Source organism: Liolophura sinensis, chromosome 7 (assembly GCF_032854445.1).
Source record: "Liolophura sinensis isolate JHLJ2023 chromosome 7, CUHK_Ljap_v2, whole genome shotgun sequence".
Taxonomy (NCBI): Eukaryota; Metazoa; Mollusca; class Polyplacophora; order Chitonida; family Chitonidae; genus Liolophura; species Liolophura sinensis.
Genome location: NC_088301.1, coordinates 10,569,838 through 10,641,926, shown reverse-complemented (window position 1 = coordinate 10,641,926; position 72,089 = coordinate 10,569,838). Strand labels below are relative to the sequence as shown.

The 72,089-nt window shown below is 39.4% G+C and overlaps 2 protein-coding genes across 4 annotated transcripts in view; one reads left to right on the top strand and one right to left on the bottom strand.

Moving 5' to 3' along the window:
• Positions 1–4,944, bottom strand: part of LOC135471367 (uncharacterized) — a 5,897-nt gene extending 953 nt beyond the window's left edge. Inside the window, exons 1-3 of one of the 2 annotated variants that reach the window (XM_064750576.1) lie at positions 4,551–4,944; positions 3,498–3,671; positions 1–1,802 (exon numbers count right to left, since the gene is read on the bottom strand). The exon at positions 1–1,802 is cut by the window's left edge and continues 953 nt beyond it. In XM_064750576.1, the coding sequence (XP_064606646.1) occupies positions 1,156–1,802; positions 3,498–3,671; positions 4,551–4,866 (1,137 nt within the window). In that variant the 5' untranslated portion in view covers positions 4,867–4,944 and the 3' untranslated portion in view covers positions 1–1,155. Of the gene's footprint in view, positions 1,803–3,497; positions 3,675–4,550 lie in introns of both variants that reach the window. The other variant, XM_064750575.1, reaches the window with a different exon arrangement.
• Positions 4,945–20,846: 15,902 nt separating this feature from the next.
• Positions 20,847–70,422, top strand: LOC135470004 (palmitoyltransferase ZDHHC21-like). 2 transcript variants are annotated; one of them, XM_064748685.1, is made up of 9 exons: positions 20,847–20,937; positions 22,875–23,193; positions 25,209–25,307; positions 25,575–25,680; positions 26,575–26,713; positions 28,530–28,646; positions 30,186–30,235; positions 65,815–65,886; positions 70,374–70,422. In XM_064748685.1, the coding sequence occupies exons 2-8, from the start codon at positions 22,956–22,958 to the stop codon at positions 65,867–65,869; spliced, it is 804 nt and encodes a 267-aa protein (XP_064604755.1). In that variant the 5' UTR covers positions 20,847–20,937; positions 22,875–22,955; the 3' UTR covers positions 65,870–65,886; positions 70,374–70,422. The 2 variants fall into 2 exon arrangements, with proteins under 2 accessions (XP_064604755.1, XP_064604754.1); XM_064748684.1 differs by lacking the exons at positions 65,815–65,886; positions 70,374–70,422 and adding an exon at positions 44,480–48,704.
• Positions 70,423–72,089: the final 1,667 nt, after the last annotated feature.

The window sequence follows — 72,089 nt, the reverse complement described above, 5'->3', positions numbered from 1 at the left end:
AATATCCTATTTATTAGTCTTGTACAATCGTTATGTTGAATTAATAGAATACCATCCTTATGTAACGCCGCAGATAACTCTCTACAAGAGAACCATGCCATAGAGCGCATTGGTGTGTTGTTCAAACATGTATTCAAATTTAAGACAGACCATTTTTGTCCTAATACAACAGTAATAGGAGTTTAGTCAAGAATAATGTCAACTGCTAATACAGTTTTGAACTCGTTCCCTTGACGGGCAAACTTGACGGAAATTGGCCCTGACAGCAAACATCTCGTTTTATAGTTGCTTGATTAGTATTTTAAGTGACAGTGGCTGGTGGTCATTTTCTTGTAATTTACAATGGCGATCGCTCAGTTCTTCTTACCCCTTGTCCTGCAAAGAACCGTTTAACGTAACAGCTAATTACATTAGTATGGGGGTGGCCGAGGTGGTACAGGGTGTCAGCATGGCGCAATGACCCAGGAGCCTCTCACCAATGCGGTCGATGTGAGTTCTAGCCCAGCCCATGCTGTCTTTCTGTCCTGCCTTACGTGAGTACGTCCGACAGCAACCTGTGGATAGTCCTGGGTTTCCCCGCGTTCTGTTCCGTTTCCTCCCACCATAACGCTGGCTGCGGTCGCATATGTGAAATATTAACGAATACGACGTAAAACACATAAAATAGGGTAAATAAATAAATACATACATTAGCATGATTTCTATATTATTAGAAGCAATTGTTCCGGTGTGAGATACTCTCTACAAAAGTATACATCAACGTATAAGTATCAGTTTTGGTATATTGCATATTGGCTTAGACACTGCGGTCATTATTTTTATGTCCGACAGACATGTTCATATTGTGGATGTCATGAGTCCAATCACTTAAATGCACATCGTTTTTCCTCTCCTGTATCTGTATTGAGATCGTCTGCCCTAGGGTTTCTAACACCAGGCACGTTGAAAATCTATAGCCCTATATATGGTATTAGCCTTAAACGTTGTGTTCATTCAATTTTCAATAAGCCCAGTCTCGCCTGAAGGTGGGACGCAGAAGCCTGAAGGTGGGACTATCACTATAGAATAATACTTAAGTCGGGTAAAGCAATACCAATTTTGATTTCAAGTTTAGCACGTCTAATGAAGTACCAGTTATTGTATACTGACGATGACTTAGGCACACTGGCACGACTTCACAATAGCGTTCTCCAAATTTATAACGTCCATGGACTTCGTGTGCATATTTCTGTACAGAATCGCCATTCGGTAGTAGTCGTTGGGGAGGCATTTAGCGAGCGGCAGGTGAGTAGTGTTGTAGTCAGTATACAAGTGGTACTTCCCCTTCAGGAAGGCATAGAGTGTGACCCTGAACGGACCGTTATCCTTCCGAACCAGGAGGGCCGGACAGTCCCCTGCGCAGTAATTCAGCGTGTAGTTGGACGGACGAAGAAGATAAGAGACGTCATAGCCAATCTTTTTGAAGGGAAACTTGAATTCGCGTACACCGCAAAGCTTGGTGTTCTGTTTCAGCGAACGCGGTTTACGTATTATCTTTTTGGGCCGTTGTAAAATGGATTGTTTGGTGTTGTAATAAAAGACGAGTAAAGCTCCATCTTGCTCTCTATCCAGTCTGAAGAGTTTGTTTGGGGCTTTGTGTCGCATTCGCGAGTGCCCCTGGGCCTGAATAACGCCAAGAGTCAGTCTGAGCAGAACACACCCAGAGCCGGACATCAAGGGTTTCGTTACATTCTCTAAAGGGTCACTGATGTCCAAAACTATCTTCTTCTGGTCTCTCGGCTCTAACTTTACCTTGTGACTCACTGCAAAAGAAAACAACAGCAGAGGCTACTCATCTAGATACAGTTCAGTCATTCAGATACAGTTAGCATTCCCAGCCGTTTACTAATTTTGGGGATGTTTTTGCCCGATTTTTTTTTTCAAAACTATTACTGTAAACACTGTTGTATCAAGGTTATTCCATTAAGCGTTATTCTATGAAGAAATATGAATAGTTGCAATCAAAGCGCAACTGAGATACATAGTTTATTATAGAACACTTCTATATTTGCACGGTACTGATTTCACTCATTCGCCTAGAAGATTTCCAGCATCAATTAGAAAAACATTACATTCTTACTCTTAGGTGGTTTGTGTTAAATGTCGTTTTAGGAATTGACTTTGCAATTATTGATCTAGAACCTCTGCTTTGGTTGACGGCTGTTTCAGCGCCTAGATTCATTTCGTAGTACATTTAATGCGTAATTAACTGGTTAAGAGGGTATCGGGATTTCAGAACTAAAATGACAGCTGAATTAATACAAGTACGTGGAAATTTGTTGCAATGTGAGATCAACTGTAGGCCGAGCTAGGTCTATACTGCATTATGTTTATACAAAACCAAGCATCCAATGTCAAATTTACGAAGACATCCACTGAATTTTCTCTCTTACCAAACGACACCAGCTATGACGTAACGTGAAGCTAGTTTTTGGTACGTGAAACCACGAGAAGTGCGGTTATACATGTATATCGGTCACAACGTTAGAAACTATTTTATACCTAAGTGGATGCATCAAAACCATGAGATTAGTCACTGACAGTCGCTGAAATTTCGAGACATCTTTGTTATTTATCAGCTCTGGTGGAATGTACACTCAAAAAATTAATGTGTTAATTTTAACAGAAATTCTGTTGTCTGAGTGATGCTAGAATGTATTCTGTTATTATTACACAATAGTATGTCATATTCAACATAATATCCTGTTAGTATAATATAATCTTTATGTTGAATTAATAGAGTTCGTTTGTTATATTTAACAGAACAATCTGCCGCGATAAAAAATACATTCTAGCTTCACCCAGAAAACACGGAACCATGATTGTGCCGCACTTCCATTTATGTTTGTTATATGGCAAAGCCCATGCATTTCTGCCATGTTTTGTTCTGCAGTCTCAAACACAGATATAGTATTGGGCAAGAAAGTGGGCAATCTATTGATTTATTGATTTATTTGATTGGTGTTTTACGCCGTACTCAAGAATATTTCACTCATACGACGACGGCCAGCATTATTGTTTGTGGGGGTGGGGTCGGGTTTGGGACCGGGAAAAGCCCTGGGGAAACCCACGACCATCTGCTGATCGCTGAAAGGCCTTTCCGTATGGGAGCCGCCGTCATGGCTTCGTTTTGCCTATCATACATGGGATGATGACACTGCTAGCTTGAAACACAGAACACGTTAGAAATAAAATTGGACTATTTTTGAAGTAAGTTCAACTTTTAAAGGAATAAAACTGCTGTTCAAAAGAATTTACCAGTTATGAAAACGTCCATACCTTATGTCAGAATTGGTTAATTTTCATTTCAAAAGTAGTCGGCAGGATTATTTCAAGACCGGTCAATCTTTATTTCAAACTTGGAAGTTTTTTAAAAACTGGTAAACTTTTATTTTCAAAGAGCTTTTTTTTTTTTCAAAGTTCACGTCTGTGTCAGAAATGGCATACAGTGAGCTTACCATTGACCAAGTTGTGTCCAGTGTCCAGCCCTAGCTGCAGCTCCATACTGCCTGACGCCCGGCTCCACGGGCGTTGGGTGAGAACCAAGCTCACCGAATTCCACCCAAATCTTAACAACCTCAGGCCCGTCAGATTAAACAGCATATGCACCACATTCATACGTGGTGAATTATCTTCTGTGTGAAAACGAAAAGACAATTCTTAACATAATTTATGCTAGAGATACAAAACCTAAAATATTATATAAATACTCACACACACTTTATTCACACAGTTCTAATTTTCACTTCGATTTTGAATTCTTGGTATTTAGTGTTCAGGATCTCTGAACGGCAATCCGTGGGACAATTGTATCCAATTCCCCTTAACCCGGCGATAGGGGTCGTATTAGCATCCATATTTACTACATGTGACAGCATGGTGTTTCACACTCAAAGTGCGACCAAGGTGCACATGTTTGTATATCCTCTGACATTTCCACAGTCTTTTAGCAGCTACAAATTGGCAGGAATGTAGAGAATGTGGACAAGTACCAGATATAGATTTGGACAGCTATCCAGTAATATTCAACCCTCATAACTATAAAGAACATATGGCCAATTGCCAGATTTGAAGAGCCTCCTCGACATTATCATTTGCATGTTTTAAAATCGCACTGCTCTTTTTCACTGGTAAGCTTGCAATCCAATTCTTAATCGCCATGGTTTGAACTCAAAGAATCTACAGTTCCATATTTAGACGGCATCATTCTATGCAAAACCAGATGAAAAAAAAATCCCTCTTTCACTCAATACAGTCTTGATCCCCGATGATTATGGACGTGTTTAATGCGAACTAGACTAGGTTCGGTTTGATGAGAACTGTTAGAAAGGCACAAAAAATGTGAGAAAACACATTGTGAAACTCCATGCTAGTCTACACTCAGGCGCTACGATATTCTACGCATCAGTCCCGAAGGCAAAAACACCTATTAGAACCATTTAATTTTTTCAATTGTCTTTTTTCGGGGCGGAGGGTGTGTAGCAATACTGAGATAAAAAATTGGAACTTACGTGTAACAGGAATGAAGCCTTTGACTTTGGGTTCCTCTGGGAAGGCCGTGTTCTCCGCAATGGGCTCATCGCTTTCGTCTGCAGCTCTCATCCTCAGGTAGATATCCATCATGAAGGTATGAACAGGAATTGTTGTAGGGACCGCCTGCTTCACTGCCCGATCGTATAAACTGAAGATCAAACTCTTGGGGTCCAGTTCACAGTGGTCAGACTGCTCCCATGCGGTCTCGTTGCTGTCGATCCGAGGCGAGAACGACAGAAACACTGCCTCGCTGATCAGCAGGAAGCATACGACTACACTTAGTCCACGCATCATCGTGATGTATAGCTAAACGTGAGACAAAGCTGTCATACAAACCAGTACCTGCTTAGTCCGAGGGCCAAATCCAAATGGAGACTGTCGTATTGTAAGTGACAGAGCTACGATGCTGGCGATAACGTCATTTTGTATCTACACATGTCTGCCAGTCAGGTTGTCAACACATACGGATGTATTGCCCCAAACACTCCGGTTATTTAGTGTAACGCCGCTAAAAACACCACCACTTTATCTGCTATGTGAAACTAGATACAGGTCCCCTAGCTATACTGTTTTCGATACGGGATTATCATTAGATACCGGTATAATTATATATGTGTGTTTCTTCAGCATATTGTTTCAGTGAGGCAGCACTAACTTTTACTTTGTCGGGATTGTCCTGAGCGTAACAAAGAATCCCGAAACAGTGTTGAAATCTCCTTTAAACCCCAAGATATAGCTAACAAATATCATATCGAAGATGTTTTACATTACCGGATTTAGCAGTATACAACACATCGCTAAAGATGTAGAATGTTCAACACCATCCAGGACCCCGGCAATAATGATCAAACAAAAATGAGACAGCCTGCGCCTTACTCAAGTGTTTACTTGCTCATCTTCCATGAGCACTTCGCAACGATATGGTGGGGACATTGTTGACGTGGTGTGAAAGCCATAATGATTCCTTCATTTCTTACACAAATAGGCCTATGGGTTTGTCATCGCGATGCATGTATTATTAATAAAACTGCATGACCTCGAAGATTTGGACTTTGGTTATGTCATTTCCATGTTCGTAAGGTCATTTTCAACCGCTGTCTCTTAACTGCAGACTGTGTTATCTAACATTTGATTTGATCCGCACCTGTTCTTCTGATCTACTTCATGCTTGCCAGGTGAATATTTAAGGACTGACTGTAATATATTTTAGGTTTATTGGGATAGAAACGAAGGAAAAAAACGCTGTGCAAACTTTTGCATGAACTGCGTGCAAAAGTTTAGGCTGGACTCCAGAGTACACATTTTATGAATGAGATTCTTTGTGCCAATGAAATGTATGATCAAAGTTCTACTGTTACTAAGCAACGCCACGTGCCCAGCAAACAAAATGACGAAGGAAAGTTTACATCTGCCGGTCGTTTAAAAAAAAACCGTGAACAACTTTACATTTAGACGGTGAATTTTGAGAGAACTTCGGGCGCAGAAGATTCAGAATAAGTTGAATTTATTTCGTGAGACGCATTTTCTAGGCGACAAGGTGTTAAAAACGGATTGCGCTGTAGCAGTGAATGAACGGACTGCCGCAGCTGTTGTTGAACCCAATTGATAAGGCAAGAGTGTGTACTCATTAGACTTCGTCATGCCAGTGGCAAAACACTTGTAGACTAGTTTTAGCATATAGGTGATATCTCAGTATATCAAATATACTGGTCATCCAAGAACAACAGTGTGTATTTAAAACATCAGTTGGGAAAGTGATTTTGATCAAACTGGCTGTTTTGGCGAAGACTCGCGGTCGAGTATGCATATACACTCGCTGACTTAGCAGGTCCGCAGGTGTCACCGTGTGATCAACCTCATACTGAGGTAGACACTACGTTTTTTAACATTCTTAATTCATTGTAGACTATCCACAGAATTTGTACTGTTGCTCCTGTTTGTAAATGCGAATATAATACTGTAGACATATTTACAGTGTCCTGTTTGTCATTTCTCATGGCGTGCCTTCAGTCCCTTTCAGTTCTATTTTTAGAAAAAGTAGTCCTGCATGGGCGTGGCTTCATTTTTTTCTTTCGCTTCATTGGAGTATAAACGCAAAAATTTGACCATTCGGATTGCACCCTATAAGAGTAAATTCAAGAAAATTAAATTATTTACGCGGATTCAAAGAGTTTGCAAAGCGTTTTTTTTGCGTTTACACCCCAATAAACCTAAACATATTACAGTCAATCCTTATAATTATTACTCTCATTCGAAACTGTGAGAAATGTTAGTAGATAGTTTTGAAGAAAGGAATGCCACAGGCTCCTGAATACACATTTTATGGAGATTCTTTGGGCCAATGAAACTGGTGATCAAAGTTCTAGCGTTACTAAGCAACGTCACGCGCACAGCGAGCGAAATGACGAGGCAAAGTTTACATCTGGGGTCGTTTGGCAAAGAATTGTGAAAACATTTTTGCAAAAACATTCAGAGGTTGAATTCTAAGCTAAAGAACTTTGGGCGCAGATGATTCAGAAGGAGTTGAATTTATTTCATGAAACGTATTTTCTAGGTGAAAAGGTATTTGTGCTGTTCATAACAAACTACTGCTGTTGTTGTTACACGCCTCTGCAAGGATATGCCGGAGGTGACTTTGTCATGTCGGTTGCAAAACACGTGTAGTTGTAACATATGGATGATATCTCAATATTTAAAATATACTGGTCATCCAAGAACAACAGCGTGTTTTAAACATCAGTTGGAAAGTGATTTTGACAAATAAATAAAATAAATAAATAAATACAGGATGACTTGAATACCGTGCGATGTGGCGTTTGTATGACAGATATGAATTTGTTTGAACAAGCACTGCAATAGTAGCCAGAAATCTGGTTAAATAGCTGGAAGAATCCAATTCCCACGGTACTGTGTAACACAGAAACCCTCACTAGTCACACGTGTGTTAACAGCTGCATGTACCCGACCCACGAACAACATCATGGGGTCATCATAACAAGGCATACTCCGCTCAGGTAAACATCGGCAAAAAGGTGGAATTAAATATGTCTACATATTTGGGCATATACGCTACTTGTATATCCGTGAATCACTGCATCGTTCCTGCACTAAACGCGCATTTGACTACGAAAAGCTCTGTTTCATGGTCGGTTTCTCATCGATGCAATATTTGGCATCCCATATAAGCCTATATCTAATAACGAAGGTCAATCACTTCATGGTTATTATTTTTGGTTAGCCTGTGACCCGAGTGCATGACGATATTGGCTTTTTACGGTATCCTAACTGCTGCGATTAGCTTTTTCGCTGTTGCTTGTATAACAGAATTCTCCCTTGGTGTCAAGTTGAGTGAAAGCCTTTCATGCTAAATTTTGATGGCCCTGTTTATAGAGACATATTCTTAACGGTTGCTTCAAACTTTTTCAAAATGTGTCAGTTCTAAATTCTTTAACGATACACGATTTTGCTCAGTGTAAAGCATCAATCAATCGATTTCGTTTCTTAAGAATAGGAAATAAAATTCAAGTTCGACGAGGATGGGATTCGAACCTGCAAAAGTCCAACGATCGCCTAACCGCTCGACAACTGTTTCGTACGCTTCTCGAAAACTGTCTCCTGGCAAACCATATAAAGTCAGCTCAATACTCACTGAGTTAATTCAGTATACTTCGAAACACTTCTTTTGGAAGAATGAAAATCGGCAAAATTAATGAATAGCTTAAAAATGGGGAAAACTTAATGGAAGTAAGCCCTTGAAAAGACAGGTATATGATATCACTCACCTATATGCAAAACGATAGACAATTGTCTGATGTTGACCAATTATATCGTTGAAGTTTGAGTGGTGGTGTGTATAACTAGGAGTGAAACACGTCTACAGAAATGCTCAGAACTTTAAGGCATGCTAAATATACACTCGAACCAAATGGTGTAAAAACTCTATAAATATTTATACGTTTAAAGCAATCAGCTGGCAATAGGAAGCTTTCCAGGACAATAATCGCAAGAACAATTCCTAAACTGACGTCTAACACAAACCACTAAGAAAGAAACTAAGAAAATATATAAGATATTTATACTCAAGAATATTTCACTTATACGACGGTGGCCGGCATTATGGTGGGAGGAAACCGGGCAGAGCCGGGGAAACCCATGACCATCCGCAGGTTGCTGACAGACCTTCCCACGTACGTCCGGAGAGGAAGCCAGCATGAGCTGGGCTTTAAACTCCCTATGACCGCATTGTTGAGAGGTTCCTGGGTCAGTGCGCCCCTCGGCCACGGATCCCTCTATCATGAATTATAATGGATAATTGTTAAGCTACAGTGTATGGTATTGCGTAAGGTGTGCCAGTTGAGGCGAAATCATACGTGAATCCTATATATTAACATGATATGCGTAGCGGAAGTATAAGGCTGAAAGTTTCATTTGTTACATATTTATTGGTGTGTAACAGTAAGTTACATTTGTGCTGGAGTCATTTTCTCCGCTGTACAGTGTTTAATGCAAAAAAAAAAGAAAAAAAAAAAGAAAAGAAAATAAAGCATGCCACGATTTTTGATTTTATGACCTCTTATTCAGTGCTTGTCATATAATATGGAACGTGTTAGGGTCTACCAGCAACCCGCGGTTAAAAAAAATATTTAGGCTTTACTGACAAATTCATTTTAAATGAAACGTGATAATTATTGTGATTCCATTCGCTAAAAGTTAGGATTTACCTAACAAGGAGTGACATTATATTAGTAACAGTATAGTGCAGTGGCCCAGAAGCCTCAGTTTAGTTCAGTTTTAGCTAGCTTCCTTTGCATCAATCTTCGATGTTATGGCCCAGGAGCCTCTCAACAATGGGACCGCTGTGAGTTCAGTTCTAGCTAGCTTCCTCTGCATTAATATGTGAGAAAATGTGTCAGTAACCTGCGGATGGTCGTGAGTTTCCCCCGAGGTCTGCCCGGTTTACTCCCACTGTAGTGCTAACCACCAAATATTCTTGAGTACGGCGTAAAACACCAATCAAATAAGTAAATGAATATATTAGTGACAAAGTAGATCTCAAAGGAAGTAACTCCTGCGTACTCAGGCAACATTATATCTCTTTCTTTGCATACCTTGGAGGGTGTGACATGACTGTAAACTGTTCATAGCTGTTGAACGAAATGAAGTTAAAGCCTCAGTCATTTAACTAACTTGTTTGTGAAATCCATACGAGACATACTTTGTCTACCGCCTGATTAAATTCCTTATGAAGCTTTGATATCAGAAATTAAATTAAGAAAAGATGTGTTCCGTGAATGTACATTGTATATAGTTATATTTTCCTGAGGTGAATGATTAAAGGAGAATTTATTTGGAGCAATTTTTCATTTTTCATTTTAATGAATCCAAAGTAGATTTCACAAAGGAAGTCTGAACTTTAAATTTTTAAACGTGTTTTAAGCACTTTCTTTTCCGCCAATTGGTAAGTTTTACAAAGCTTGTTCTAATTTAGTTTGAATTCCTGGGCCATGAAAAGTTAACATGTGAAATTGTGATTTGTGTTACAGTGTAACATCTATTCATATTTATAATTTTAACTGGTGTTCAAAAAGCAGTAGGAGGGCCACAGTGGTTGTAGATGGTTAGTGCTGTGAGTTCAAGTCCAGCTCATGCTGGCTGCCTCTCTGGCCGTACGGGGGAAAATCTGGCAGCCACTGCGGATGGGTTTCCTCCGGGCTCTGTCATGTTTATAAGTGAAATGTTGTTGAGCACGGCGTAAAACAGCAATCAAATAAATAAATCAATCAATCAAAAGGCAGCATTACCTTGCATTCTGGTCATATTGTATATTCACTTACAAATTATATTCGCTGTCAATGTCCCCGGATACCTGCAATTTTACACCAAAATTTAAAAAAAAATATTTGCATATCTGTTCCATTTCTGTGTTGGGTTTGCTTTTTTTCTCTTTTTTTCCGGGTTCTGGCATATGCAGCTTTAAACATTGATAAGTTTCTTAGCAATGACTACTGTTCACTATCCAGATGTATATCAGGTGTGGGTTTAACTTAACATCTTTTTACTGCTCACTGATGGATCGGCTTGAAATTTCACCTTTTAACTTCAAACACACTAAGGTGTCCTTAGCTCAACTTAGATGTCAATGCCCTTGACGATGACGGATCACTCAGATTGGGCCTATTTCATGAATTCTCTCCCCTTAACTGTGCAGTGGAACTATTTTGCTCCACCTATGCTATAGTGCTCTCTTGATGCGACGTGTGCTTCTCCCTCCCCCAATAAGTAAATAGTAAAATCTCTTTGACAAACCGAGGATACGAGTTCAAATCCAGCTCTTGCTGTTTCGACAGAGGCCTTAAGTCAGGGGGTTCGCCAAGTACCTGATTCAAGGTGACCTAACACTCCTCTCATAGACTTCAAAAAGGACTTGCAAGTGAAAATTTCATGATGTTAAACACTGATAAAATAAATGTATTGTTACGGTATTGAAAACAGCAACAGAAAACAGACTCAGTGACTCAACATTACAATGTAAACAATGCTTTATGTATAAAATGAGACGTAGGGGCCTAAAGTTTTACAGACAGTTCAACAACAACAACATAAAAAAACACACATCAGTATTACCGGTCTTTAAAAGTTTCCAGTTCACCTTTGCATCCCAAGGAACGTATTCCAGGAGATCCAACGTAAAGACCATGGGATAAACACACAATTCACACAAGTCACAAATTGTCCCAGTCAGGTACTTCGCTAGGTTAGCGAACGCAGTACACAGGTTACACAGAACTGGAACAGTCAAGCCTTTGAATGACGTCACACCCGCAGAGCACAACACAGGGTAAATCCAGGCATGGGGGTATAATCCACTTTAGAACAGTCACAGCTCCCGCAGAAACTCACAAACGAGCCGTTCAGAGACGTAGAGTAATGTCACCTTGTGGCAGAACGAACGTCCTTTGCCAAACTGAAAACTTCAGTTTAGAGTCCGTGACGACCTTGTCGGTCAGGTGAGGTCAGCGTGTTAAACAAATTACACAGTCAACACTGTATAATCATAATAAAGATCCGAACACCAATAAACGTGACTTCCGCAGAAATTCTTTTAATCCAGACATCAGTACAACTGTGGTACACAAACGGTGCCGGCATAGAAATCTGTCCTCCCAAACGAAACTGGCATCACCAGCTCATATCAATATAATGGACTTGATACGAGATCGTCGCACACTCTCCTGGCTCTCAGTGGATGCAGCAAAAAATACCTCCTCTCTGCACAGAAAACACGGTTTATATACGTTCCAGGTGGATTCAACTATTCTTAAACACAGAATTAACAGCCAATGAAATAAACGAAGCATTGAACAAGGTGCTTTCGATCCGGTCCGCGCTGTACACATATAACAGGGCCTGTTATGCTTTCACAAAGGTATAAGCTGTAACAAAGAGGTTAATCCCACTAATTGACTCATGTACATATGTAAATAGTATACAAACGCACTGCTGTTATGTAATCAAAATATTCATGTGTTAAAAAAAAAAAATAAATAAAACACTGATTTGATGGGCCACGATATCCGCCAGGAAAGTGGCCCTAAAACCAGTAAATAAACGAAAAATTTCACAAAGGTCCACAGACTAATAGTACATGAAAACGTTAAATAGTCATACATAACAGTATGAGTATATAAAGTTAAATTGTACATAAAATAATATATATGTAATAATATATAAAAGCTGAAATGTACATGTAATTCAGTGAATTTCTGAATATGAAGCTTTGTTGTTTAGGTATCATAGATACGTTACTATAAATGTTTACCAGAGAGTGTGAGCACAGAATTTGACTCGATAGTCCTGTATCAGAGCAACACGATTTTTTCTAAGACTAGTTGTTCTGTTTCACAGACCTAAATTGAAACAGTACATATCATTCACTGAAGACTGTGGATTTGAAATTTGAAAGCTAAGCGCATTGTTTCGACTCGTAATTATTAAGATAATCAGGCAGTGAGTTATTCTTCTTGAAATTATTATACCAGACTTCATTTTGTTTTTTTATTATTTTGTTTTTTTAAATTTTATTCCTTCATCTCAGCTCGAATAGGTATCGCAGTGTGTGTCCTTAAAATAGTGAGTAATGCATTGTATGTCTTTTATACATTAGATCTGTACCGAGTTGCAAATGGTTGCTTTTAGTTTTAGTATTAGACTTAGTGTGTACATTTGTGTCAGTTTTGATTTTCTTCATGGGTGTCATTCTGACACTAATTCTAGAGCAAAAACAACACCTATTATGAATAGACGTACTTTTAATTTCTCATTTTCCCTGTGCTATTTTGTTGGAAGGAGTTTTCCAGAATTTGACAATCACACTGCTAAACTCCACAAGAATGACCCTAATTTAATGATATATTGTGGCATTGACTCCTGTCAGTATTCTACAAGATCATGGAATGCATACAAGTTACATATGTGCCGAAAACACAAAGCAGCTAGTACCACGCACACCGGTAATGTGCTTAATGTCCAGGAAAACCTGGATGGGGAAGGTCAATGATGAAAAATAAAAAAATGAAACTTTTCGACCTTTTGGCTGGAAAAAATTTATTTCAAATACTGAATGAGCCGACAAGATATACGGAAGATAGCGCTTATTTATTAGATCTAATAATCACTGACAATATGAGATATGTAATAGATTACGGAGTGGCTTGTCCCATGGCTAATCTTGACCACTGCACGATCTATTGTAAACTGGATGTTCTGTGCAATGATAAACCTAAATCTTTTAAAAGACATGTATGGGACCTTAAATGTGCTGATATAGACCGTCTACGTAACTTACTGTCTTTCTCACCCTGGGATATATGTGACGTTTTCACTGATATAAATGACAAAGTGTATGCATGGTCAAATCTTTTTCTGTCATGCTGTAAGGAAGCTATCCCAAATAAAGAAATTACCGTGAGACCTCGCGAAAAGCCCTGGGTGACCAATGATGTGCGATATAAGTTACGAATTCGAAATAGATGCTTTATAAAGTATAAAAGATCTAAAAATGAAAAAGATAAATTTTGCTTCTATATAGCCAGAAGGGAGGCCAACACAGCCAAAAAAGAGGCAATTCGTCGCTATGCTACACGTCTAAAGACCAAACTATCTGACCCAAATCTAGATACCAAGACTTACTGGTCTTCAATGAAATCACTGTTGGGTTCTAAAGCAAAACCTCCAATACCACCACTACTTGTAAATGGTAAAAATGTGTCTAGAGATATTGATAAGGCCAATGCTTTCTGTGCATTCTTTGCATCACATTCTGACCTTCCATCTCCTGTCCCCGACTTGCCGGACTTCTCCTTCGTTACTACAACCCGTCTAAACAGTATACAAATAACTGAAAAGGAAGTTGGTCAGTGTCTCAGTTCGTTAAATACAAGGAAGGCATCAGGTCCGGATGGGATCAGTAATTTTATGTTGCAGAGTGCAGCAGGAAGTATAGTACCCTCGCTTACTAAACTATTTAACTCTTCATTACAAAACAGCGTCTTTCCGTCCGCGTGGAAAAGGTGCCGCGTTTGCCCAGTATTTAAAAAAGGTGATCGACATTGTATTTCTAACTACAGACCAGTATGTCTTCAACCATCGATATCCAAAGTATTTGAAAAAGTCGTCCATAAACATTTATATCAATATCTTACGATAAACAATATTCTTATTCCTCACAATGCAGGATTCAAAAGTGGCGATTCAACTATCTGTCAACTAACTAAAATCGTCCATAATATTTATAAAGGTTTAGACAACGGTAATGATATGTGTTTGGTATTCTTGGATGTGAGCAAAGCCTTTGACAAGGTTTGGCACACAGGTTTACTATTTAAGTTGAGGCAGATGGGTATTGGAGGAATGTTACTGGCGTGGATAAATGATTACTTATCTGATCGATCAATCTCTGTTTGCCTCAACGGTAAAGAATCTAGCTCGAATCCTACGTACTCAGGAGTTCCCCAGGGCTCTGTACTTGGTCCTTTGTTGTTTCTTATCTTCATAAATGATATAAATACTAGTATTGAATGTGACATAAATATATTTGCTGACGACACATCCTTGTTAGAAGAAATTAAAGAACTACCAGTCTCAGAAACTAGACCGAATCGTGACCTTAACAAGTTAGCATCATGGGCAAATCAATGGTGTGTCACATTCAATGCTCTTAAGACAGTTTATTTACTTGTATCATTAAAGGGAAATCCTTCCTATCCCAAACTGTATCTTAATGGCACGGAGGTGAAGAGTGTTCAGTCCTACAAACACCTTGGGATCTTTTTACAACACAATGGGAAATGGGACGAACACATTAGAAACTTAGTTAATAAATGTAACAAAAAACTGAGTATTCTCAACCGATGTAAGAAATGCCTTACCCGAAAATGTTTGAAAACTGTATACTTCAGTCAAATAAGATCTACCATCGAATATGGTGACATCCTGTTTGACAATTGCGGTATAGTGTTGTCTCAAAAACTTGAAACAATTCAGCGAAGAGCTGCTCTTCTCTGTTCTGGGGGCCTATGTCGGACATCGTATAGTAAATTATTAAATGAACTAAGATGGGAACCGCTTTATGTGAGACGTAGATCCCACAGAATTCTTCTCTTCCATAAAATTATAAATGGGCTATCGCCTCCTTATTTGAAAAAATTACTACCATGCGGAAATGAAGCTGTCGCCAGTACATACAATCTACGAAATAAGCACAACATCCGTCTTCCCAAAGGTCGTATCCAGTTGTACATGTCGTCATTTATTCCCCAAACAATTAAAGATTGGAATTCAATACCTCTCCACTTTCGTCACGACTCTCTAGAAAAGCTTAAATCCTATCTCAAACCTAGTTTTGTTGACAGCATTACTATTTTCCGATACTGCATTGTAGGATGCGGATGGGACTGAGCGCTCTTCACGCAGACTTATTTACCAATGGCCTTTCAGATGACCAGTCTTGTCATAAATGTAATTACAAATGTGAAAATTCTCATCATTTTCTTATTGAATGTCCCGCATATGCCGCTCAAAGGAAGCACATGTTCGACCGGTTTACTAAAACGATTTCTCCAAATGCTCACTTATCTATTTTCCTTCCGCGTTGCTCAAAACATATCTCAAATATTTTACTTTTTGGATCAAATGACCTATCTCTTGAAGACAATAAAACCATATTCTGTTCTATGCACAAATTCATTCAAGATACTCGAAGATTTATCCATCGTACTCACCGAGTAGTTCAAACAAGCTCCTTTTAAGGTACAAAGTGCTAAGACTGAAACCCATTCTTAAATCTGTTATATAATTGGTACTTAATGAAGTATATGAGTGTGTGCAGTATTGGACGCCTATGTGTATTGTAAATATGTTATTCTTCACTGTCAAGTTTTGATTATATAAATGTATGATGTATATAAGTTTGAGGAGACCCCCTAGTGACCCATGGGTTGTGGCATATCCTCAGTAAACAAATAAAGAATTAAATTAAATTAAATTAAAAGTTTTATGAGCAGCACTTTGTTGTACTTTATTCCTTCCCTTGTCACTGTCAAAAAACTTTTAGGAATCCCTGAAGTAAGTTGCCGTCTTGAATTGAAGCATGCCAGCAGTTCTGAATTTCTGTTTGACATAAGTGAGGGAAATTACCTGAAAAACCACCAACTCTTCATCAGAAATCATCAGCCTTCAAGTGATTTGGCACACTGACCATATTGAAATTGTAAATCCAATTGGGTCCCACTCAAAGAAACACAAACAATATGTTTTATTTCACATTGGCTATTATACGCCAAATGTACAGGTCTAAATTATCTGCAATACAACTTCTTGCAGTTGCAAAATCTGTAGATATCAACCAGTTTGGGATCAGCAGACTTCTGGACGACTTTGTCACTTGTATCAAGCAACTCTCTTCTGCGATTTTTGCGATAGTGGTTCAAGGTAAAGAGAAAACACTTGTTTTTGAGATTTGGTGATGGTCCCCATGTGCTACTATAGCCGCAGTGGGTTAGGTGGTTTTAAAGACAGTATCAGACGGTCCTATAAACCGTGCAGAACATGTAACATCAAATATACAGACATACAAACCACATTATTATTTATTTATTTATTTTATTTTATTTTATTGGTGTTTTACGCGGTACTCAAGAATATTTCACTTATACGACGACGGCCAGCATTAGGGTGGGTGGAAACCGGGCAGAGCCCGGGGGAAACCCACGACCATCCGCAGGTTGCTGTCAGACCTTCCCACGTACGTCCGGAGAGGAAGCCAGCATGAGCTGGACTTGAACTAACAGCGACCGCATTGGTGAGAGACTCCTGGGTTCCAAGTGAGGCATGCTGCTGGTATGTTTGTGCTAAAATGCACATTGCCATTTGTGTTGGGAAGTGGAATTCCTCGGGGAGATTCTAAGTGGACAAATTTTTGAGATTGGTTCAGATCATAATACTAAGTATCAGTTCGTATGTTACAAAGGATGCAGCAAATAATCTTGGTATGGTGATTTACTCTAATTTGGATACATTTCAGCTTGAATACCCGAGAGCTACTTTTGCCCCAAAAATGCATTATTTGTTGCATTTACCAGCTCAGTTATTACGCTTTGAGTAACTCAGAAATCAGTGGTGCATGCGATTTGGAGATAAGCACGGCTATATCAAAAATATTAAATGGAGATGTCCCTTTAAGTTTAGCTAAAAAGCACCAGAAGTGGATGTGCCACAAACAAATGACCTTCTGTGGTACAAGATCTGAGAATTGCCTTTATTCTGGGGATCTTATCAAAGAAGGAGAGGAGCAGATTTTGTCTGATGTACATCCAGAAATAGTTTATGATTTTGTAGCCAAAGAGAGACAAACTGGCAATGAGATTATTACGGCTGAACCTTCTAAATTTATATACTTTTCATCAAAAGTTGAAATACATGGTCACATCTATTCTCCTGGACGAGTTCTGACCGGTCTACTCTGAATTTCCAATATTGCCATTTCTTTGGAAGATCAATGACATAATCAGCGTTGAACAGCGGAAGTATTTCGTGGTTACAAGACTAGGTGTAAGTGAATTTAGTGAACATATTCTGGCATATGCCGTCAGTTCAACAAGTCACAAATCAGCCATCAGCTATCAAAGCCTGAATTATTCTTGGCCCCGAGATATGGTTAACGTTTATGGTGCAAGTTATATAACGTTGCGTTGCATACATTTTTCTGAAGTTAGTTAATGCACAGCAAGAAAAACCTTTGTTTATTTACATCACAATATACACCATATTTGTATCCGCGTTTAGCTTCCCAAGCACTAGTCGGTATAATTTGATATATGGGTACAACTTGATTTCTTTCGTGCAGTTTTAATTTTCGATGGTTATAGAGGTGATGCTTTCTTAACTTCTAGGGTTGCCATGGTGACGAGAGTGCCATTTTCCATGTATCCTTTACTGTAGATAAGCATGGCTTCGTGTTTGGACCCATAAAGCACAGCTTGCACCCCCATACAGGGTTACCCGTTAAAATTCTCCCTGATGTGCATTTACATGTTTCAGATGAATACATTCCGGTGTACTATGTTGAGTCTTCCTGAACTTTTGTTACTAGTACACTATTATATAGAGGATTTTGCATGAATGAATGTATATGACACTCCTGCTAATTGATTTTTTTTGCTTACAAGAAAGAGTCAAAATGTTTGCTTACGTGTATATATAGAAATTTAGTGAAGTTAAAAAAGCCAGTTTTTCATGACATGTATGAAGTTTTCTTTGGACGTTTATTAAGATTACACAAGCATTTCTTGTACAGACGTACATAGACCATTCTTACGGTCGAAACTCAGCCGTGTGACTTAAAGCAGAATTCTGCCTTGTACAAATATGTCTAGACAGTTACTTGCAGTCTTCAGATTAGTTGCACTACGTCTGTGTTTAAAATGGCCAGTGCTGGTAGACATTTGCACAAAGTTGTGATGAGTGCAACATGGGATGAATTCATTTCTTTTGGTATGTATGGTTACATTATTCCAGCCTACTTATTCATGACCTGAATGCTTTAGAGATTCATTTGCTAATTATTTACTAACTATAATGCTTTGGCTACATGTACGTGATAATATGTGACAGGATAATACCATTCTTGGTAATCCTGGCATATCAGCGATGCGGTAGCATGTTTGAATCTGGCTCAGCTGGCTTAATAACGTCAGGAGGTTTGTCAAGTACCTGATGAAGGTGTTTGTGTTTCATTTGCATAACTGCATTTTCCCCCAACCCATAAAGCCTACCTTAATCATAATAAATTGAATATATTCTTCAGTATGTCATACTTAAAAACAATATATTAATCAAAGAAATCCTAGCATTATAGCTAAGCAGTGAAGCAAACTATTGACTTGTTAAAATCTGTCTAAACTGTTAAAATCTGTTACAATCTATGTTACAATTTACATTTTATGTTCATATATATTAAAGTGTTTCACTAACTTGTCTGGAGAGATAAGTTTCCAGTGTTGGTGTAAATTCCATCATGTGACAGCCGCTGAGTGCATGTACTTACATGTACATTAAGAAGTATAAATACAAAAATGGTTACAAATTGATGCACTTGCATATGAATGCATTTTTGTCGTTTTGGCAAAACTGTCAGGTGATCTGACTAGAGAGGTTCTTTTACTGCGCAAATAACATCCGCTCAAAGACGTTTACCACCGTCTTTGAGCGGATTTTTTTTAATCCCGCCAGGCGGAGCTGGTGTGAGCATCAAAGGATTTTATTTATTTATTTATTTATTTATTTGATTGGTGTTTTATGCCGCACTCAAGAATATTTCACTTATACGACGCGAGCCCGGGGGGAAACCCACGACCATCCGCAGGGTGTAGCCTGATCTTCGCACGTATGGCCGGAGACCAGCATGAGCTGTACTTGATCTCACGGTGATCGCAATCGTGACAGGCTCCTGGGTCATTACGCTGCGCTAGCGCGCTAACCAAACTGGGCCACGGAGGCCCCAGCATCAAAGGATGTGGAGTTGCTAGTATATCATTTTCTATATAGGCCTACTGTGACATTGTTCGGTCTTTGATGCGAATGTCATGTATGTTTTTATTTATTTATTTGTTTATGTATTAATTGCTGCTTTACGCTGTACTCAATAATATTTCCCTTGTACGACTGCGGCCTTATGGTAGGAGGAAACCAAATAGAGCTAGGGGTCAATGGGGACCATCGACCATCCGCAGGCTGCTGGCAAAACTTATCGGAGAGACAGGCAGCATGATCAATGAGCTGGGCTTCAACTCACAGCGACCTGAACGTTATTTGCAGGCTGTTAGCCTAATCGTACGACAGGAATCCCCTACAGGCCGTTTTATCGAAGCACACTTTCGCATGCAGACACTGACATTATATCATAACTTTCTTTGACAGAGTATTTTTCGTTCGACCTTGTTTATAAACTGCCTAGGCGACTGTTGTGGTCAGCTGCTTTGGTGTGTTATGTCCCCAGGAATAGTAAAGTGCCGGGTGGTGTTTGTGTCTGTAATATCCAATATTTTACTAGATAGCTGTTTTGTGATGCAAGCCTTCCAATAGTTTAATTGACAACTGGCTGACTGAAATTGACATATCCGGCCGTCTGTGGTACACTGTGGCCTGACAAAATCCAGTACTATATATCATCCCGAATCCTTTGACACACAGACGGACAGACAAAGCAACTTACAAAACTGCTTGACACCAAGCATTGGCGTTAAACGACAAAAAAAAAACAAAAAACAAATCGGCATAGGCCTCATTAAATCAAATAAATCTATGGTTGGCCATAACTTCTGTACCCAAAAACGAGCAGTTAAAGTCGCATAGAAATGAAGTGGTCATCTGGAGAAAGCCAATGAAAAGTTAAGTAGGCCCATGTTTACATATTTATCTACATTTGTATGCAATCGAATGTACGAATTGTAAGCTTTATGAACCATACGGCTAGTGCAAAGGTAAGCTTACTCTGACGTCACACACCTTTTTTTATCTTTATTTTCGCCAACAGGTGAATTTTTCAAGAACAGTTTTTAATTAATCCTTTACTCGTGGGTAATAATAGGTATTCCAACGTAAACATTTATCCCAAAACACCGCGACTCCGAATGCATTGCCAGATCAAGGCAGAGAATCGCGTAGAAACCCAAGCTGTCGCAAAATTTTACCCGGGGATAATATTTGGCGGGTCATTCGTTGACAGCGCCTGTAGAAGCTGCGCTTCCGGGGACCGATGTTAGTCAGAAATGACCGAGAAAAATAACATTTGACTCTTTGTGACAGCTTGTAAGTTAAACTTTGTCATTGTCCATGTTTTTGGCGTTGTTTATTTCGGTGACAAGTCTGTGTGTTCTAAATACGATGTAGGACCAGAGTGTCAATCTTTGCATGTTGTTGTTGTTGTTAGGATGCAAACATTGAAACAGGCACACGGAAACACTAGCGCTGGGTACTTGTATTTATTTATTTATCAGATTGGTGTTTGACGCCTTACTCAAGAATATCATTAAGCCATCATTATGGTGGGAGGAAGCCGAGCAGATCGGGGGGAAACCCACGTCCATCCGCAGGTTGTGATCCTTCCCACTGGACTTCAACTCACAGCGACCGCATTGGTGAGAGGCTCTGAGTTATTAGGTTGCGCTAGCGCGGTAACCAACTGAGCCACGGAGGCCCTGGGTATTTGCAGGCCTAAGCGTGTATGGTAGCACTCAGCGAATATAAGCATCTTGTTACCTTGTGCCTATGTGGAACAAGCATATTGCCAGTTCACAGCTTGTTATGAACTCATGTCGTATTTTTCCAGTAGGCCTAATGCATTGATTCATGCTTAGGAAAATAATATGGTGTGATGATTTTCATAAATTTTGACCTTTTAGCCCAGTTTTAAATAATTCTAAAATTCTCACACTTATACACAGTGTGATGCAGGATAGCACAGTTCTAGGGCAGCCCTTAGCCACAACTGCTCCGAGGGTTACTGATTTAGAGTAGATACCATTGTCGCAAATTCTACCCGGTTCAAAGCCACCCGCACCTTTCAATTTAGGCTTGATGTTTCTACAACTTTGCTCTGTGAGACGCAGAAACACCGGTGAAGCTTGCTCCTTAATCATATTTTCCCCACATCACCGCTGTAACTCACTAGAAACGAAATATCTCCCACTTGTTCACCCAAACAGATCACCAGTCACCATGTTGTCATCATTACAATTCATGAATCGCCATGTTCAGTGTGATAGTGGATGCGTACTTAGATAAATATCCTGTACCGTGAATGGAAGTTGATTTCATTAAGTGACAACATATGGTGCCCAGTTTTACTAAGAATACATGCAGGGACACCCAGAGCATTAACTTATCGGAGCGTTCTAGCAGTGTCAGTAACTTGCCAAAGGTCTGTGGTTTATCCCAAGCACTCTTGTTTCCTCCACCAATAAATCTGATCACCATCATATAATTGAAAAATTCATGAGTATTGATACGATGTTAAGAACAATCAAATAAATAAATATTTTTATTGTGTATGAACTTCAGGGCTAAATAGAAATAATACCAGTTTAATTGTATAAGTTTACAATTAAACTAATTTTACCTCAAAAGTTCCCTCAGTAAATAGTAGAACACCTACTGAATGGAAAACCGGTTAAGGAATTTCGATCTTTGGACCATGGATAACTGTTACTGAAAAATTTCATAATATAGACAACAGTCATTTCCGTTTTCTGTCAGTTCAAGGCCAGCTCTACTTGACTTAAGATGGTCTTCCAGCAACCTGTAGATGGTTGTGGATTTCCCCTGGCCTCTACCCCTTTTCCTTCCATCATAATGCTAACCGTCTTTGCATGGTTGAAACATTCTTGAGTATATTATGACACCCATCAGATAAATGTTTATTTGTTTATTTGATTGGTGTTTTACACCGTACTCATGTATACATATTTCACTTATAAGATGGCGGCCAGCATTATGGTAGGGGGAAGCCGAGCAGAGCTCAGGGGAATCCCACGACCATCCACAGGATGCTGCAGACCTTCCAACATACATCATGTAAATAATAAATAAACATCATTTCCAGTTGGACAGTTCTTTGTTCATTAGGCATGAAGTTTTTCATCTACTCAGATATACTTATGCATACCTTGAAATGTTGAATTGTAAACATGTTTATTTTACTGGCATTTACTGTATGGCTACTTATTCTTTTGCCTTTTATTCTGCAGCACTGGCATGTGGTGACAGTTCACTTATGTGATACAGACAGGAGTGACTGTTCTTAACTCTGCAGAGTCCTCCCCAGCATTATGATCCCCACTTTAATGAACGTGGTTAAGCCACCTCCTCACACCAGTGACTACTCCACCAGTATCTCTGTCACAAAGCTCCCCATCTTTGGTAGAATTCACTTTGTCAGAGACCGAGAAGGAATAACATGTGTTTCTATAACAGCTCTTTACTGGCTGTACGGGACATTCGCCACCCTGTACTTCATTTTACTTCCGCAGTACAGAGAGGGCATTGTAAGCCCTGGGTTCATACTGGGTAAGTATCCCTATTCTGACTGTAATGGTTTTAAAAAAATCACAATGAATAACACTATTTAACCCCTTTAAGTGAAGAGTCATCGGCATTTTCCATAACATTTTCCCCGATGTGACGTGATAATATTTTCGTGTGACGATGAATCAAGCAGATATGAACTCGAGTACGGCCGTTGTACGAGAATGGTGTCATGCACATCAGAAAGTACGACGTCACGTTTGGCTATAGGTCATTGATGGGTGCAGGTGTTTTGTATGGCTCTGCCTGGTTTCCTCCCACCATAATGCTGGCCGCCGTTGTAGCAGTGAAATATTCTTGAGTACGGCGTAAAACACCAATCAAATAAATAAATAAATAAAATATGGAGTATATGATGTGCTGCAACATAATAAAAGTACTGAAAAACTTCCCAGCTTTCCTCTTGGGGCGTCAAAAATTTAAACTACAGTTTTTTTAAGGCCCCAGTGGTTAGTCAGGAAAATAAGTACCCTGGTCCTGTGTTTCCAGTTTGTACTTCGATGATGTCATTTTCAAAAAATTTCTGAGCATGGACAGGAAATGTGCATGAAATGGAGGGGTTAATATTAAGAAATACAAAATATACCCAAAAAATGATAATAAAAAAAAGGATGCTTATCATTTCCTTATAATTATAGATATATATATATACTCTTATATATAGCTTTTTGTGTATCCTTTACGATAAATGACCTAAATTTTGCATGTGAGTTACTGTCGCTTGGTTTTGCACGATCTGAGTGAGTGGCAAGATGACAGAAGAGAGTGATAAGTCCCTCGCTCATTTCATTACCCTGCATGGCACTTAGCAGCTCTGGTTGCTGACCCTCGCCACATGGGGTCAATTCACTGACAGTGAGGTGTGTAGGTCTCCCGACATGTACATCTCTAAATATACCCATGATTGAAATCAAAGATAGTGATGACAGGTGATCTCTATTACAAACCTGAATTCCAGACATTGTCTGAAATAATGAGGAATGAGGAATGTACATGCACAATGTTTCACTAGAAATGAAATATCTCCCACTTGTTCACCCAAACAGATCGCCAGAAATATCTATTCGTGTCCACGTAATTCCAATTTAGTGTGTCAGTCTACACACACATTTTGTTTCTTCACACCAGTGAACGAATAGTGTGCAGCTTGTTAGAACTCTTTGGTGCGACGAAAGTAGCTTTGTACAGGGACTGTAGTAAAGCAGAGAGGGCTTCATAGCAGAGACGAAAGTAGCTTTGTACAGGGACTGTAGTAAAGACAGCGGAGAGCGCTTCATAGCAGAGACGAAAGTAGACTTGTACAGGGACTGTAGTAAAGACAGCGGAGAGCGCTTCATAGCAGAGACGAAAGTAGCTTTGTACAGGGACTGTAGTAAAGACAGCAGAGAGCGCTTCATAGCAGAGACGAAAGTAGCTTTGTACAGGGACTGTAGTAAAGACAGCGGAGAGCACTTCATAGCAGTTGGATTGGTCCAAGCTCTCGGCAATATTATCAGCCTTCCAAAATGGATGAATAAGAAACTAGGAAATAGGAAACACTTGAGAAAGTCCCTACATGTATGAGTAGAGGATTGGCTTCTGTAGGACTTTGTAACTGTTGTATACATTGTCTGATCTATTATACTAACGATGATTACTTTGTGTCATACCCCAATGCGTCCAATAAAAGGGAAAGCATTGTTAAGCAAAATGTTGTGGTGGTATCAGAAAAAGTAGTGCATGTATTGAGCTCAGTTTTGGCATACATATAGAGCACTGCAACATGCGGGGGATGTTACATCGCTGATGCGCTGTCTGCATATGAATTGCAGTAAATTACCAAATTCTGGACTTCATTTCTTTGTGTATTAAACTGTAGAATTTTTCGCTCATGTGTCTCCTACAGGGAAGCTCTTTGCCTAGCTACGAAATTTAAGTTTTTTCTTCAATTGTTCAACTGTTGTAGAGGTTAGGTCTTTAATCCTTGTATTTATTGTCTGTTTTCCCTTTGGTTTCAGTATACATGTGTGTGTCAGCTGGCACTATCATCTCCTTATTCCGAGCAGCCACGCTTAACCCTGGCAGAGTACCACTTGTCACAGATCTGGAAGCTGGAGGTAGCACTGCCATCTAATCTTGTACCTCAGATAAAATCATTGACATTTAACCACTCAAAAACACATGTAGAGAGTTGATATTTGTAAATGCTGGAGTTAAGATTTCTATGTATTTGGAAGAGTTAAAGAGGATGATTGTGCTTTAGTACAATTTTAGACTGATATTTACCTGTAAAGAATTATGTTTTGGGGGGAGGAGGGTGTACATTCTAGTCAATATGGTATATCTAGATGTACTCCATTGACATTCTTTTTCTCTGTTTGAAGCTGATTGGACACCATGCCATGTGTGTAATAGGCCCCGCCCACCGCAGGCTCATCACTGTCGCCGCTGTCAACAGTGTGTGCTCCGGATGGATCATCATTGTCCATGGTAAGCCTTCCATTCTCGCATCTACAAATCATAACTTTCTGCTATTTATATCAGTCTATTGCAAGTCCTGATATTGTGCTATTACATGTCCTGACATTTTGCTGTTACAATGTTCTGACATTTTGCTGTTACAAAGTCCTGACATTTTGCTAATACAAGTCCTGACATTAAGCTGTTACAAGTCCTGAGATTTGTCATTACAAGTCCTGACATTTTACCATTACAAGTCCTGTTGTTTTGCTATTACAAGTCCTGACATTTTGTCATTACAAGTCCTGACATTTTGTCATTACAAAACCTGATGTTTTGCTTTTACAAGTCCTGACATTTGTCATTACAAGTCCTGACATTTTGCCATTACAAGTCCTGACATTTTGTCATTACAAATCCTGTTGTTTTGCTATTACAAGTCCTGACATTTTGTCATTACAAGTCCTGACATTTTGTCATTGCAAGTCCTGACATTTGTCATTACAAGTCCTGAATTTTGGCTGTTACAAGTCCTGAATTTTGGCTGTTAAAAGTCAAAGCGATCTGGTTTTGCAATTCACATTGTAATCAGGTGAATGCGGTGGTGTGAGAATAAAGCGTTTGTGTCGGTGATGATAGATCTGGAGTTCAATCTCGTCACACCTAAGACGACTTGTAAGCTAAACTTTGTCTTATCTAACACAGTGGCTTGGCTCTCAGCACAAGAGGAATCAGCTAGTGCTGGTTGACCTGCTACAAAAATACACCTTTGTGATATGGCCAAAATAGTGTTGAAAGCAATGTTTTTCCTATTACATGATATGTAAGAGCTATAGAAATGTGTTTTATACTTAATGTAAAAGAATGCTTATCTAGTACAGGAGAATGATTTTTTTTTTTTTTTGTTGCAACTTTCTGTTTCAGGATAAACAATTGTGTAGGAGAGGAGAACCACTATATGTTCATCTTGCTGATCGCCTTTGCCTTTCTCCTTGGATTTCTCACTTTTATTTTATGTATGCTCCATTTTTGGGTTTACCCTAAATGCCAGCTGTGTGATAGAGTAAGTACATTTGATACCCTGTGATATCGTGGTTTTTCAGATATCTACAATGTAGTGAGGTGTTGGTTGCCTCTAAAGCTCTGCATGTTTTCACCTTTACTTCTGGTTGTTTATAGTTTCACATTTCATTTTGGTCCTGCATGGTTTCCTTTTACTTTCCTTTGCATAGTTTCTGTCAGGCTCTTCATGCTTTCACATTTCTGTTTAGCTGTATGTGATTTCCCTTTAGTTCTGGATGTGTTACACTTTTAACGTCAGTTCTGCATAGTTTCATGTTTCCCTTTTAGCTGTACGTGATTTCCCTTTAGTTCTGGATGTGTTACACTTTTAACGTCAGTTCTGCATAGTTTCATGTTTCCCTTTTAGCTGTACCTGGTTTCCCTTTAGTTCTGGATGTTTTACACTTTTAATGTCAGTTCTGCATAGTTTCATGTTTCCTTTTAGCTGTACCTGGTTTCCCTTTAGTTCTGGATGTTTTCCACTTTTACTGTCTGTCCTGCATAGTTTCATGTTCCTTTTGGCTGTGCCTGGTTTCCCTTTAGTTCTGGATGTTTTCCACTGTAACTGTCTGTTCTACATAGTTTCTTGTTTCCTTTTGGCTGTACCTGGTTTCCCTTTAGTTCTGGATGTTTTCTACTTTACTGTCTGTTATGCATAGTTTCATGTTTCCTTTTGGCTGTACCTGGTTTCCCTTTAGTTCTGGATGTTTTCCACTGTTACTGTCTGTTCTGCATAGTTTCATGTTTCCTTTTGGCTGTACCTGGTGTCCCTTTAGTTCTGGATGTTTTCCACTGTTACTGTCTGTTCTGCATAGTTTCATGTTTCCTTTTGGCTGTACCTGGTTTCCCTTTTGTTCTGGATGTTTTCCACTTTTACTGTCTGTCCTGCATAGATTCATGTTTCCTTTTGGCTGTACCTGGTTTCCCTTTAGTTCTGCATGTTTTACACTTTTACTCTCTGTTCTGCATAGTTTCATGTTCCCTATTACTGCCAACAAAAAAGTGTAGTGTAAAAATCAAATCAGATAAATATGTAAACAGTTGCAACCTAAAGCATACAGCTATTCTGATTCCTCAATCTTTTCAACCACTACAGCCACTAATATTTTGAAATATTCTGAAAGAAAAGAATTGGGTTTAGAGGAATAATCTGCAGTTGTTTTTTTTTTAATAGTAACAAATGGATCATTAGTATCTTTAGTAACACAGACAAATCATTTTTGTTTCCTTTTTCATGTTAATTGAAGGTATAAATTTCACTGAAAAAAAAAAAAATGGCCCTGTCTGCACAGTTGGCAGAGCGTCCTCTTCGGGAGCTGTAGATCCAGGGTCAATCCTGGGTCGAGTCACACCTAAGACCTAGAGGAAGTTATAACTTCATGAAGGGGATAGTACAACAACTGGTGCAACAACTGGTTGACGCGTATCAGCATAATGGCACGGGCGGGTCGGCTTACTTACCCTTGGTAAGGCGTCTCAGTGAAGCAGCACTAGATAAAAGAGCAGTGGAAATCCACCCTGCAAGAAGGAGGCACATTACATGCACTCTAAGGATTCCTTCAACTTCATGTGACTGAAAAATTGTTGAGTACGACGTTAAACCACAAGCACTCACTCACTCACTCACTCCACTGTAAAAAGTGCTTTAGTGGTCATATAGGTTGAAGATTTACAGTAGCGGAAACCAGTATACCTGGCCCATTGTCTGCTGGTGGTTGGAAATATCAAAACGGTCAGCAGTGCTCATATGCTCCCTGTAAAAATTTTTCTTCACGTAGTGTTGATACCAAAATAAATTCTTTCATGATCTTTTTCAGGAGGCTTTTTTAATTAAACATAGTATATGGTTTTTATACCTGCTGACTGTGATGGGGGCTGTCATGGCAACAGTCATGTTTTTTATGATGGTTGGTCAACACATCAACCTGGTGCTGGTGAGTTTCTGTTGTGTGTTTTATGATTTCAGTGATGAAGGAACTGTAACTGATCAGGCAATTACCTGGAGAGTATAACACCTCAGTAAAGTTTTCACAATGAATGTCCACAGAATTACCTCCCTTGTCAAACAGCAAAATACCGTAATTCTTCTAAAATTTGGAACAGATATTAGTAGTGTACCAGCCTTTTGGAAAAGTAAAGATAAGAGTATCTTGTTCATTAGCTGGTCTACACATGTGAGGAAAAAGAAACTCAATATTCCTGCTAGATTTACATATATATTGACTACAGTGAGCAGACCAGATGTCCCAAATTGTAGAAGAAATGGGGATGCATCTTAGATGCATGAAATTACAAAAGTAGGATATCCTTTAATGAACAATGAACCACAGCTTATGTTTTTATAGTAACAACTATTTTCTATACAGCAGAATGTAGACAATACCTGACACCCGAAAATGAAAATGGCAGAAATGTTGAGAAATATTAGTTGAAACCAGTCTCAAAAAGAGTTTGTCTGTTGTATTTTAGTAGAGTTCCATTCAAGTTCTACAAGCAGCCAAAAAATTATACGGGATATGTTCTACATATATTCTTGGCTTACCAAAGCAGTTTTCAAAACTAAAAACGATTAATTAGTTTCTATAGAACAGAGCTCAAATGTCCCTTGGGCAGTCTCAATGCTGAATGATTTGCTGGTTTGTTAGGTACCTGATGACGGCTGGTAGTTTACACTGGTTTCCTTCACAAATAATTCTGTCAGTGTCATGATCAGTGAAACAATTTTGAATATGGCAGTAAACACAAAACTCAGAAGACAAAAAAAAAAAGAAAAAGAAATACACACATGAAGCAAACTATATCATCCCTCTTTATTTGCTTTGCGTCAACTTTCGCAAAAGATGTAATGTCACGATAGTTAATTTGACATCTGGGCAGAAAGATTTTAGCAAATTGTAAGACAAATGTCAGGAAATCCCCTATAATTTTGTCTTTTGATGAGGCCTCATTTTTGAGTGGGAGTGGGTGGGGGGGGGGGGGGAGTTTGCAGCGATACAAAGTTAAGAATCTGATGTGATGTAAAGAGTTTGACCGACCAACATGTAGAGCTGTCTGTTGCAACATTGGTCTACTAAATCAAGAATTCTTAGTGAGCAGAACAATAGAATGTTTGTTCTCCAGGTATAAATTCCTTTCACCACATGTGTAGGAACATGGCCTATGTAATTACACATAAAATAATATGTGAAATGTTTTCTTTTATTGCTTAATATGCTGAAGCTGGTCCTCCATTGCCAATAAGTTCAGTATTGACGTCATTTCGGAAACTACCAATCATTGGCGGATAATATGAGGGGTTATTTGAGATATAAAATATGCTTCAGAAAAAATTTTTTTAAAAATTTTCGATACATCTTATTCATTTCCCTTAAAGCCATAACTTTCATTTTAGAGCTCCTATTTATGTATCCCTTGAATCCTTCATATGTTTTCATTGGTTTATGATCCACATATGTTGTCTTGTATGATTTCAGGGCAGAACAACCCTGGATAATCTTCAGGACCCCCATCCTGACCCAGCACAGTAAGTATATCCTGACTTTTGGGCGTTTTATTGGAGTAAAACCCCAATCAAGATAGTTGTGAAAACTGAGATTCATTATTTTTAATAAGATTCGAGACAGAAATGGGGAAACCAGTGATTTTTGTTTGGGTGATTATTATTATTTCCTGAAAATGACAATGGTTACAGTGTGATTACCATACATCTGCAACTTTCGCATTGATAGGAGAAATGGGATCTAACTGACTTGTTCCAGGGCCATGAAGGAGAGAACCGTCTGATAGCTTTGTATTAAAATACAAGCAGCATTGTGAAGCTTAACGACTGTTACCAACGTTGTTGTGATATGAAACAGATCGGTACAGAGACAGCAGCAACAAAAAAAAAAGACAAACAAACACAAGCCACTTTGAAACTGTAATATTGCATGCAGTTCATTCTTTGTTTCTCACATGTATGTATGCCCAGTGCAGTGAAACATGTAGGTGCTGTGACTAGCTGATGAAATCAATCAAGGTGGATATAATTTCTTTCAGTGACATTTAGGAGCTGGTGTAACAAACCAGTATGACTGATTAATTTTGATGAGGATAACAAACTCCTTCAGTTATAGCTGGTGACTTTTGATGCTGCGATGCAAGTTCATTTCAAACTAATGATGTGGGCCAGACTGTGCAATGCAAAATAAGAGTGCAGAAATTTGTAGTGTATCAACAACCTAAAATGTTTGTGTGGCAGTATTAAATCAGTGCTCCTTAACTCTTCAATTCGGAAGCAAATCTGTCCCAATTGCCCGAATTGTGCATGTAGTATGAACCTTGGAAACGTTATTGTTTTGAAAACAATGCAGTCCGCTACATGGAAAAAATCAGCAGCTGATTTTGAGTTGTTAACCGGGAGAAGTGCGCAATATTTGGTAAGGGGGAATAACCTTGTTTGACAAATTATAGGGTAGCCTCCCCTTGTTTTCATGATTACAGAACAGCTTTGTAACACAAAGTGAAATATTTCAGAACAGTATACATGTAGGTACCTATAATGATATCCACTGTAATAATGTTGTTAGCTATAAATTTGTTAATTTTTCTTTCATAAATATATTCTTTGTGAAGTTTAGATAGTAAATGCCAGCAAAAACCTTAGGTGTTAATATGCCCTGTAACATGGCAAGCTATGAAGTACTGCCAGTGTCACAAAGAACTTGAGTTTAGAAAAAGAAACACACTTCTTTCCCTGGAGTGATTCACAACAGTATAGTTTCCTAGTCATCAACAACATGCACTAAATAACGTCAAATTTCACCCAAGTCTAACTTGGAATTTTTTTTATATATATTTTTTTTCTCATTTTTCTATATATTTAAGAGAGGTTTTAGGTTTGTTTGGAAGATGGCGTGATATTGTACTGGAAAAAATTCAGTTTCCGCACCAAAAACAGTGTTGTATGCAAATTATTAGCCTCTATAAATTTGAAAATTTAGGGCGAAAATCTATTTATTGCAGGACACCTCTTGAAATCTTTCTTAGTCACCTTGTATAATTGCCAAATTTTAAAAACTGGTAAAGGTAGAAAAACAAACTTTGGAGTTTTAATAACGAGTATATGAAGCGACTTTGGACATTTTTTTTTTATATGATTTAGTGGCCATTTTGAATTTAATTGATTAGCTTAAAATATCTTCTCCAAAACAGCTAAATCTATCGAGATAAAATTTCTTTTACAGTTTTTAGGTTGATGACCCTACAGAGATTTTAAAAAATCAGTTGAGTTTGGTATGCAAATTAGGCCAAAACTGATCAGCAAAATTAGCTCAAAAAGAGGTCAACTCCATAAACTGCACAATGTTTATCGAACAAAAACATTTGTGGGAATACTTTGACCTCAGGATTAAGAATTTCAAACAACTTTTCCTGTTCAAGTTGTGGTTTTCACATAATTGCCAAAAACCATGGAAGCTTTAAGCAAGACTGCATGAAACTTGTCACTGCAGTTCAGGGTGAGACTGTATTTTTCTGTCTTTTGTCCTTGTGCACCAACTTTGCAACAATGTATTGTCTCTGTCAAAGCTGCCTAATCTCTATGTTAGTCTTCAGTACAAGGCCCATTGTAAATGATGCCTAGCACTCTTGGGTTCATATCCAGTATATTCCTTACCATTTTGTTTTTCACGTTTTTTTTTTTTCTTTTTTCGTTCTGATTTCTACTATTCAGCGTACAGTTTATGCAGAGTGTACAGAGCCAATTCCCAAGATTGCTGTCCATGACAGCTAAACATGTAGCCCAGCATACGTTCATTTTCTTTTCATTGGCTTTCACCAAACCCCTAGTGGAGGTTGTAAGTGGTTGCCTGTGGTTCAAATCCAGATAATTCCAGCCAATCTTTATATACTTTTTGCCATTATTATGAACTTTGTAGACATCGGGCTACCAGAAGTGGTGAAAGACCAGTAGCATGGACCCTGGCAAAGCTGTTAGATAACAACTTTAGTTATTATTATCACTTGGATTATTAATAATGCGTATTCAGGATTGGGATATATGTAGCTATGATTAATTTACATAATGATTAATTTACATAATGATTAATTTACATAATTATAGCCAACGTCCAGTTGTAAATAAGATTAAAACAATCTAGAGATTGTCACTGGCCTACTCATCAAAAGTGTTGAACTTCATCTCACTATAGACTCAAATCTAGCTCTGGCTGGTTTGATTGTTGCTATAATCCTGTAATTCAGTCAGTTGATAGTTTACTGTCATAAGTCATATAAACAAAACATTCTTGAGTTTGGCGGTAAATTTAAAAATGCTAGAAAAAATATACATAAAACAAACTGCATGATCCATCTTTATCTACTTTGGATGTTTTGAGGTCATGATAGGTAATTTGGTGTCTGGAGAGTAACATTTTAACAAATCATCAGGCAAGTGCAGTGAAATCTCGAAATTTGTGTTGTTTTGTTTGTTTATTTTTTTACCAGACTTTAGTTAATAAGAATCAGATGTAATTTGAAGTTGTAGCTGGGGCTGAACAATCAGTTTTTTTAAAATTTCCAGTACCTTTTGAACAGTTTTGAACAGCTACATTTTGTTTGTATACTAGTATGGGTGCAGTGTTTAATAAATCACTGTACATCATGTGTGATGTTGGTTTGGGAAAACATTTGGAATGAAATTGTAAGATGTGAAATTTCATTGAATATTACAAAAAACTACACGATACAAAAAGCAGTCATTTTAAACATCTTGTGAAATAAGTGTTTTGCTTCACATGTAGAAACAAATGTTTTTAGTTTTACAAATTTTCAGTCCGTCAAGTGACATTTTCCAAAGTATAAAGTAATCTTCATCAGTATGTGTCATATCATATAACTGTTTCATTTTCATTTCATTGGTGTTTTACGCCGTAGTCAAGAATATTTCACTCATACGACGGCGGCCAGCATTATGGTGGGTGGAAACCGGGCACAGCCCGGGGGAAACTCACAACCATCCGCAGGTTGGTGAAAAAACCTTCCCACGTACGGCCGGAGAGGAAGCCAGCATGAGCTGGACTTGGACTAACAGCGACCGCATTGGTGAGAGACTCCTGGGTCATAATGCTGCGCTAGCACGCTAACCAACTGAGCCACGGAGGCCCCCCCATATCATATAACTCATGAATATTGGTTTATCAAAATTGTTATTAAAGCAACAATCAAATAAATAGAGGAAGCAAAATTGATTGATTTATTTATTTGATTTGTGTTTTACGCCGTACTCAAGAATATTTCACTTATACACCCAAAGGAAGAAAATGTAATGTTAGGAAATATTGTACATGCTCATTTATGAAGGTGTTACGCTTAAGGCAAAATATGACCACATGGAATATATATAATATTGCTAATATTCAAGGAGACAAAAGTGAATACAAGGATTCACTTTTGAATACCAGGATTCACTTTTGAATACCAGGATTCACTTTTGAATACCAGGATTCACTTTTGGCCAAATGATTTTGCTGGGGGGTTTTTGTGGGAAAAGGGGTGTGGCATCCATAATTTGCTTATTATTTATGACTGCGTGGGTCATCAGCTTATGTATACTTCATGTAAGTGTCAAAGATGGGAAAAGTGTATGACGATAAAGCTACACCTACACCATGTGAAGCCTGTATCATGTTTCATATTCGAAAAAAAGAGACTGATTTTAGGATAGCAGGTTGTGGTCACGGTGAAATAACATATTTTTTGTAAATGAGATTTTTTTTGACTGTGTTAAATATCAGTTTTCAGATAGCTCATAGTGCTTGCTATGTCATCGTTTTCAGATAGCTCATAGTGCTTGCTATAAGATGTCATCGTTTTCAGATAGCTCATAGTGCTTGCTATAAGATATCATAGTTTTCAGATAGCAGCAGATAGTGCTTTCTATAAAATATCAAGGTTTTCAGATAGCAAGCCATGCTTACTGCATAACATCAAAAGTTTTGATATTTTAGAACCGGACGAAAACGAGACGTAGGTATTATAGGGGAACATTTCAGCAGAAGAGAAGTTTACGCAATTGAGGAATGTTGCCGTGTGACATTTGGAGCGCCTTACAGGGTTTTACCGGCAGAGAGGGGTGATGGCAGGGGGACTAGGGGTAAGGTAGATGTAGAATATGAGGGATTTGCATTTAAAAACTGGAGTTTTGTAAATAGATGTGGATAAATATCTAAGCAAACAGTGGTCTGAGGGGAGGATGTGTTGAGCAAACACAGGGTCGGCCTGATGTAGCGTCTGTCCCACCATCCTCATTCCAGGATTACTCCAGGACATGGATGGAATACCTGGTTCCTCGGCACAGGAAAAAAGGGACAGCAATGACATTTAGCACTGTTGTGTCATCCCCAGTTTTTGATAGGCTTGATGGCAGATTGGCTGTGTGAGGAAGTCTGATGTGCTGCGGTGCTATTGAATGTAGGATGACAGCGGGTTTTACACTTCGCAGCTGATCTGCACTGCTGCTGCTGCTGCAACCTGGCCTGTTTAGCGGCATGCAGCGCTGCACTTTGCGGGTGACTACGGCCAGAGAGTTTGACAGGACATTGGGATGATCATTGGCCATGTTGGCTGTGATTGTCATTGTTTTGGGGGGGTGGTGGTAGAGGCTTTAACTGGTGGAGGTTGTGATCCTGCTGCGGACCGGAGGAAGACGAACAAGCGCAGTCGCGATCCCCCCGGATACAGCGCCCCAGCAAGAGGCGGTGCGGTTCGGGATCAAACGGCCTGCTGGGATTACTCCTCTGTTGACACAGACTTCCCCCAAAGTCTTCTTTACCTGACATTACAATGTGGGCAGATTGAGTTAAGCTATCTCAGCGTTTTTGTTGTTTTTGTTCCAAGTATTATCGAGCTGCTGAAAAAATGTTCAATTCTCGTTTGATTCTGTTTGTCTGCGGATTGTCGTAGCCCGCGCACAGGAACTGGCAGTTATCTGTTGTCAAACGCGGGAAGACCTCCAAGCTGTGTGCCACAAGCTTTACATCTCAGATTCCGACCAGTCCTTCGCAATGCAGGCTTTGATACAAGCTAAACTGTCTGATGCGGGCTTACCCTATCTACCTTGTCTTTCAGAATACACACTTGTTGATTTACCCCATAACTTCCTCTGGTACCACAAGGCCTTATGAACAGGTCAATCAATCAATTGTGGAGGTGGACTTGTATCACCAGTCAGTTGTGGAAGTGGACTTGTATCACCAGTCAATTGTGGTGGTGGACTTTTATCACCCAGTCAATTGTGGTGGTGGACTTTTATCACCCGGTCAATTGTGGTGGTGGACTTGTATCACCAGTCAATTGTGGTGGTGGACTTTTATCACCAAGTCAATTGTAGAGGTGGACTTGTATCACCAGTCAATTGTGGAGGTGGACTTGTATCACCGGTCAATTGTGGAGGTGGACTTGTATCACCCAACCAGTTGTGGAGGTGGACTTATATCACCAGTCAATTGTGGACTTGTATCACCAGTCAATTGTGGTGGTGGACTTTTATCACCCGGTGAATTGTGGTGGTGGACTTTTATCACCCAGTCAATTGTGGTGGTGAACTTGTATCACCAGTCAATTGTGGAGGTGGATTTTTATCACCCAGTCAATTGTGGCGATGGACTTGTATCACCAGTCAATTGTGGAGGTGGACTTGTATCACCGGTCAATTGTGGAGGTGGACTTGTATCACCAGTCACATGAAAATAGTCATAATTTCTTGAACCATTTCAGGCAACAAATGTGTAGCGGACTAATAGTGTATATGCTTGTGTTGAAGGTCAGGTACCCGTTTTGATTCCAGTGGGCATTTCATCAGGGCTGATGGACTATTTTTGGGGCATTTTTGGGTCACTTTTTATCTTTGTAAGGAAGTGCAGTGTTCAGGTATCATGCTAGAGTTACTCTAGATATAGTTTATATGATAAATTCTTTTATGTACAGCATATAACAACAGCATGCAAAATAAAATGAATAAAATAAATAAAACAATCCATTTTTTTATCCTGTTGCTCTACCACTCTAAATTTTCAAACACAGAAATATGTGAGTTCAAATAATCCTTTGACTGATTTGTGTAAATTTTTTTCTTGTGACCTGTTCGGAGTCCAGTTAATGAGGTTAGGTAGTAGCCTCTAGCAATGTAGTTAATGCAGTGCGTGGAATACGCAGTGAGCAAAGCTGTGTACAAAGTACTTATAAATATATTGGAAAGCATTTTTAGATATTCTGATCACTGGCCTGGTGGTTAGCAGTTCAGGAGCTTCTCACCAGTATGGTCGCTCATACTGTCATCCAGGTCGTAAGTGATAAGGTCTGCCAGCAATCTGCCGTTGGTTGTGGGTTCTCCCAGGCTCTGCTCGGTTTCCTTCCCACCTAATGCTGGCAGTCATCATATACCCTAAATGACCATAAATTTTGTCCATGACTAACATGACTAACTCGCCCATTTTCCCCAGAGTTTTATTGATTTTAGAAACGCGTTTTGAGGTTTGCTTGGAACATGGGATAATATTCTGCTGGAAAATTGTAAGTTTAAGCACCAAAAATAATATTTTGTGATATTTATTTGCCTCTAAAAATGCACTTTTGGGCGGGGGGGGGGTGGGGGGTGAAATTTTAGGTTATTTAGGGTAATTGAAATATTCTGTAGTACAACTCAAATCAAATAAATAAATATATACTCTGGTTTATGGCAAATATTCATGAAATGTGTTTTTGAACGAAGAAAATGTAAAGCGAATCAAACCAAGTATTGGAGATACTACATCTCAGCTTTTCGCCTGCTCACACATTTATTTCACTTTACACCACTTAGCTTAACCTCAGAATGACCTATCTCAGAGCATCAATCAAAGTCAGTTTCTTCTGTAAACTTAAGGCATATGTTTACTTTCTTGGAAGCTGAAGATCAGAATAATGAATGTCCATAGGATATTAAGTCAGTTGGCATATTTTCAGGTACAAGGAAGTGGCAAAATCTCTGTGTATAAAATTTAATTTTAATACAAAATCAACTTTGGAAGTTTTCGTTCTTGTGGTGAGAGAATCCATTAAGGTAGAAAGGTGATTTTTTATTAATTGTCAATTTTAACCGAATTTTCACTCAAAGTGGAAACATTCCAGTCAGTATTTTTGTGTCCATGATGAACTAGTGGGTGTGATTTATGACTGTGGTTAGCATTAAAGGATACAGGAAACCATTGGTTGTTATTTCTTAATACAGACTTTAGGATGTGGTGTAAAAATGGCGTTAAGCTGCAGTTTTTCCAACCCCCAAGCGGTGCGTCTGGAAATTAAGTAGCTTGCCATGGTGGAGGGACAGCTTCATTTTGTGGGTGCTAGGCTGTTCCTCGTACCCAGTATGTTCATGGATGGCTTCATTTCCAAATATTTACAACCATTGATGGAAAATATGCATAAAACAGAAGGGTTATAAAGAAACACCTGTATGTCTCAAATGTGAATTGTTTTCTCATTGAGGTCTGGTGTTAGCTTGAGCCCCTTTAGTGGCAAGTGTGGGAAGATGTATATACATGGTCTAGGGTAAAACTTTTCACTCAGTGATGCAATAAACCCAACGATTGAGTATTGCAGGAAAAGCAGGCAGAGATCTGTAGATATTTGTACCGGGAGTAGAAGTTTAAGTGCTATTCAATATTTTTAAGTTAACATTATTGTATTTTATAGCATTAAATTGTAAAGCAGTTTTTAAAGAGGGTTGAGAGAGGCGGTTGTGCTCTCGGTTTGATATTCTTTGCAGGTGTGGAACACATGTTTTACAAGGGTCATTGACCTATCTTTCGTTTTTGCGCCACCCAGGAAATAAACTTTTCTCAGTGTAGCCAATGTGTTTGCGTTGCCGATATAAAAAATAGGATCTTTGCCTCACCTATATGTACCTCGGAAAAGTTTTACAGGTCGGACATATTAAGACAGTGGATCTGGTGGTATTATATCCACAAGTGTTAACTTTTTAGAGTTTTTCTCGACAAAACAGGCTGATTTGTCATATTCTTGCACCACAAAAGCTGAGTTTTAGTTGAAAGTGTTCTGCTTTTCGACATTGCTTGAAATCAATCAATTTAATCACTTTCAGTGAAACATCTACAGAACCATAGAAATAGGTAGGCCACATAATCTATGGCACAGAGAAGAAAAAACCTGTAGATTTGCATCACGATTGGATAAGTGTCGTGAAGACTTGTAATACACTAATCGCATTGAAGGCGCTACATCTGCGATAAGTCAAGAACCACATGTAGCACTATATGACAGATGGTACGCAAACTGATGTGCAATGCAGGGGAGGTCAGTCACAAGTGTTGTGCTGGCCTAGGAGGTCTGTCTGAGCGAGGCAGGCAAACTCATGCATATAATGCAGATCAAGGTTTAACGGTCATTAGATACGGTAAATTACAATAAAGTGTACATAAAAGATGTTGAAAACTTTTGCTGTGTTTTTAGGTGTTTTAGCCTACAAACGGGGACTTCATCACTGCATATGAAGGTGATAAAGAGCCACGTTATAACACTTACATGTCATGTCGTGCAAGTTGGAATTCCACATATCTACTGTAATTTCAGTTCATTTCTGTGTGCCCTCCTAATGCTCTCCAGATCTCATCAAAGCCAGTAGGCTTGAGTTTATTTCATTTTTTGACTCTTTTTTTGGGATATCATACTTCATTTTCCTTACAAGCATTTCATAGTTTTATAGTACCTTTTCATGTGTCCTGTAAAATCACTGACAGACTTTAATAAACAGAGGATTTCTTGTTCTTTTTAAGTCATCCTTATCCTACTCCCTATGGGCCATGCCATGTCATGGACTGCTCTGCCTAGACTGGGTGAGCCAGGTCATCTGGTGTCAGAAGTGTAAACTTGTGTGTGTTTGACAGAGTATGATAGCTCTCTTCAGCCACGTAAATTTGCTCACAGATTACTACAGACAACTTTAGAGTGTTAGTTGACAAAAACACAAAGATGAAAATCCATGACCCTTGATACCTCTGTTAGAAATTCTGACTTCCTAAATCTCCACTGTCCTGGTCCAGGTGACTGTCTCAGGGAGGTTTTTGTACCACCAGTCTTTGCTTTATCATTAGGACAGAGCTGGCAAAGTGATTTAAAGACACATTTAATAGCTAGAGACCAAATTTGAATCTCTTTTCACACCAGAACTACTTGTAAAGCTGTCAGAATAAGGAGGTAGACCAAGCACTAGTATGACATAAAGAGCTAGATGACTGGGCCGTATTCTCTGGTTTCCACACCTGAGCCAGGTGACCGAGTCTTTTTCTGTGGTTTCCACACCTGAACCAGGTGACTAGGCCCTATTCTGTATTTTCCACATCTGGGTCAGGTGACTTAGCTTTGTTTTGTGGTTTCCACACCTGAACCAGGTGACAGGGCCTTGCCTTGTGATTTCCACATCTGGGCCAGGTGACTGGGCCTTATTCTCTGGTTTTGTCACCTAAGCCAGGTGACTGGGCCTTATTCTCTGGTTTCCACACCTGAGCCAAGTAACTGGACCTTATTCTCTGGTTTTGTCACCTGAGCCAGGTGACTGAGCCGTATTTTGGGGTTTCCACACCTGGGCCAGTGGACTGAGCCATATTCTGGGGTTTCTACACCTGAGCCAGGTGACTATGCCTTGTTCTGCGATTTATTCTGTGGTTTCCACACTTGAGCCAGGTGACTGGGCCTTACCCTGTCATTTCCACACCTGAACCAGGTGATTGGGCCTCATTCTGTTGTGTCCACTCCTGAGCCAGGTGACCGAGCCCTAATTTGGGGTTTCCACACCTGAACCAGGTGATTGGGCCTCATTCTGTTGTGTGCACTCCTGAGCCAGGTGACTGAGCCCTAATTTGGGGTTTCCACACCTGAACCAGGTGATTGGGCCTCATTCTGTGGTTTACACACCTGAACCAGGTGAGTGAGCCTTGTTCTGCAGTTTACTCTGTGGTTTCCACACCTGGATCAGGTGACTGGTTTTTATTCTGTTGTTTCCACACCTGAGCCAGGTGAATGGGTCTAATTCTGTGGTTTCCATACCTGAGCCAGGTGACTGGTCTTATTCTGTGGTTTCCACAGCTGAACCAAGTGAATGGGTCTTCTGTGGATTCCACACCTGAGCCAGTTGACTGCGTCATTCTATGAATTCCACGCCTGAGCCTCAAATACATTCATAGGTTGTAACAACACTAGTGATGGTGTATCTTTTGGTCATCACTATACCTGACTTAGATGACAACCCCCCCAAGTGACATCCCCGCTTCAGTTTTTCTTTGACCATGATTAAAAATGTTTGTTGGACCTAACCAAAAGTGTCCAAAAGAACTTAACACGGACTCTAAGATTTTTACTGGGCTTTTGATTTCAGTGTTTAAATAGTTTTCACTTGTTCATTTGTCAAAGTGACAAAAATGATAGTAGCCTTTCCCTGCTGATGTACCTTATGTTTTCTTATAAAGCTGGATGACACCCAACAATTAATTTTTGAAGGGTGGCCTGATTCAATGTAGTCATTTTGTAGTGTATTTTTTCGTAGCTGTTATCTCAAACCATTGATAACCTGTTATCCTGGTTACTCCATTTTAATCACCCCCACCTCCAGCCTCCATCTATTGTGGACAGTGTCTGCAAAATGTGATGTTTTATACAACTGTTGTCGAGTTTTAATTTTGGTTACTGTGGTCATTGTAGGGTTTTAAAGTTACAGTACCGGAATAACTGGTTTTTTTTTCTTCTGTTTACCTGTGTATAACTGATACGGTGCCTCTCCCCCTGCCTGATGGCCCCATCTATCTATTGACATGTTGTAAGGCCTGTTATTGTTTTGTCAGCTTTCCGCAGTAGATCCTCATCTAATTCCCCTGTTTGTGGACATTCCACCCGAAGCCCTTCTAAACACACTCTCCAGGCCTGGAGGAGGGGACTATTGACACACTGCAAAAACTTCTTACAGGCACAAGCTTTTACAAGAATGAAGAAAACTCCTAATCCAACAAATTTTCCTCTATTAAAATTTTTTTCCCGAGCCACTATGCAGTAATGGGGAACAAAATATTGTCACATGACAACTTCAAAAGCGAGATGCTTGTCAGTTCGAAGGCTGGTGAAGGAAGATGGCTGAAGCACACGGGAGACGCATTGCGATAGTCAATCCCTCGTCCTGGCCAACCTCCATTCTGATGTAGACACGACCAACAAATGACAACGCGCCTATCATTGCTGTCCACACAACCTTAAAGCCGTCAACAGAAAATAAACAGCGACTAAATAACATTGAACTGTGTGCTTGTGTGGCTGTGATAGCCTGATAGGACAGTTGGATGAACCCAGGTCACCACACTGTCTAGAGGACACCACTATATCTAGGGGACACTGCTCATCTTGTTTTGATATACACTGTATTAGTATTATTCAGGTGCTTCAGAGTTTACACAAGTGAATCTGTATTCTTGAGTACGGCGAAAACATCAATCAAATAAATAAATAAATCACAAGTTAATCTGCATACACAGTTTTTTTATCCCAAAGTAGGTGAAAAGAACAGTCCTTGTGTTAGAAATGTTTATTTATTTGAGAATATTTCAGTTATATGCCAGCAGCCTGCATTATGGTGATAGAAAAGCAGATAGAGCTGTCAGGGGTAACCTACAACTGTCTGCAGGTTACTGGCATAAATTCGCATGTAGGACAAGAGAGGAAGCCAGCAGTCAAACAGTAAATGCTAAGCAAAGTGTATGACTTGCTTCTTCTCCCCTCTGATAACCAGATCAGTCAGTGTCTCCAGGACAATGTCCTTGTCCCCTGACTCTGATTGCCAGATCAGTTAGTGGCATGTTGAACTCAGTCTGTGACTCTCTTCCTAGGACATTGCCCTTGCCCTATGACTCTGATTGCCTGTTCATACAGTGGGATGTTGAGCACAGTCTATGACTCCCTCCCTGGGACATTGCCCTTGTTCTCTGATCTTGATTGTCTTATCATACAGGGAGATGTTGAGTCTTATCTGTAAATTTTGTCACGATATGGTTGAATTACCAGGTATGTTAAACAGTAGTCATTCATTTTATACTGAAGTAAAGAGGACGTACTGGCGAGTGGCATTGTTGGAGCAAATGGCACATAAGTCTTTGGAGCAGTAATCCATCTGGAAATTAGTTACTTTTAATTTTTTTAACTTTCGGGCATTAAAAGTTTGCTATGTAACGTTTCCCTTATTTTGAATATTTTCAACTATGACAGGCTAGTTCTAAGGTAATCGTACTAATATGTTCTATAGTCAAAATGTGATTATGCTTCATATTGCACTTTGCATTATTAACATGTCACTTTTATTTTCAAAGTCCTGATATTTTCTCTGAATAAATCTGAAAATGAGTGCAATTTAAAGTATTCAATAGGGGTGTTTCAATTTTTAACTCTTTTATGGATGAATGTAGAAAAAGCCCAGCTGCATCATGTGACCTGTCAAAAATGTTAGGCAACTATTTTTGATCATATTTAATGTAACATGGGCGTCTGAAAAAAGTATCATGAAAAGGAATTTAGAGTATGCGAATGAGAGAGAAATTTGAGAACTTGAACGTTTGTGAACTTGAGGAGTTCCTGGTCTCATTCGTGCCTCTGAAAATGGGTGAGACGCGATCATTAAATCAATTCAACGAAATGTTGCCTCTAACATTTTTTCCACCATTCACATGACACAGCAGAACTCTCTTTATCGTTGAGGACAAAAAAGATCTAACTCAAAAGTTCCCTATGACTTATTAATATAATATGATGTGTTTATTTTTATACATGTATATACAAACAGAAAAGTTTATTCAATCCAAGGTAACTACAGGTTGAGAGGAACATTAAGACTCAATTCTAGAAAACATATGCAATATTTGAAAATATTTTTATAGTCCTGACTGATGACAAAATCCTTTCTAATACTACATGTACAAAGTAAAAAAATGGTTCTTCTGGATACAGTAATAATTAATCTATTTAAGCTCAGAAACACATGTTGTTTTAATCTAGTTTCAAAGTTATACTTGGAATGTATTAAATATACACTGTCAGGTAATTTATCACTTAAGATGGCTGGGCCCATGGCCGAGGGGGGGTAGCACACCAGCACAGTGCAATGACCCAGGGGTCTCCATGGCCGAGGGGGGTAGCACACCAGCACAGTGCAATGACCCAGGGGCCTCTGTGGCCAAGGAGGTTAGCATGGCAGCACTCCGCAGTGACCCAGGGGTCTCCATGGCCAAGGGGGGTAGCACACCAGCACAGTGCAGGGGCCTCTGTGGCCGAGGGGGGGAGCACACCAGCACAGTGCAATGACCCAGGGGTCTCCATGGCCGAGGAGGTTAGCATGCCAGCACGTCGTAGTGACCCAGAAGTCTCTCAGCAATGCAGTCACTGTGAGTTCAAGTCACCTCATGCTGGCTTCCTCTCCAGCCATATGTGGCAAGGGCTGGCAGCAGCCTGCGGATGGTCATGGGTTTCCCGCGGGCTCTGCACGGTTTCCTCCCACCATAATGCTGGCTGCTGTTGTATAAGTGAAATATTCTTAAGTACGGCATAAACATCAATCAAAGGAATAAGTAAATAAATAAACTTTAGATGGCACACAAGGTGCCGGTTCAAACACAGCCTTCGTCAGTGACTTACCTGAGATTGGTGGTTTGTCCTTATGAAATAAATTCTTAAGATGGTGTGTGTTTTTCTCTGTTGACAGATTCCGTGTGCGGGCATGTATGGGAGCATATCGAGAGTTGTTTGGGGAGGTAGTGCCCTATTCTGGCCTTTCCCTTGTAGGAACCGCCAATACAGAAGTGTTCATTACCACCCAGTCTGAGCTCTCTGACCACTCTGAGCCCTCTGACCACTCTGACCCGTCATCCTAACCCCTCAGTGGATTCTGCTAGCACCAAGCATGACCAATTTTATCTGTGTTAGATGTGACATTAAAACATCAAGACCTCTGTGATTACTTTGTACGATGTACATGTAGAGAATAGGATGTACATGTAGGGAATAGAATGCACATGTAGAGAATAGAATGCACGTGTAGGGAATAGGATGCACACGTAGGGAATAGAATGCACGTGTAGGGAATAGGATGCACATGTAGGGAATAGAATGCACGTGTAGGGAATAGGATGCACATGTAGGGAATAGAATGCACGTGTAGGGAATAGGATGCACATGTAGGGAATAGGATGCAGGTATAGGGAATATGATGCACGTGTGGGGAATATGATGCACGTGTGGGGAATATGATGTACATGTAGGGAATAGAATGCACGTGTAGGGAATAGAATGCACGTGTAGGGAATAGGATGTACATGTGGGGAATAGGATGTACATGTGGGGAATAGGATGCACATGTAGGGAATAAGATGCACGTGTGGGGAATAGGATGTACATGTGGGGAATATGATGCACGTGTGGGGAATATGATGTACGCATAGGGAATATAAGGCAGCATGGTTGTCAGAAGTTGTGATGAAGTGAGAGTAGTGATTAGATTTACCCAGGTAATGCGTTCATGGTGATACTAATTTCAATACCTGCATTCAGGTTCAGCAGGACTTTGGTGTTTCTTGTAATATTTTTAAATACGTTAACATGTGTGTAGAATTAGAGATATTTTCTTTTTTTAAGGGAAAACATATGTATAAAAGATAAAGCTTTTGAAAAAGCACGAGGTATTAAAGGGTTTTGTAGAATGGGTGTTCAAGAGGGAGGAGGTCTATTTTGGGAACAAATCTAAGGGTAACACTATAAATATCTTCATACTGTGTCTCACTTTTTTGGAGATTGGTGAAAATGACCCTGACTTTGACATAGGACAAGTTTTCATTCACATGGAGGCAAACTCTGCGTTTTTGATTATAGAGAAGATTTATAGAGGAATATGGTGAAGAGGGCTTGAAGGTAAATTTAGGTGGGGTACTAATTTAAATGGATTTATAGACACATTTAGTTTTGCCATTCCAGAAGTCCAACCGACCCCTTGCTCATTACTGGAGTTTTAGTCCACGTTCTACATTAGTTGTGGTTGTGAGGATACAAATGTTCAGTGTGTAAAATTTCATTCTGTCAGTACAAATGTTCAGTGTGTGCAGTTTCATTCTAACAATACAAATGCTTAATGTGTGCAGTTTCATTTTAACAGTACAAATGTTCCATAGGTACAATTCATTCTAATAATACAGATGTTTAATGTGTGCAGTTTCTTTCTAACCATACAATTGTGCCATGGGCACAATGCATTCTAACAGTACAAATGCTCAGTGTGTTCAGTTTCATTCAAATGTCCCATGGATACATTGCATTCTAATAGTACAAATGGTTATTTTCTTCAGCACACTCTATGATAAGAATGTTAAAGGTGTCCAATGCATCCTATGGATACAAATATGTTCAATATGAACATATTCTAACATTATGAATGTTTAATGTGCCTGGTGCATTTTTAAAATACAAATGTTTATGAACTGTGTTACAATTGGCTTTACACCGACCCGCCCCATCTGTGTAAAATTTACAAGTATTCCTCCAAGAGAAGAATAAAATATATTTTTCTCAGAGTGGAATTTGATCCCCAGTAAAAATGCTTAACTCTTCACTTCTGAAATATTTTACTGCCCTAAACTGGTGACTGTAACCCTACAAATTATTATTTTAATATAAAGCGTTGCCTTAGATTATCATGACAAAATTGAAAATTAGCATTTGGGTTGAAATAATATGACAAGTTGTAGTGAGTCTAAGACAGCTTTGAGATCCCATGGCCAGGGTTGAACTCTAGCTGTATGCAGATTGCCGTGTATAAAGGCCTCAGAAGGGCCTGTATTTGCTTGTCTTCCCTTTCCATGGTTGGTGCTCAGCATATTGGGATATAGCATGTACAGGAGCCGATTCAAAGAACCGTATTTGACAAAACCAAAATGTAATATGTCACCAGAATGCTTACTTTGTGGAACTTGATGTTGAAATCTTGGCAAATTTGTACTAAGATGGATTTTATAAAATGATTAAACTTTTAATTTCTACAGCCCTAACACAACCCGTAAAGTCTTATTTCAAATTTTGACTTAAGTGTAGGAATGGCTTTGTAGGATGATCCCCGTGGTTGACCAGGTGATGTTGGCTGGTTCCAGCAACATATTGAGTGTCTCTGACAAGGCTCTGCTGTGATGTAGCAGTATACATCTATGTGTATACCCTTTCCACAAAGGCACAAGGTAGTAGGAAGGCTGAAATAATGTTCAGTGATGTAGGTATTCAAGTTCCTGAACAGCTGCTCAAAGAAACATTCCTGCAACATTGTATTTCACCTCAAGTTTAACATTTTTCAAATGACACATTTGGCTTGATTTTGGTTGGTTCAACTACTGTATGACTTTTTTTTGTTGTTGAATTTGATAAAATTCTGATCGGAGAACCTGAAGTGTTTGTGCCGAAAGTGTCGTTTTAAGGCCCTTAGGTGCTTCTGAAAGAGCATTTCTACATACCAAACTTTATCTGAAATATAGTGTACTTCTTAATACATTTATTACATGTTTACAACCTGTACATGTTTGTTTGTATTCATAATCATGGCATGAAGTAAAACAACAGCATAAGCGTTACAGGTCTAACTGTACCGTTCACATAATTCACTTTTCCCATATCAATTTTATCTATTTTGTAATTTTGTACATAGTTGTTCGCTACTAAAATGATGTGTGTAACAAAATGTCCATGAACATTGTTCACCTGAAGTATTTTTTTCTCCAAAGTACATGTAAAGAAAAGGGTGGTGGGGATTTTTCTTTTGTTTTTGTTTTTTAATAAAGCATATTATGATAACTATATTTATGTGGGTTAATTAATGAGTAGACCTGTCCTAGAGTAGTTGTGCGCTAGAGGTTTGCTAAAGAGAGTCAGACTTGCACAGTATCTGTTAGACAGAGACTTACTGTTATTAAAGGTGGAAAAGACATAAAAATTACACAGAGCTCAGATGAAAGAGTGTGAAAAGTTAGTTGAAAATGTGGTCTTTAATTTTTTTTTATTTTTCTTTAAAGAAAAAAGGTACAATTAAAAATAGTTTTGTATGGGTGGGGGTGGGGGGGTGTATTAGGGACCACCTTTTGGCATATGTAGTCTTTGTGTAATAATGTATGAAGGAGGATGTAACAAATATTTAATAAATACGTTTGCACTAGAATTTGATCTTTTCAGCTAACAAATGTGTTCAACCTGCATTTTGATCAAATTTATATTTTTAATATATTCATAAATATTATGAGAACAACTTTATATTCAAATATATTTTTAGACATGCATCACATCGTTTTTTAGAACATTATTATGCAACAATGATAAGTACCAAAAGGTGGTCCCAAATATCCAGCATACACAAATAATTTCAGTACCCTCTTTTCCTGAAACAAAAAATCGCAACAAATCTTAAAGACCATATTTTGCAATAAAGTTTTGTCGCCTTTTCATCTGATTTCATCTGGACTTTCCGTAGATAGTGTAAAATCATCTAGCCCTAACTTGCCCATATTTTTATATACAGTTGACCCAACACAGACATTTTAGGTTATATTTTCCCTTTTCTCCAAAGCCTTATGATGAGCGTAGCTAATACCCAGTAAGAATGCCAGCTGTATCTGCTGTGATTTCCATATGAAAGGTTAAAAAAGGATGTCTTGGCACTAAATTGTTTTGTGCATGGAGGGAGACTTTTCATTCGTTACTGCTGTTTTCAGCATCTGGTACAACATGATCATTACATGTAGTTGGTGAAAAACTCAGAGAAGGTACAAGCGGTTTACTGTAATTGAGTCTCTTTAATGTTCATCGCATGTGGCAGCCTTGCAAAACAAAATGTCAGCTACGTGTGCATGTAACCGTGTTAACTTTAGTACATGTGCTATTAAAAGATAATGGGACAAGAAAGAGAGGAATAAAGTGTTGTTATTATGATAAATGAATTGTTTCGCGTATGGTCATTTCTTTATTTTTCTATTGGATTGCGGTTTTATTACGCCTTGCAGAGAGGGTGGACAGGTTTATATGCGGCGAAAAACACTGTAGTGAGTGATTTTACAGATAGCTTAATACAGGTGACGATTTAACAGAAAACAAAACATGCAGGCCATACTTGGTTATACTCTGCGCTAAACCAGATCGGAACCTATTCGTATTCGCATGGTGAAAGTCTTTAGAAAATGCTTGACACATTTATTCATCCTCTTCATTCAAGAAGAATGAGAACAACAGTATCTTAATAATTACCTAGCAATGTTATATTGAACTGTATGACTTATGGCCATTGGAAAACTGATGTTCACATTTCATCAATCAGCGGTGCTATTACCAACGTGGGCGGTTTTCTTATCTTTAGGCGTGCGGTTTTCCGATATTCAGGAGTGCGGTTTTTTATCTTGAGGTGTGCGGTTTTCCTATATTCAGGAGTTTGTTTTTTATTTTTTTTATTTTCAGGTTTGCGATTTTCCTATATTCAGGAGTTCGGTTTTCTTATCTTCAGGTGTGCGCTTTTCCAGTCTTCAGTTGCGCGATTTTCCTATATTCAGTTCTGTGATTTTCCTATATTTAAGTGTGCAGTTTTCCTGTATCGTGAAGTATGCAGTTTTCCTATCTTCAGGTGTGCGATTTTCGTTTATTCAGGTGTGCATGTTTTTATCCTCAGATGTGAGGTTTCCAATAGTCAGGTGTACAATTTTTCTCTCAGCTCAGGTGTACAGTATTCCTATCTTTATATATGCGGATTTGCTGTCTTCAGTTGCCTCGTTTTCCTATGTTCAGTCGCGCTGTTCCAATATCAAGAGTTCGGTATTTCTTTCGACGTTTGTTACTACATCTAATTTCAGTGACATAACCATGATAGATACATAAAATAATGTCTGTGCACGTTTTGGATATTAAGACCCACGGATTGTAGGTATTGTTGTAGCCAGTGTGTACCTTACATTAAACAGATCTGTTGGGTGCAAAAGCGAATACCAGCTGGTTTAGCCTGAGTCATTCGATAAGCTTACTTAGGTATACATATACTTACAGTCGACATCGAAGTTTGATGATGCATTACTGACAAGGCTACGCCAAGCGTGTAATACACTACTGAGATTCTTGAAGATCTTATCAATTCTGGAACATAATCGAATGAAAACACCATATAGCATACGTAATGAAGTTCAAAGAAGCGTCGACCTTTTGGCTGATTACCATGTACGCCAATTTAAGGACACGGCTCCGATTGTTAAGGTTGTGGCACAGATGCATATTAAAGCTCATATTTGTCAAACAATTTAAGACTAAGAATGGGTTTAGAAAGCCAAAATAAGGACAGGAAAGAACTCAAATTGTGGGTTGTACGTTGTTCTGCAAAAAAGAATCGGTGTACAAAGTTTAATATGTAATTGTAGCGTTGTTTTAAGTCTTAAGACGTTTGATAATATGGACCTGGCTGAGATGGTTAAGCACTGACTCGCTGCGAATATCAGGCCATTTTCAGGTCGCCATTTGGAATCCAGCTATCGATTTTTCAGCTGCGGCTTTAAGCGGTTTGTCAGGTACTGGGCGATGGTCAGTGGTTTACACTGGACACTCTGGTTTCCTCTATCCACACATCTTGCTTTTTCAGTTTTGGGTTCATGTTACAGAAGTTATAAACTAAAGATTACCAAAGACGTGACAGTAATTCTGTGAAAGTTTATTATGTTTATAGCAAAGCTCACGTATAATGTTGTAGTCCGCGACACATTTTCAAAAAGAACCATAGTGCGTAACTGCCGATCGCCGATGCTTTACCGAGTTACGACTACAGCCGAACCTCCTCCGATTTTTACCGAATACGCTCTACACGTGGTCCCATACTTTATCAGGCTAAGTTACGCTGATGTTGATTCAAACTTTGTCCGAAGAAATTTGCGTGTTGGTACTTGGCACGGGACAGCGGTTATGTCTGCACATGGTCGAGGGTAGACGGCATCGATTAAGGGGTCTAATGTAATCACGGTGATTAACCCCAGCGGTTAGCCAGGGGACGGGGACGTGGGGGGTGGGGGAGGCTGACGTTTATGGGTCTGTCTTCCACTGCTGGGCTTGGTTTAGGAAGCTGACCAGGCCGCTAGCCAACAAACCAAACCAGCAAGCACGGCCGCAGATAGTGACGGCTGACAAATTGCAATCACTCCATCACTGGTATTATCATAGAGGGATCCTTCTGGACAGCTTTAGACAAGACTGTAATACTATATCCCCTTATTAAAAAATCGGCTATGACTTTCTGCTGTCAGTGAACAGCATGGACATAAACGCCTCTCCATCTTGTCCAACATTCCGCTCACTTTGCCAGCAACAAGTTATACTTAATTACATTATCATCTTGCAATGAAAGTTTCTCCTCGAGTTTTTGGACAGCCTGTTTTGCTGACCCGCCGCATAATAGAAGGCCGGTGGCCGGAATGACCTTTTAGATGAAGGTTTGAAAGGTGGGAGTTAGCCATTTCGCTGAGTGGATTACGAAATAAGGTCACGTACGAAGATCACAGACCTGTCCCCTGGACTGCCGCGGAACCCTGTCCGTAATCACCGCTAATTGCTATATCAGCAAAACCGATTACAATTCAGCAACATTAGGCAATTGGGCAAACGTCTGGGTTGGAAACAGTATGCTACCATGTCCGGTTTTCGCGGAAGTGTTTCGCAGCATTTATGCCCACTTGTCCGGAATTAATGATGATTGATGACAAAACTGGACAAAGTACCAGTAAAAGCTAAACTAGTATGTACGTCTCACACACGCTATGGTGAACGAGCAACACACCTCATATAAGTCTGTCTGGATGGGAGATATGTTATTAGATTATATTTGTGGTTCGGTAATATTGCTGAAGTAATTCAGATGTTTGAAGTTTAAAAAGCATAACTTTTTGTCTTTATGATGTTGCAGAACTGAGATCGCAGGTGACGCTGAGAAAATCGAAAGCGCCAATAAACATGTTATCAATTCCGATCAATCAGAACAGAGTTTTCTCTATAACCCCAAAACGCAGCAGGTTCCGATTATTGTGGATGGCACCTGAACCTGCTTTGCCTTTTAACTACATGTGGGTAAGGCACGAGTGACGTGACATGGGGTTTCCAGTCGCTAGGGCGCGTCTGATGGACTCGTAAGAATTCCAAAATAGAAGTTGATTTACAGTTACCAAACAAATTAGAAAAAAAATTGCTGTGGCCATATGGGTCTGTTCCCACCCCTCTTCCTAACTAACTCAAGTCATATGACTTGTTTTCTTTTCATTTAACTTATGCAAGACGTTTATCAGGCACTGAGATAAGAGCGATGTCATTTCTATGATCTCTTCACTTCTCCACACCCATTAGACCTGAGAGCTATCACCTTTTGTTGTTTAATGCCATACTCATGGAGTTTTCACTTATGAGGTAGTGGTCTTATATAGGTGGAGAAAGAGTAAACCACCGACCTCTGGCAAGTCAGTGACGAACTTTCCCACGTGTGACGTACAAATATGCATACCATATTGGTGGATGGCAAATAGTTTTGGACTGTGTAAATGTCCACATGCACCAGCGGCTTGAACTGCTTGTTGTCACTCATTTCATTTCATTTATTCACCATAAAAAAGATTTTGTTCACAATAATATATACAAACACAATATTTATTTATTTGATTGCTGTTTTGCGCCGTACTGAAGAATATTTCACTTATACGACGGCGGCCAGTATTATGGTGAGAGGGAACCGGGCAGAGCCCTGGGGAGACCCACGACCATCCGCAGGTTGCTGACAGATCTTCCCACGAACGACAAACACAATAGGTGGGAAAAAAAAACCCATGAGCCTTGTTCAATCCCATTTATGGCTGATGTGAAAAAAATGTAACAAAACAGTCCGGTGAATATCATGTGAAACCTTTTTAACTTTGAGCAAAAAACCAGTAATGGACCGGTGTAGACATTAATATTATAATATAAAAGCGGGAATAATATTACAGTGTACCACACTGTCAACAGTATTAACTTGCACTATCGAGTAAGACAGGCATTAAATAAGAATGGCGCAATTTTCAAATACAGACATTTGAATAATTGACTTAAACAGTTACATTGACTTAATAGATTTGAGGTTTGAGAATAAACTGTTCCACAGTTTAGAGCCTTTCCTGTGGATAGTACAAAGAGGTAAATCAGGTCAACAGTTTATGTGATAAAGATTTAATGTCACTAAGGCACTGAGGAAATTAAGCGTGGGTGAATTCACCGCCATTAATTTGAAACATTCATGAGTCCCAGTGAAATAATTAGCGATTCCAAAACATGGTATAAACTATTCAGACGAAGAGACAAAACACACGTAAGCACAGGTGTCGATTCGCGATACTATATATACTCAAAACGACGAGAGTCGCATGGTGAAGAGCGATATTTATGTTTTATGTGGGAAATGTGCTGGAAATGTGCTGGAATAAATCTCATAAATCACTGACCTGGACTGAGTATATATAGTGGTGTGACATAGGAGAGGAGTCGACACAGACGCGGGTTACAGACGCTGTTCAACAGTGTATTGCTATGATGTCATCTTTTTAGAAAATTCCGCATCCCTTATTAACTTTCAAAGCCGGAAAAGAGGCAATTACTTGTTTTAAGCATCCGAGAAATTCCTATCTTATTCGCCTGATTCCGTACAGATTAATATCTTTCGTATTTTGTGATTTGTGAATACAAACTAGGCGTACATGCTGTTTTGGCCAAAGGAAACTGGATAATTGACTGCACAAGAAAGCACGTTTATAATCAAACAGGTACATTAAAGCATCACAAGTATACTGCAGGTGGGCCTGATAATATGATAAAATCTGTTATAAGGTTGTGGAGGAAAAACGTTAATTAGTTTGAAGATTATACTTTTGGTACGAAATTTCAAGTGGCCAGGCTGGTATTGTGGGGATCTGGCTGACCAGATGTGAGGAGTGATGGGATTGCTGGTTTTGATGTTATAGGCACTACACGGTTCTGTGTCTTATCATTGCCCCTCCCATGTGCACTTAGAAAGTGCTCTCGCACGTGACGCAGGTTCCACGTGTCCCAGAGCTCATCCTCCAGTTGTAACGGCCTCATCCTTACAAAAGCTCTCGGTCACGCATGTGGCGAAAGCGGCTTACAACTGAATACTGTAACCACGTGACAGTACCACTAAGCATCCTGGAAGAAGCCAGGATAACGATCAACGTATTTTTTTTATTTATATATCTTTGTTTAGTTTCATTGTTTTTTTTATGAGTTTTTCACTGTACTTGAAACGTGCTCCATGTTCTCCTCCACGCCCCCTCCACCCCGCCCCCCCCCCCCCCCCCACTCCCAAACACACAACCTCTCTGCCGTAAGATACTCTTGGGCCTTGCCCTCAAGTAGAGTCTCAGATCTTCTCCCGACACACGGCCAATGCCCGTCTGGATACTTCACACACAAAAAAGCATTTAAACTACTAACACGTGTTTTCAGACCTAGATTTCCAAAGCTTAAAATCTCTCCCAGATGTACTGGCAACTCTTACTTAATCTTTGGTTTAGACTCTTTTACCTGTTTGTCCCGTTTACCGTCACCTTGAGCGCTATATATATCGATCACACTATAATACGGCGCGCCTTTATAGCAGAGGTGGATCGTTTGCCTCGTAAGCGGTAGGTCCGGGGTTAAGTCTCGAATAGAATTATACCTAAGACTTCAACAGTGTTAATTCCGGTACTACCTCGCTTGGAGCTCAACATAAGATGAACGGAGTGTGGTTGCTTATAGTGCTGGTTCACTAAAATGCCATGCCGAGGAAATCAGACATGATGTCACCGTAGTTGCATTAGTTATGTGTTGACACCTGGTTTACTCTATGGTACATGTCCAAACCTTTTATGCTGAGCACCAGTGTAGTTTATTACGCGATGAAGTACCGTACGAAATCGCCAGGTTTTAAACAGTTTCGCACAGTCCGACTTGGGATCGAGTCCAGCTGACTCGCGTAAAAGATGAACCATCTCAACGTACTAAACAGATAATACACGCATATATGGCACCTCGGTGGTTTTAATGTAGGCTAATCGGATACCTTCCTGGTATGTCCTGGATATATAGACTATTCAAATTTCAAGAGCCAAATTTCAATTTTCTGGAGACAATCCATAGAGCCAAGCATTGTTATGAAGCGATGATTGAGCTCTTGTATTGGTAACTGTCTCTGCGAGAATTTCATCTTGATTTGTCACGACAATGAAGTGCTAATCGCATGTATACGGGATAACCATCCACATCTGAGTGAACCAGCAAACATGGGAGGGGTAATTAATATGTTTTTAATACTTTAAAATCCTGTTGAAATTAAAAAAGGTGGCCGGATGGACCGTTTTGCTTTCTGTAGATTACGCTTTGAAAGTGAAATAGTGTCCTTGGTTCCCTGTCCCTTCAGTCCATGAACTCCAGGGGACATATTTGACAATTTCGTTTCTTTCGGGCCAATAAGTCGATGCATTATCTGACACTATCGGTCTTCCGGGCCAGGAAATAGAGGCATAATTTGATATTTTTAGTCCATTCTGATGAGGCACGAGGCATTTTATGACACCCGGTCTGTGGAACCATAAACTTCGGGTTTTATTTGACACGTTTGGTCTCACTTTACCAGGAACTAGAGACATTATGTGACATTTTAGGCCTTGCGAACCAGGAAATTGAGGGATTATATCACCCCTCCAGCCTCTTATTTGATTAGTGTTTTAGCCTAATTCAAGGATATTTCACTTATACGACAGCGGTCATTATTATGGTTGGAGGAAACGGGACAGAGCCCACAACCATCCGCAGGTTGCTGTCAGACCTTCCCACGTAAGACTGGAAATAAGGCAAGCATGAGGTGGACTTGAACTCACATCGACCGCAGTGGTGAGAGGATACTGGGTCATTGCGTCGCGCTGACACGCCAACCACCTCGGTCAAGGAGGTAACCGAGGCACCATTTGACACTTGGTCGGTTCTAACCTTGACCTCGCGGTATTATTTGACACTTTCTGTCCCTTCAGATCAATAATTCGAGGTATTAATTTAATACTTGTGAAAATATAAATATGTTGGCCTATTTAGACCATTCTGAATCGTGATGATCTCAAAATGATCACTAAAACAAATAGAAACAAATAAATGTAATCCATGTATTGATACGCAACTTTGGCTGTAATATATACTCGAACAATTATTACAGAACCTCTCACATGAAGACCGAGTGACTTAAAGGTTGTCTTCAGCTTTGACTACATACAGGGATCACAATTTTGGCGTATTTGTAACACACTTCCTACTTCTGTTTCAAAGTTCAATAAATAAGTCAATTAAATGTATAATTTACGTACACTGTATTTCGAAAGTAAATAACAGGCCGGCTCGAAAGTTTGGTCATACCAGACTTTAATAGTTGCACTTGTTGCTACCTTGCTTAACTTTCAGTACTGGAGGTTGGAGCAAGGAAACAGGACTGGTTGGTCCAGTGTCAGTATATTGCAACTGGGTGGGATGTCATGTCTGGTGTCTTCGGCATGACACTTCAGTGACGACACAATATATGTACACAAACCTAATAACTCCTCTTCGCCATATGACTGAAAAATTGGCACGACATAAATCTCCAAAGATATATACATACATTAAATTAATTAACAAACATGTACGATTAAACACTGTTTAAATAGCAACTTTGTTCAATATCCAAAGTATTGTTAAGCTGAATATAAAAACCTTTGCAAAATATACCGATAAGCCTACCTTGAACTGTACAGAACATTATACATGTACAGAACATTATACATGTACAGAACATTATACATGTACAGAACATTATACATGTACACGTTCTAGTACATTAGCTTTTTTCGCCCAACGACCACAACTGGACTGAAGTCGGATTTGAATGCAAAACCGGTGCAAAGGTAAAAGGTAAAGCAATTAGGATCATTACTGTGTACTTCAGTGACTGAAAGAGATACATCACCATGTCTGACAGATACTCTTTTCAACCTTCCCTCGTATATGTAATACCAGACAAAACGCATATGCAAAACGTATACTGAAAGCTGAATAGTTTTCACTGATTTGTCAAGAAGTCAGAACAAAATGAACAGTTATATGGCACTTTAGGCCTAGTCATTTTACACGGACAGTGGGAAGGAGACGGAATTGTTGCCGTTTTCCAACCGAATAATAACACTTCACTTTTATATGCATGCCGACGAGGAGGGTTATTGATCAAGGAAACCGGACGAAACCAGAGGGAAACGTGATAGGAAACGAGCAAACACCTTGGCATAAACGGACAGCTCAACCAGCTAAGCTCGATTTGATTTATTTATTTATTTATTTATTATTTATTTATTTATTTGACTGATGTTTTTTTATGATTGATGTCATCATTTTTGATGATTGACGGCGGCCAACATTATGCTAGAGGGTACCGAGCAGAGCCCGGTGAAAACTCACGACCATCCGCACGCTGAGTTGGATTTGAACCCAGAACTAGTCGACCCTCGGAGAAAGCCATTATTATCCTCCAACTTCGTGAACACTTCAGCCAGTTAAAAACTTTTCTCTCTGAGATAAAATATATTTCTGAATGAACAATTACCCCAGATATTATTGACCACGCGGTTAAATATTGCTGGTGGTTCAATCCCGGCCTCAAACATTCAAAATTCCTTTGTCTCTTCCAGTTTTGGAGCACAGTATGCATGGTGGCATGAAATTTGTTGTAGTACGTTTCCTTCCACCATGATTGGGACATTGATCTTGATCTCGCTGAATGTAGAGGTGAAAACATGTGCGTCACCTTTACATGTGTAAGAAAGTTTGTCAGTTACATGCCAAATTCAGGTGGTTTGGGCCGGTTTCCGTACAATATATAAATGGATTCGACGTTACGTTTACATCAGTCAAGCAAAGCTTCATTCAGACATGAGTCTATAATTTTTGATTTTTTTTTCAAGGAAATAAATGTATTTTTAAAAAAAAAGCAATATAGGCTATTGGGGTTTACATGAAGAGATAATCTAAACGGTGATGGTTTGATCTTAAGTAAGTAGCCAAAACGATCTTTTGAAAACTTACGTGTAACACCTAGGGCTATACAGAAACTACATATTATACATGTATATAATACACCATGCAAAATATTTTCTTACAAAGGTTACATTTATATACAAAAGCAGAAGGTCTTACACAAGACCAGAATGAAAACCGCGCCAAATTACACGGACAGCATGCATGTGTACAACCCCACTGCCCCCCCCCCCTCCCCAATACATAACCTGTTGATTTCAGCAGAAAGTCTGTTGTCTGTAATGATAAAATGTAAGCATTAAACGTTGTCATATTCAACATAACAGCCTGCTGTAGTCTAATAAAACGTTTATGCTGAATTAAAGAATATATGTGCGCTACTTAACAGGATAATCTGTTGCAAGGATAAAATATAGTATAATACAGAAGAATATGTGTGCTATACTTAACAGAATAATCTGTTGCAATGATAAAATATAGACTAATACAGAAAAATATATGTGCCATACTTAACAGAATAATCTGTTGCAATGATAGCTAATATGCTGCAACACTGAATACATCTTATAGTATCACCTAGGCAATAGGCTTTCTGTTTAATTTCACAGATTAATTCGATGTTACTAAACCATTCTTCAGGAATCAAGAGGCAGTCAGCAATTAACAAGTAGTATCATAAGATGTCTCTTTCAAGCTGATGACATTCTACAACAACAATGACATTTCTTTTCTGGCTTCTAACCCAGGGTTGGTGTGACTTGTAGTCGAACCATGCACAGCTCGTTGCTCCGCATCGTACCATCTCGTCCAGTGTCTGACTAACGCCTTGACACAAAGCGATAGTTTGTGTTTTGGAATTTAATGGGAGCTGTGTGGATTCGAACTCGTATCCTGTGTTCTATGAACAATATCGCTCCACAAAACATGTACATTGTCTTCCATTATACCTGAGGTCCAGCGTGCAGCCTAGTGGCGTATAAACCCATTAAAATAATTATAAATACAGCAACGCGATGGCGCCACTGGTATCTCATGAGCGTTTCTTAAAATATAATTCTACAGATTCCACATACGTTTTCCATTAAAAAATAAAAAACATCTCTATTTAATATTATCACAATACGATGATTGTGTAAAAAAAATCAATTTCGTTCTATGAAACACGCCATAATCATCCATTCCATAGAACACTGGCCATTATGGTACATGCGCATGAAAGATAATATTTATTTATTTATTTATTCACGTTTTAGTTATTTGTTTATTTAGTTATTGATTCGCAGAGTAAAAATGGCACAAGCCGATGAAAGGCGTCAGCCACGACATTAGCTGTATAGTATATACAATTCACTACTCAAATTCATGGTATGCCTAACTCAGATGTTTGACGTGTTTCGAAAAAGTGTACTATAATTAATGACTGCGAACTGGGAAGTGACTTGGTTGTAAGATGTGCGACTTGACATATGAGGTACACGAGGAGTGAGTTCAATCCCAGCTTTGAGAGTGCAGTCTAGATTCCAACGATTTTATTGTTTGATTTCTTTGTTTTACTTATGCCAAATTGCTAAAAAAATGTTCACTCAGTTTTCTTCTTGAAAGAGACTGGGATGCCCTGGGCGAACCACCAACAAACAATCTCATATGAGTGATATGATCATCACATTTGTGCAAAACAGGTGCTCTTCAGTAAGTGTTATAGATTGCGCAAACCGCCTTACGAGCTTCAGCAAGGCTCCGCAAGTAGCGAGAGTCGCCGGGAAATCTGCGGGTTTTAAACCCGCAACTCGTGTGTCCTATAGAGATTGAAGGGGAAGAACCTGAAAACCACGGCCCCGCTCCACCTTGGGGCCTTCGTGATGATAGTTAACTGAGCGTGCAATATTTATTTATTTATTTGATTGATGTTTTACGCCGTACTCAAGAATATTTCACTTTCATGACGGCCGCCAATGTTATGATGAGTGGAAACCAGGTAGAACCCGGGGGAAACCCACGACATTCCGCAGGTTAAAATTTGTCATAAAACTAAAAACTTGGCATCAAGACAGACATTCGCATAAATCCAGCCGACAATCAAAAAGGACGCTGCATGTCAATAATCGGAAGGTCAATTTCCAAAACTACGTTCAACACAAAACCACCAAAGAATTTAAGAAAGTACAATAAGTGCGATATTCAGACGGATTCATGCAAAGAGAAGTAATTGGAAGTTTTCTGTGATGTTGGTGGAGGCCTCCATGAAGTCTATAGCCCGCCAGCGCGGCGCAATGACCCAAGAGACCAACACCAATGCGGTCGATGTGAGCTCAAGTTCAGCTCAAGCTGGCTTCCTCTCCGGCCTATGTGGGAAGGCCAGACAGCAGCCTGCGGATGATCGTGCCCGGTTTCTTCCCACCATATTGCTGGCTGCCTCCATTTTTGAGGGCGGCGTAAAGCATCATTCAAATACATAAATAAATAAATGATGTTGGAAGATGCAATGTTCTATAGGCGAATGATTGAAATCAGTATCGGCATCGTAAACCGTTCTATAGTTGATAAGTTGTCGGTGAGAGATTATTCGAAATGCATGGTTTGAAACAAGAAATCAAATACTTTTTTTAAACTTTCAGTAACACGTAAATCCAACTACAGAATAATGTAGCCTGTAACACACAGGTCAAAAACCCACTCCACTCCGACGTGATTTTCGGGTTTCTACTATTTGTGCTTTACGTGATATCAGCATGTAGGCCTAGTCAAAATTACTTCAGTGTCCATTTGCTGTGAGGCTGCTTGGGTACAGAATATATTGTACATTCCGATCAATGGGTAGTAGCGGATTCGGGGCCTTTGATGTATACAACTTTTTTGTGTATATTAGTCTTGTACTATTTTTTTAGTTTTATCTTTTATGCCCATTTGCATAATGAAGCCCAAAATTAGGTACTTAGCTTTTAGTTTTTTGCGACTGTTTCTTCCACGTATAATTGTAGATTTCTCTTGCATTTAACGCCATTTGAATCATTTTCCACTTCCGATAGCCGGTGCACTTAGGCCCTTCATTTAAAATGAATAATTATATATATATCACGGATGGGATCAGAGTGAGGTTGCTATATTCTCCGAAGGCGGAGATGCGCGGGACAGAAGGGTGAAATGGTCACAGTTTACAGACGAGAAACTTTTTTTCTGGGCTAACCACTTTTCTAGAAAGAATTCGATCGTGAGAAAAGAGAACTGTCTGAAAAGTAGTTTAGTATGTTTTGGAGGAAAGTTGTCAATAAGTCTGGGTGGTATATACCATCCCGTGTGATCGATACTGGTGTACGGACCTCGCCGCAGGCACGCGCACCGATATATTATAGTCTTCCATTTGACCACCAATTACCTACTCACATCGATCAGGGAAATTGTCGGCCAAGTCTGGCCTCGCCGTCAGGTTTGTTTTCCCGCCGTCTAATCGCTGACGTGTTCTTCTCACAGCTCGGCGCTGGGGAACGGTGCTGTGCCGAAATCGTACTAACCGAGGAAGGATTTGCATTGGCCTGACCTCAGTCTGCACGCTGACTCATTTGTCTGGAATGGCTGCCCGGGTGAATGTCTGTCTGCGGACCGCATCCCCTCCCCCCTCAGCCCTCTCACCCCCTCATCCCCTCCTCCTCATCACCAACACAGTACACCATACTACAGCACTGAAGCACGCACGCGTCCATGCTGCCACCGACTGGAGAGATCTGAGAAGTAGGTGAGCGCCGAAATAGCAACCACGTGTTGCAGGAATTTTGCCGCTCGGCTGCAAAACAAACATCAGGCATAAAGCTTTTAATTTCCGCGCACCAAGTGTTTTCAAGAAATTCCAACAGCTTCCACATATATAGTCTACCTGTACACTATCTGGATGGTTTGGCTACACCTATATATTATTATCTTTATAGCCGTGTAGGCCTGTCTCTGATCAACGGAAAGACCTTTGAAACACCGAGCACCTAGAAACAATAAATTTATTTTATCGATGTTTAAATATGTGTAATCACATCAAATCAGACTAGTGGGGTACCATTTGGGGTGTAATGGCGACTCGAGTCCAAACTGGACTAACCATTGTTCTACTGAAATGCACGAGCATTGTTTGCCAACAATACATTATCACGAAAGCAAGAGTGAGCCATATACAAGATAGCTTAGGCCATCAAGTTTCATCAAGGTTCCACATAAAGCAGGCGACATCACCACCTTAGTTGACGAATACCTTATCGACCATAATGAAGCGATAATATCACGGACTAGAACAGCGATACTCAGTACTCCAGTATAACTGTCATACGTGGGCAATTCAAAATCCTCTGTAATAATAAAATACAAGGCAATTCCTCACCTTTATACACCAACAAATCTACAGAATTAAAAGAATTAAACTGGTTTTAAAATTAGCTTTACCTCTGTTGTATATAATGTTCTCAACAACTCCGTACATAACGTTGGGTGGAGCGATACCGGAACCAGGAAAGGCATCAGCGATTGTACATTCCCAACCACAAAACAACACGGACTATTCCACTAAATGAGGCATAGAATTATCTTCGAAGTGAATCATATACCAGACTGTGAAATGAGGCATGAAGTGGTTTCGGTGGGAAAAAATCCATAAAGACAACGCTAATGCGTAAATGTTTAATGTTTTAAATAGGCATGCAATTCTTTCCAGCATTAAGGTATCCATGCCGTGGAAGTGTTGATGGGGCGTTTTCGGCTTCCGATTGCAGCTTAGTCTGTACTCTTTCACAAAATGTTCCTCCAGTGCCACTCTCCAGTACCCCTCTCCAGTACCCCTTTGCAGTACCACTCTCTGTAGGATGAATTCAACAATATTAGACAGACAGGTACAAAATTATGGACGATATTAGATCGGCGATAAAAGAATTTTCAACTTGTCGTCTCCTAGCATGCCAACAACGACATGTTTATAGCACTTCATCATTGAATCGTCAAGCCGTAGACACCATGCAGACATGACACCTCATCCAGTCAAGCCGAAGACACCGTGCAGACATGACACCTCATCAGTTAAGCCGAAGATACCATGCAGACATGACACCCCATCCAGTCAAGCCGAAGACACCATGCAGACATGACACCCCATCCAGTCAAGCCGAAGACACTCCATCCAGTAAAGCCGAAAACACCATGCAGACATGACACCCCATCCAGTCAAGCCGTAGATACCTTGCAGACATGACACCCCATCCAGTCAAGCCGAAGACACCGTGCAGACATGACACCCCATCCAGTCACAGTATAGGCTCTACTAACAGGGGGACAACCACTACAGTTCTTGATGCATGTAGGCTCAGGGTATGATTTTAATTTGATCGTTCTTGACCTATCGCCTTTCATACTGAGCGCTCGCTCAGCGGGGAATGTATCAAGTTCGCTGATTTTAAGATTTAGGTTTGGGCTACGTCGGTATTGAAGCCGTGTCTGATACAAATATCTCACTGCCTGATTGTTATTAAATTGACATTTTACGGGTCGTTTCAAGAAGTCCTAGGGCTTGCTTGGTTACTCTTTTGTGCCAAATCCGAATGGTTTTATTTATCGTTTTTAAGGTATCACGAGTGAAAGGCTTATACAGTGCGTTTGGCGTTAAATGAAAGATGAATGCCTGAAAGAAATACTGATATATCTCTTAGTATTACTCATTCTGTTGTTCGTTTTTTGTCATTTAGGGTTATTCACTGTGAAAGCGGTGTCTTATTTGTTATACATAGAAGACATTGAATACCCGGAAGAAATCTCACCGGAAATGATGAGAGTAATGGGTTTAGTCCATTATTGCATGCTGAGAAACCAGACCATTTCTTCACTTATATAGATGCATTAGAATTAGCCAGTCGAATACGTGTGCGTGCGATATAAACGAGGAAGAAAAGATTTAACGCCTAACAGCTGAAAAAGGAGCGCTTTTTCATATTGGGAATTAACTGACCATAAAAATTTGAAGCAAGTCGTCTCAAAAAAAAAAATGGGTTAATTCAGGATTACAAGCATTTGATAGTATTCATAAAAGACAATATATAAAATTTTATACGTCATTCTCTGGGAGAAAACGAAGATAAATGCATCCAAAACTTGTATATAAGCAGTGAAGAAGTGACAGCTTTATATAGGCAAAAAGTAAGTAGTCCTACTTAGTCATTTACGGTATTAAAGGGCCCTGTCACATCGTACGATAAGTCTTTGGGAGATCTTGATGAATCTGAAGATATCGCCAATGATCGTGAGGTGGTCGACGTGGTCGGAGTTGTCGAAATGGTCGCAGGTGGTTGGAGTGGTCGGAGATGTTGTTGTGCAGGTGCGATCAGCTGTGATCTACATAAATTTTGACAAATCTTCACGAATGGTACACACTGCAGTGTTGTCAGAGTGGCTTTGATTTCATACAAGCACGTGACTATACCGCGGATATACTAGAATTGATGGGTCACTTAAGATGTGACTGTAAACAAATTTCAGTCGGGGTGACAGTTTGAAGAAATGTAGCGCAAACATGGATGACATATATTTTCAATATTGAAGAAATCTGTGTTTCCTAAATTTGGGTATCTTATTTGTTGAATGCTGCTTAAAGCTCATTCTGTAAGCGAAAGCAACACCCAAATGGCGCTTTAATTCTTTTGAATCAAAGATAAGCCGAAAAATCGATTTGACTCATACATAGATTTTATCAAACATGGATAAGCAAGCCTTAATTCAGTTGCTAATAATTAACCACAAACTATATAAACAGTGGGTAATCAGTTTAATAATGCTTGTTGATCAACGACACTTTCAACAATGCTTGCGGATCAACGGCACTTCCAACATTATTGAAAGATTACATCACCACGTTAACAACTATATTATTTCCACTGCTTGACATGTTTTAAGGCTATTGCATTAACAAACCTAGCTCAAGTGATTCAGAAGCCCTTCTTTGCATGTATTTATCTTATTTATTTGATTGGTGTTTGACGCCGTACTCAAGAATGTTTCTCTTATACGGTGGCCAGCATTATGGTGGGAGGAAACCCACGATCATTCCCAGGCTGCTAGGAAATCTTTCCACGGAGAGGTAGCTAGCATGAATTGGACTAGAACTCACGGCAACCGCATTGGTGAGAGCTCCTGGGTCATTGCCGCACCCTGGCACGTTGACCACCTCCGGCGAGGCGGCTCCTCTTTTGCTATAGGCAAACCAGCAAGTACTTCACTGGACTCTTTTATTATTTTTTTTTCTCCAGTGATAAATCAACAAACTTTCCTCAGCAACAAGCATCAACTTAATTCAAGGGACTCTAAGGCGTTTGTTACAAGGGTAAACCCGCGTCCAGTTTCCTCCATCCATAAAAGCGACCGCCATCGTAATGGTGAAAAATGCGTGAGTTTAGTGTTCAACAACAATAAAAATACATAAACAAAAACAAAGATAAACAATCAAACTCGTTCGATAAATCAGTCACCATTCTGGATTCGTCAACATTTTTGAAGGCAGCAACCCCTCACCAACATGGTTGGATTTGGTTAGATTTCATTGGTTAAATCTCATTGCTGGGGTCAGATAGCCGAAAAGTCCTGGTTGGAAGTCGATACTTAACCACTCACACCAGAGAGCTGTGGCGATAGACAAAGGCAGTCTTAGGTATATAGCCTGTAATCTTGGACATCCTATTGCCTCTTTAAGCTAAACTGTTAAGTCTCCCCTCCTGGAATCTCTGGGTCAGCCTGCTAATCACCCCCGCCCCACTTTTACACACAACTCGGGTATAGTGAAGCTAGAAGCTAGATGCCAGAAGCTAGAAAGTTCCTCCGTATACATTGTAAAAACAACTAATTTTTTATCAGTAAAATTCAGCTTGCAGTCTCATGTTGTTGCTCTTTGTTTTGCTTTTTTCAATTGCTCTGCAGGTACAAGCATCGATCAAATGGAGCCTATATACAGCAACAGTTACTGCTAAAATGAGTGCTCATAATTCGATGGTAAGTCAGTGGTATAATTTTATTTATTTATTTATTGGTGATTTACGCCGTACTCAGGAATATTTCACTTATACGACGGTGGTCAGCATTATGGTGGGTGGAAACCGGGCAGAGCCCGGGAGAAACCCACGACCATCCGCAGGTTTCTGAAAAACCTTCCCACGTACGGCCGGAGAGGAACTGGACTTGAACTCACAGCGACCGAATTAGTGAGAGGTTCCTGGGTCATTACGTTATGCTAGCGCGTTAACCAACTGAGCCCCTCAGGTATAAACCTACAGCATGTATTTGCACAGCAGTCTTTGTAAATGTACTATGTTTGCCTTAGTATTGTATTTGTAGTATTTACAAGACTTCTCTCTGCCGTATAATACAACAAAATATTGTGTATATATAGATATTATATAATATAGTGCTGTGCAGACTGACCATTGCTCTTACTGTGGGCCAATGCGGCCGCTGTGAGTTCAAGTCCAGCTCATGCAGGCTTCCTCTCCGGCCGCGGAAAGGTCTGTCAGAAACCTGCGATCAGGACGATGAATATACAGTCGCTTGTCCCTGGTGCTATTAGACACAATTACAGAGTGCCAGAGATTATGGACACTCTGTCCATATTTACTTACAAGAGAAATACATGTATGGATGTATGTATGTATGTATGTATGTCTGCCTGTCTGTCTGTCTGTCTGTCTGTCTGTCTGTCTGTCTGTCTGTCTGTCTGTCTGTCTGTCTGTCTGTCTGTCTGTCTGTATGCATGTATGTATGTATGTCTGTCTGTCTGTCTGTCTGTCTGTCTGTATGCATGTATGTATGTATGTATGTATGTATGTATGTATGTATGTACGTACGTATGTACGTATGTATGTATGTATGTATTTACGTCGTAGTTAACAATGTTTCAGGAGTCATAAGACGAGTGTACATATACTGTGTTTTGTTGTAGCAAGGCGAATCCATAGCCGCCAAAGTGCTGCTGGCATTTCATGCATGAAGTATCCTTCCGAAAACAACAGACATGACATTCCACACAGTCACGTTATACTGACACCGGGTCAACCAGTCCTGTTTCCTTGCTATAATTTCTCGGTGCAGAGTGCCAAGCGAGGCAGCAACAACTAACGTTTTTAAAATCTTTGGTATAAACCGACTTAGGTTTGATCCCGGGTCTCCTGACTTCGTACATGAGAAATGTACTCATTGTAAAATTTAAGAAACTTAGTGTGAAGACGTTTATATTATATTCTCTTTACGACGGACCACTCTGATGACATTCTGTCCATTAAATCTTCGTGAGCAATTGTACAAAGAATGGAGAAATTCGAGGTACACGTACTCTAATATGTAGAGCATGTTTTTTTCCAGTCTAGAGTTTGTGTCAGAAATTTTGCATTTGCACAAAAGTACTTTTTTCCAAAATAGAAGTACTTCTTGTGATGCATTCGTTAAGAGTGTAAGTACAAGTTTGGTGGTACAGCTTCTTGACCCCACAATAATGAGAGCTTTAAAGTTAACTCATCGCAAAAATACAACTAATAAAGCAAAAACAATACTTCATCACACAAAATCGTAGTGAAAATTTAGGTCACCCTGATACGAAAGCAACGAAAGATATACACAGTTTGCAAATCTGAGAAACAGGTATGCATGCAGGGTAAAAGTAGAAGCTTTGTATTAACAACAAAAATGCCATTTCCAAAAGCTTGGAATATTTTTTTTTGTGTGTGTGACATCATACTGGAGGAACGGCACTTATGCACGAATACCGTGAACGGCTTATTGTCTCCAAGGCATCACGAACAATGAGAGAGCGAATCAACAAACGTCCTGTCCAGGACGTTTACTGATTGTCCAAAACTACATGTAGTACCTCTTATTGACACAATGCATAAAAAAGAAGCAAGAGTAGCACTTAATGTCTTAATGACAGCGTGGATGTAAAGTAACAAAAGTAGTATGTCTTAGTGACAGCATGCATGAAAAGTAGCAAAAGTAGAGTAAGTCTTAGAGACATCAGGCATGGAAATTGGAAAAGTAGTAGTCCTTAATTAATGACAGCACGCATGAAAAGTAGCAAAAGTAGAGTAAGTCTTAGAGACATCAGGCATGGAAATTGGAAAAGTAGTAGTCCTTAATTAATGACAGCATGCATGAAAAGTAGCAAAAGTAGAGTAAGTCTTAGAGACATCAGGCATGGAAATTGGAAAAGTAGTAGTCCTTAATTAATGACAGCATGCATGAAAAGTAGCAAAAGTAGAGTAAGTCTTAGAGACATCAGGCATGGAAATTGGAAAAGTAGTAGTCCTTAATTAATGACAGCATGCATGAAAAGTAGCAAAAATAATAGGCCTTAAAACCTTTGAGAATCTATGGCCATGGGGATTGTAAAACTGTACACAAGCATACATGAACTTTTCTTAGCTAAAATTTGACACGATCTATAAAGAAGTTTTAATTTACCAATTAAAACGGCTGATATAATTCACGGCTGTTTTGATAAGTTCGATTCATGTCTGTATACGGTATAATATTTACATAATCTGCATTATTATTCTTCTGATTATCGATAATCCATCAGTGTTACTATAACGTATGAGATTAATTTTGCTTAATAAGCTGATTGGCAGCTGTCGCGAACGGTAGAGATTCGGAGAGTGTTTAGTAAAGACTGTGAGATGGACCGAGGGTCGTGCCTCTTACAATGACTGGGACTGAGGGATATACGACTGACATTAGTTAGCCCGGCTTAGCCCGGTATTATTACGATATCGGAGTACATTAACTGCGTGTAGAGTTGAGCCGATAAGGTTTATGGGTATTGTCGGTTGTAATTCTATTCCCGTATATATCCCGCTCGGTTTGTCTTATAACACTGACCAGATCCGCGGTCAACACGAGACATGCCAAAATGAAATGAGCCAGCCACTTGCCTGGGCCAATAACACGGTTATTGGTAATTACAGAAATGAGAAAGTCTTGTCAGAACAAGCTACGACTAGCGCTGACCGTTTTGTCCAAACTGACCAGCAGATTAAGAGAGATGATGTCCACTCCGGTAATTGTCTATCGTTAAACAACCAAGGGCTCCATATTGTTATAGAGTTAGCTCTATACAGTCAACTTGCAGTTTGCAAAGCATGGCCAAGTATGCAAAAGGCCTTGAGCAGGTTGTTTACAAATAAAAAATTGATGAGGGTTATTTGCAATTATGGAATGTCCCTTAAAATGCTACTTTACTATACTCTTAAAGTACACAACACGTGGCTGTCAAGCAACATGTGGCTGTTTATACGTACTCTTCCAAGTAACGAAGCGCATGGTGAATTGTACATTGTCGTGACACTATATGTTGAGAAGAGCAACCAACTTCATCACTGAATGGGTTTCTGTTCCTTATTTTATGATAACTAATATTCTGACTTTTTTTATTGTCTTTAAATGACAGGGTGCTGTCATTGAATAAAAAGGCGAGAGAGAAAAAACAATTTATCATTTTTATCCTGATAATTTACATCATAGGTCGTTCGACGTAATACTGTATAGTCGACTGAAGATCCACTTTGAAACGTCATGTACCCTGAATTAGGCTGTGCGTGATTCTATACTTTAACATGATGACACATTTTAATGCATTCACCTGAACATTACTGCTAATTCCCGGTCACCGTATGAAGACCCATGTTGTTCAAGTTAAATTTAAAACAAAACTGTTTGCAACATATTATAGAGGCATCTAGTAAGACCTGGTCGGGGCCTCCGTGACCGAGGTTGTTTAGCATGCCAGCGTGGCGCAATGACCCAGGAGCCTCTCACCAATACTGTCGCTGTGAGTTAAGTCCAGCTGGCTTCCTCTCCGGCCGTACGTGAGAGGATCTTCCAGCAACCTACCGATAGGTGTGGTTTTCCCCTGGGCTCTCCCCGATTTCCTCCCAACATGGTGCTGGCCGCCTTTGTATAAGTAAAATATTCTTGAGTAGGGCGTAAAATACCTATGAAATAAATAAATAAATAAATAAATAAATAAGATAAATAAAGGAAGACCTGCCCTGAAATGTATGTAAGGCGATATGACGCTATAATGCAAAAATTGCATGTCGTGCAGATAAACTCTTTATTTTTTTCTTTTCTTTTTTTATTTTTTGAAACAATTCACGTTGAGGGTGGGATTTTGTATTTATTTCCTTATTTAATTATCTATTTGAGGCTTAACGATGGCGGTCAATTTTATGGCCTTCAAAGTAATGAGTAAACCAGTTGTACCTGCCAAATAATAGTTTAATTGTCACAGACGGGATGTCGGAATAGGGGCAAAATGGTATCATCTGCTACAAATAATACTTATATATACGAATATTAGCAAAGGTATTTACAAATGCAAATGAACTGCTTAATGAAACCTTCATGAAGGGTTTTTTCTATAATACATACGGAATTTAAAATTTAAAAAATTTAAACTTTAAACATGGATATCCACAATCTTTTTCACACAGAGCTATGGCACCTTTGTTAACTGGGTCCTTGCTGGCTCATGTAACTTAGGAGTTCTTCTCAACAAATTGTCCTGGCCAGTGAGGTCACAGACTCACATCGGGTGAAATTCCCAGTTAAGGGATAAGATGCAGACCACTTCACGTTTGTGAAAGACAACAGCGAACACAAGGCTCCGCACCTTCATTTCTCACCAAATTAAGTGTATTTATGTAATAGCATGGTGAATAACAAGTCAAAAATTAATTAAGTGTGAGAGTGCAAGCACGTACTTTTTTAGTACGCATACGCCTTCACTCTAGAGTCATACGTAATTGGGTGAACTTCATTCACGTACGCTTTAAGTTCTTGCCTAAACATAAACTGGGGATATACATCAATATATTTTCGAGATGACGAATAGTACTAAAGTCTAATTTATTTCAAGAATTATGACATAAACTTCAAACGATTTATCAGTATTTTCCTAAGTTTTCCCCTAGCCAGTGTTTGATTTTAAAAAATGAAAAAATACTGTACGCCTATCTTTATTATAACCGTTGTTTCAACCAATGCGCAAATAGATTCATTCATTATTTGCTATAACTGATCAATTCTATGATACTGTATACTTATGTAGTGTATATATTTCATCATTTTGTTTATCTATTTATTTATTTGTCGGCTATTGTTCTTTTTTACAGCGTATTTATTGATTTGTTTGGACTTATTAATTCTATTTTAGGTTGTTTGCCATAATCTGTTCAAATATACTGCAGGACACCATACGTTTCACTACAAGAATTCTGATTATTAACTCCATCTATGTCGTTTTCACATATGTGGCATAAAAATTTAAAAAATGCCTCATCTTCTCAACTTGACTTGATGCATCCGTGAAAACATACCTCAGAAACTCTTGCCCGCTTTTATATTCACATGTATACAGTTCGTGTAAGGAAAGTTCGAAGTTTCAAAACACTGACTGAATTGATTGCCCAATGCATTGTACTATTTATTATTTATAGATGATTGAAGTAAACGATCGACGGCTTGATAACTTTAATACACGTGAAGGTTAATTCGCATCTATCCCCTTACCCATGCACTATGTTCACAAGTTCCCCCTCCCTATTCCACAAGGCTGGTCATCTAAAATTGGGACATGGGGGCTTCCGAATATCGGTGTATAATTTGTAGCCAAAGTTCAACGAGACTCTTTAAGGCAGGAAGCCGTTAAGCAGTACTCGGCTATTCACTTTTCTATTTCCACTAAAAGTGTCTCATGGAGACACTTGAGCAAATGAGCCCCCAGCGGATGTTCAGCTGCCACTTTGAGCGAAGATTGCGCTGTCAAGCCGTCCTCAGTCCACTGAAATACAACCTCGTGTAAATCAGTTTGTTTTTGAAGACGACAAGCGATTGTTGTTATAGACTCTAATACAGCGCTATCAGCTAAAGCTGGGTTTTGGCAAGCAACCAGCCTCAATCGTTTTAACTTCACATGCACAGTGTCTGGAAGCAGGTCGCAAACGGCAGATTTACATCTACATACGTATAAGTAATTTTAATGATTGGTTTCTTATAGACTGATAATTTGGTTGAATGATTTATTGGCTGATGTAGGGACATACTGGCAAATTTATTAATGCTCTACATAGGAATAACGGACCAAGGGAGACAGCAAGCCGCCTTGCTATGCACAAAAGGCATAAAAAAAACACATTAAAAGACAACCT

Bases quoted from the DNA above. Each gene is read 5' to 3' on its own strand.
- LOC135470004 (XM_064748684.1), top strand. From the start codon at position 22,956: ATGATCCCCACTTTAATGAACGTGGTTAAGCCACCTCCTCACACCAGT. The intron at 23,194-25,208 runs GTAAGTATCCCT...CTTTGGTTTCAG, and splicing joins AAGCCCTGGGTTCATACTGG to TATACATGTGTGTGTCAGCT. The intron at 30,236-44,479 runs GTAAGTATATCC...CTCTGTTGACAG, and splicing joins CCCCATCCTGACCCAGCACA to ATTCCGTGTGCGGGCATGTA.